The sequence below is a fragment of the Mesoplodon bidens genome (genome assembly GCF_964165515.1).
Source record: "Mesoplodon bidens genome assembly, chromosome: 3".
NCBI lineage: Eukaryota > Metazoa > Chordata > Mammalia > Artiodactyla > Ziphiidae > Mesoplodon > Mesoplodon bidens.
In genome coordinates this window covers 116,322,807-116,394,398 of record NC_138178.1, presented here as the reverse complement: position 1 = coordinate 116,394,398, position 71,592 = coordinate 116,322,807, and the positions used below count along the sequence as shown (strand labels likewise).

The window sequence follows — 71,592 nt, the reverse complement described above, 5'->3', positions numbered from 1 at the left end:
TGTTGGCCATTTAGCCTCTGTTGTAACTATTCAATTCTGTCGTTGTAGTGTGAAAGTAGCCATAGATAACATGTATACGATGAGTGTGGCTGTGTTCCAATAAGTGTGGTATTTACAAAAACAGGCTATGGAATGGCTTTAGCCCATGGGTCACAGTTTGCCCACCCCTGAATTAGAGGATGAGAGGCCCCACAGAGGAAAACTGAGGTACCCCAGCCAACAATCTAAACCAACTGTCTGACATAAGAGTGAGATGATTTGTGCCCTTTCAGTCCAGCCAGCCCTCTTACTGACTTAGCCCACGTGAAACCAACAAGGAACTTCCCAGCTAACCCACAAAATCATGATAAATAATTAATTGCTGTTTTTTTAATCCACTAAGTTTTGGACATTTCATTACACAGTAATATATTTTTTTTACATTCCAATAAAGCTGGAAAATATATATATATATATATATATATATATACTTTTTCAGATTCTTTTCCATTATAGGTTATTATAAGGTATTAAATATTGTTCCCTGTGATCTACAGTAGGTCCTTGTTGTTTATCTATTTTATATATAATAGTGTGTATCTGTTAATTCCAAATCCCTAATTTATCCCTCCCCCTCCTTTACCCTTTGGTAACTATAAGTTTGTTTTCTACCTCTGTGACTCTATTTCTGTCTTGTAAATAAGTTCCTTTGTATCATTTTTTTAGATTCCACATATAAATGATATCATATGATATTTTTCTTTTTCTGTCTGACTTACTTCACGTAGTGTGATAATCTCTAGGTCCATTCATGTTGCTGCAAATGGCATTATTTCGTTCTCTTTTATGGCTGAGTAATATTCATATATATATATATATATATCACATCTTCTTTATTTATTCATATGTTGATGGGCATTTGGGTTGCTTCCATATCTTGGCTATTGTAAACAGTGCTGCTATGAATATTGGGGTGCATGTATCCTTTTGAATTATAGTTTTTGTCTCTTCTAGATATATGCCCAGGAGTGGGATTGCTGGGTCATATGATAGTTCTATTTTTAGTTTTGTAAGTAACCTCCATACTGTCTCCATAGTGGCTGCACCAGTTTACATTCCCACCAACAGGGTAAGAGGGTTCCTTTGTCTCCACCTTCTCTCCAGCATTTGTTATTTGTAGACTAAACTTTTTGATGATGGCCATTCTCGTTGGTATGAAGTGATACCTCCTTGTAGTTTTGGTTTGCATTTCTCTAAAAATTCACGATGTTGAGCATCTTTTCATGTGCCTGTTGGCCATCTGGATGTCTTCCTTGGAAAAATGTCTATTTAGGTCTTCTGCCCATTTTTTGATTGTGTTGTTTGGTTTTTTGATATTGAGCTGTATAAGCTGTTGGTATATTTTGGGAAATTAATCCCTGGTAGGTCACATCGTTTGCAAATATTTTCTCCCATTCTGTAGGTTGTCTTTTTGGTTTGTTTATGGTTTCCTTTGCTGTGCAAAAGCTTTTAAGTTTAATTAGGTCCCATTTGTTTATTTTTGCTTTTGTTTGCATTGCTTTAGGAGTCGGATCCAAGAAAATATTGCTGTGATTTATGTCAAAGAGTGTTTTGCCTAAGTTTTCCTCTAGGAGGTTTATAGTATCCAGTCTTACTATTTAGGTCTAATCCATTTTGAATTTATTTTTGTATATGGTGTTAGAGAATGTTCTAATTTCATTCGTTTACATGTAGCTGTCCAGTTTTCCCAGTACTACTTATTGAAGAGACTGTCTTTTCTCCATTGTATACTCTTGCCTCCTTTGTTGTAGTTTAATTGACCATAAGTTCATGGGTTTATTTCTGGACTTTCTATCCTGTTCCATTGATCTATGTGTCTGTTTTTGTGCCAGTACCATTCTGTTTTAATTACTGTAGCTTTGTAGTATAGTCTGAGATCAGGGAGCATGATTCCTCCAGCTCCATTCTTCTTTCTCAAGATTGTTTTGGCTATTCAGGGTCTTCTGTGTTTCCATATAAATCTTAAAAAATTTTGTTCAGTTCTTATACAGTGATATTTAACTAAAAGAAAAATTGATACCTGGAAGTGGGGTGCTGTTGTAACAAAATCATATGGCATTTGGTAAATAGTAAATATATGTACAGTTTCCTGGGGAGAGAATGAATAATTTTACTTAAATCCTTATAAGGATATAAGGCCTACAAAAAAGATTAAGAACCCCTGATCTTAATATATCCCAATAAAATTTTTAGTGTCAAGATGTGGTAGATTAAATATGATCACACATTTTTTTGCTCTGATTTAAAAATTTCATTAACAACCAGAAACTCATCCGTGGAGAACATCAAGTTAAGAATCCCTGGCTTAAGTATTGGTATATTTTCATTAACTTTCAGTTTACCCTCTCCATCTGCAGATACAGTTCTTTATTTAGCTTATTAAAATTATGTTTTCATTGTTATAGCTTTATTGCCTCCATTCCAAGTGCACCATCCATATGTAGGCTCTCTCTGCTCTGTCTTCCACTATTACTAGCTTCTTGCTTGTCATTTTCATCTCTAAATCCTTTTCTTTGTAATTTTAGCAAGCTTCTCAAATATTTTCTCCATATTACTAATTTGGTTTCCTTTGGGGTTGGTTCAGTTCATTATGGACATATTACTTAAAGGCAATGTGTGGATCTGGTTTGGTTTCTGACTAGATAAGACAAGTACTTGAAGAAATAATTGTTGAGACAATTGAGGAAATTTGAATATGGTCTGGGTATTAGATGTACTAAGGAGGTATTCATCTTATTAAGTGTGATGATGGAATTGTGGTCACCTTTTTTAAACAAAGGAAAAAAAAGACTATGTATCAGATAAACTCACTTAAGTAGGAGACTTCTTATTAAAATTAATGCAAGGCAAAAAACAATGGAATAACATCTTTTAAATGCTGAAAGGAAAGAAATTGTTTCATTAAATGGATACATTAAATATGTACAGTTTTTTTGTAATGACAATTATAACTCAATAAAATGGTTTAAAAAGAGATTATCAACCTATAATTCCTTATCAAAAATTTCTTTAAAAAAGAAAGCAAAATAAAACATTTTCAGACCAATAAAAAAATGACAGACTCATTGCCAGCAGACTTAACACTACAAAAAAATGTTGAAGTTCTTCACGTTGAAGGAAAATAATACTAGATGGAAAATAGGACCTACACAAAAGAATAGAGAGTTCCAGAAATGGTAATCATATGAGTATATATAAAAGATAATTTCCTTGGTTTTAAATTTTATATTTTAAATAATACACTGTTTACAATATATGGAAGTAAAATGTATGACAATCGCAGAAATAACATAAAGAAAAAATTGAATTATGTTGCTGTAAGTTCTTTACACTATGTATGATGTGTTATAATATGTGAAAGTAAACTATGGTAAATTAAATATGCATCATAACTTATTTATAAGTTATGAACTCTAGGGAAACCATTTTTTAAAGAATTAAAATAGATAAAACAATTGTGATTTTAAAATGAAATACTAAAACATACTCAACTACCAAAAGAAGGCTGAAAAAAGAGGGGGGAAAAAGAACAAAGAATAGAGAGAACAAGTATTAGACTAATAGCAGTATGGTAAAATTAAACCAAACATATTAAAAATTACTTCAGCTAGATATGGTCTAAACATCCCAATAAAAAGGCAGAAATCAGGGGTTCCCTGGTGGCGCAGTGGTTGTGAGTCTGCCTGCCGATGCAGGGGACACAGGTTCATGCCCCGGTCCGGGAAGATCCCACATGCCACGGAGCGGCTGGGCCCGTGAGCCATGGCCGCTGAGCCTGCGCGTCCGGAGCCTGTGCTCTGCAATGGGAGAGGTCACAACAGTGAGAGGCGTACTGCAAAAAAAAAAAAAAAAAAAAAAAAAAGGCAGAAATCATCAGTCTGGATAAAAAAGCAAGATCCAACTACATGCTGTCTACAAGAAAAAGAGTTATATAAAGTCACAAATAGATCAAAAGTAAAAAAAAAATGGGGCTCTGCTTCTTGTAATGGCAACATAGCTTCTATTTAACCAAATGTTCAACAGATAACTATAAATTCTAGACAAAATATAAAAACAACTACCTAAAAGTCCCAGAGAGTAACAAAAGCAGGCAGAATCTAGAAGGGAGTTAACATTTGGATGAAGAGGACATCGTTGGAGGAGTTTCAGACTTTTATGGCTTTTTTCTTAGAGAGAGTCCACAGTGGAAAATAAAACTCAGAAGCCTACAGAGCCTCTACAATGAATCATTCACAGTGGACAAAATCCAACATTACTATGAAGAAAACAGGAAATGAGACTCATACACAAAAGATAATCAGTGGATACCAACCCTAGGATGACCCAAATGTTCAAATTAGCAGGCAAGGATTTTAATGCAACTATTATAGCTATGCTCAACGATATATGCTCGTAATAAATTAATATGCTTATAATAAATGAACAAATAGAAACTATAAATAAGAGCCAAATGACAAGGCAGCAGCTTGAGCACATGGTAAGGTTGTGGGCTCATGGACAAAGTGAGCTGGAAAGCGCTGGAGCAGAGAAAGTCCAGGCCAAGTATTAAGTTTGGCTTGTGATGCTTATAATTAGAATCAATAATTTGCAATTGCAAGTTCACCTGATGCAGTCCTGTCCTTTTCATCCAATTTCTTAAGGTTCCTCTCAGTTTATGAACCTCTTAAAAGTATTAATATTCTAAGATCTGATAATTAAGCCCTGTGGGATAAATCAAATCATTATTACAGAATTGTCAAGTTAATGTTGCTGCTGTTTCAAGGTCCAACAATGGGTCTCTTTTTCACTAAAAGGTGTAATGATGACTAGAATACCAAGATCTGGTATAGCCTACACTATGCTTCTGAAGCTTGGGCCTTTAACCCTTACATGTAGTCACACTGATTGTGACAAAAGAAAGATCTATGAGCTTGGCTAAAAAATGTATGAGAGGTATTTTCTACTGCTACATGCACCATGATGTTAAAGTTCAGCAGTTTAAACAAGACTCAACCCATGCCTAGTGAAGTTAAGCAACTTCTGTTGGATGTTTTGCAGCCTCAACAGCATGGAAGACGTTGACTAAGCAGGCATCAGATCAATGAATCTTTGAATAGAACTTCAACTGGATTCTCTGACCAAGCATTGCAGACCCTGCAAAAGACACTAAATGGTATCATTGCACCTAAGAGGCATTTGCCATAGCAACCAATTTGTCAGACATGATCATGTATGAGAGGAATTTCTTTCTCCTTCTTGAAGACATATTGGAAAAGAGCAACTAGCCAAAGAACAGAGAGATCATCGTGGAGTTATTAATGGCTGTACCCATCATACTTGAAAGAAATCTTCAGCCAGACTTTCAAGACAAAAAGTAGATCTAGACAAACTAGTAAAAGAAGCATTTCATTAATTTCAAAAATATGAGATTCAACTAAAGGAAGTTGAAAAAAAAAGACGATATGGTTTTCTTTTACAACACTCTCTCCAATCCCCTGGAAAAAAGAGGAACATACAGCTATTTAACAAAGGCTCTTATAAATATTCTGCTGGAGGGAGAAGTCAAGCCAAGCAATAATGACCTGTGTTTGGTTAGCTGGTGAGACAGGTAGAAGAAACTCTGTTGAGACACTTTGTTCAGAAGTGTGTTGTTTTGTTGAAGCTTAATCAAGGCATCCATAAATTAATGGACTGATTATGCTGGTGAGGTGCTTGCCATACTGTTGGCAGAGTTATTGGACCTCTTGAATGCTATAACCAATCTAATGGTAAGAAATACCTTTATTCAAGAGTAAAAATTTTGATGATTATGCCAATAGCAATAATAATCTTCACTGAATGATAGAATACTTTTAAAATGGAAAATTGACCTCTGCTTGTTTAATGATCTAATAGAGCATGAAAATGAATCTGTGCTTTATGTTTTTTTTTATCACTTGATATTGTCTCACAGGTCACTGAAGCTCTGTGTTTTTAAAAAATCTTTTTTCCTCTGCTTTTCAGATTGGATAATTTCTATCGATCTGTGTTCAGGTTCTTTGTCCCTTTCTTCTTCTGTCTCCAATCTTCTCTTCAGCTCATCCAGTGACTGTTTTTCCCATTTCATATGTTGTAGCTCTTTAGTTTCAGAATTTCCATTTGATTTATAAAATAGCATTTATTTCCCTAAAGTTCCCCATTTTGTTTAGCTATTTTCAATATAATATTTTAATTTGTCTTTGAATATATACATATATATTATTATATATATTTACCTCTTTAAATGTACTTTTCTGGTAATTCCAACATTTTGGTCATGTAGAATTCTGTTTCTATTAACTGCTTTCTCTTTTGACCTTGGGAACTATCTCCTGTGTCTTCACATGCCTAGCAATTTTTTATTATAATCTGGCCATTATGAATAATACATTTTAGGGTCTTTGGATTCTGGATTCCTTTATCTTCTGCTAATCTTCTTTGAAGAGTACTCGTTTTTGTTCTACCACGAAGTTAAGTTACTAGCTGATCCCCCTGGAACTTGCAGAGCATTGGTTTTACACGTTACTAGGCATATTTATTGAAATATTTGCCCCTTACCTTGGAGGCCAATCTTTTAGTCCTGTGACATTGCCTTTTTTTCCAAGGCAAACTTTCTTTTGATGGAAAGCCAGAGGTGTTCACTGAATCCATTTAACTTGGTGAGAATCAAACTCCAAACTCTCCTGCTTTTACATTCTTCCAGGTACAGTTTTCTGCTGAGCTCCTTGGAATCTCTCTTGTGCATAAGCATTTTGAGAGTTGGATTGTGATTTGAATAGCATTTAAATGCAAATTTAGGGTCTTCCCTCTCTCAACCTCAAACCCTCTACAGGGTTCCTCTGTTCTGGGATTTCCCTAACGTAATTTTTCAGATATTTTTGCAGCCTCTAACTTCATGCTATGATACCTCAAGCTGAAAACACTAGTCTTTTCTGTTCATCTTCTATCTGACTTTTGTGTGGTCTGAGTAGTGCCCTCAGTGAAATAGCCTGGTAAACTTAGTTCTCACCCAGTGAATGGTTCCATTAAAAACTAGAACCCCCTTCAGTTTCTGCCTGCTTTTGATCATTTTCCAAAGCCTTCAAATAATTGTGTGTGTGTGTGTCTGTGTGTGTGTGCACTGTCCAGAGTTGACTGTTGTCTGAGAAAGATTTAGTCTGCTATAAGCTACTTTCCATGACAAGAATCAGAGCTCTCATTCAAGAATACACACTTAGGGCTTCTCTGGTGGTGCAGTGGTTGAGAGTCAGCCTGCCAATGCAGGGGACACGGGTTCGTGCCCTGGTCTGGGAAGATCCCACATGCTGTGGAGTGGCTGGGCCCGTGAGCCATGGCCGCTGAGCCTGCGCGTCCGGAGCCTGTGCTCCACAACGGGAGAGGCCACAACAGTGAGGCCCGCATACCGCAAAAAAAAAAAGAAAAAAGAATACACACTTAAACAAGCTTTTAAGATGATTCTTTTATACTCTAAAGTTTTAGAGCTGCTGTCTTAGATAAACTGTTGTTCTTAACTTTATCCTTTAAAAGTCATCTTCACTGCAAAAAAGAATTTAAACTCTTTAGGTACATTAGTCGCACTCCTTTTAACCATGAAAGTAAAGTCCTGCAAAACATGATAACTATACTCTTCCCCACAATGTGTTCCTTGTTACTACAGTTTCCTAAAGGGACTGGAACCTGTCTGTTAAAAATCAGAGAACATTGTAGTAGAGTGGAAAGAATACAGTGTGGTACTCGGTTGTTAGGTTTTAAATGTGATAATACTTAAAGGTCCAATAATATCAAAATTACCCTAGAAAATCCTATAAAATGGTGACAAAATTTGTGTGTATAATTTGATACAGTAATGTTTTTGTGCATTAAAATTTGAGAACTACTGAACTAGACAAAAATGGTAATACAGAGAAACTCTCTAAGCAGTGAGTGGACATTCAAACTATCCTGCTGTCAAAATAACTACAAAATTAGAAGATGTGAATGGGGAGCAGGTAGAGAATTCTTAAAACTCCCTGTTTGTCAACCCAATCCAAAAATGGGCAGAAGACCTAAATAGACCTTTCTCCAAAGAAGATATAGAGATTGCCAACAAACACATGAAAGGATGCTCAACATCACTAACCATTAGAGAAATGCAAATCAAAACTACAATGAGATATCACCTCACACCGGTCAGAATGGCCATCATCAAAAGGTCTACAAGGGCTTCCCTGGTGGCGCAGTGGTTGAGAGTCCGCCTGCCAATGCAGGGGACACGGGTTCGTGCCCCAGTCTGGGAAGATCCCACATGCTGCAGAGCAGCTGGGCCCGTGAGCCATGGCCGCTGAGCCTGCACATCCAGAGCCTGTGCTCCGCAACGGGAGAGGCCACAACAGTGAGAGACCCGCGTACCGCAAAAAAAAAAAGGACAAATGAAAAAAATAAAAGGTCTACAAACAATAAGTGCTGGAGAGGGTGTGGAGAAAAGGGAACCCTCTTACGCTGTTGGTGGGAATGTAAATTGATACAGCCACTATGAAGAACAGTATGGAGGTTCCTTAAAAAACTAAAAGTAGAACTACCATACGACCCAGCAACCCCACTACTGGGTATATACCCTGAGAAAACCATAATTCAAAGAGTCATGTACCACAGTGTTCATTGCAGCTCTATTTACAACAGCCAGGACATGGAAGCAACCTAGTGTCCATCGACAGATGAATGTATAAAGAAGATGTGGCACATATATACAATGGAATATTACTCAGCCATAAAAAGAAATGAAATGGAGTTATTTGTAGTGAGGTGGATGGACCTAGAGTCTGTCATACAGAGTGAAGTAAGTCAGAAAGAGAAAAACAAATACCATATGCTAACACATATATATGGAATCTAAAAATAAAAAATGGTTCTGGTGAATCTAGGGGCAGGACAGGAATAAAGATACAGACGTAGAGAATGTACTTGAGGACACGGGGAGGGGGGAGGGTAAGCTGGGACAAAGTGAGAGAGTGGCATGGACATATATACACTACCAAATGTAAAATAGATAGCTAGTGGGAAGCAGCCACATAGCACAGGGAGATCAGCTCAGTGCTTTGTGACCACCTAGAGGGGTGGGATAGGGAGGGTGGGAGGGAGATGCAAGAGGGAGGAGATATGGGAATATATATATATATATATATATATATATATATATATATGTATAGCTGATTCACTTTGTTATAAAGCAGAAACTAACACACCATTGTAAAGCAATTATACTCCAATAAAGATATTAAAAAAAAACACAAGGGGCTTCCCTGGTGGCGCAGTGGTTGAGAGTCCGCCTGCCGATGCAGGGGACACGGGTTCGTGCCCTGGTCCGGGAAGATCCCACATGCCGCAGAGCGGCTGGGCCCGTGGGCCACGGCCGCTGGGCCTGCGCGTCCGGAGCCTGTGCTCCGCAACGGGAGAGGCCACAACAGTGAGAGGCCTGCGTACCGCAAAAAAAAAAAAAAAAAAAAAAAAACACAAAACCTCCCTGTTTTTCTAGGCTATGACTTCTCTTGTGTTTTGGAATAGGTCATGCTGACAATCAAAACTTAGTTCTACTACTTAGTAGCTATGTAATCTTCAGCAATTTGCTTAACCTTTCTGAGTCTTGGTTTCCTCATCTATAAAAATTAGGAACCCTTCTTTTGTAATATGAATGCGAAAATGCCTGGAACATTTCCTAGGACATGTCAGAAGGGAGGGTCCCAGACTTTCCCTTTATCTAAGAGTATTCCCCAAGCTTTGTTCTCAAAAGACCCAGGCAAATTCATTTCTGATGATTGGTTTGGATTCAATCTATCTTCTCCCAATACCTTGTTTTTAAAGGGGGCAAGGTTTCAATGAACAACTTCAACTTAAACACAAGGGAACCTTTTGAAAACTTATAGTTTCCTGCTCATTTTCCCAAAAGAATGCAACTTGATGGATAATCTATAAGAGGCTTAGTCAAGAGAAGAATAACCATGATAATGACAATTACATCCCGGAAAGGGCTTAAACTAATGATTATAGAATGTCTAACTCTGATATCTCCATTTATAAATATACTGCCTGCTGTTCTGGGAGCAATCAGTGGTAGTTCTATAATTTTCATATAGGATACAGTGAGAGGTGACAATCTTGTGTGCCTTCAGGCAGATGGTAAGCAGGGCCTTGAAACTGTACTTACACAAGGTAATAAAAATAAACTTTCCATATCAGAGGCTGGAGGGAATTTTTAGAGTTTGTTGGGGAAGAGGTGAAGCCGTCTCAATGCTTCTCACTTTGTGCTGTCCCTGGTAACAATGTAAGCCAGAAGACAGTGGAACAACATCTTTAAAATATTGCAAGAAAAAAAAATACTGAACACCTATAATTCTGTACCCAATGAAACTATCTTTGGAAAATGGAGATTAAAATAAAGACTTTCAGATATGCAAAAGCTGAAAGAATTTATCACCATCAGATCTGCACTACAAAAAAATATTTAAAATAAATTCTTTAGGCAGAAGGAAAGTAATACCAGGTGGAAATATGGATCTACTGAAGAGCACTGGAAATAGTAACTATGTGTGAAATAGAAAAGTCTTTTTCCCTTAGTATTTAAATTTCATTAAAAGATAACTGACTGTGTAAAACAAAGGTACTAAACATTTACTGTGGAGGTTATAATATATTTAGAAATAAAATGTATGACAACAATAGTACAAAGGACAGAAGGCAAAGAGTTGGAAGTATGCATTTGTGAGGTTCTTATACTACACATAAAGTGGTACATCATTTGAAGGTAAACTGCAATAAGTTAAATTAAATCTTAAAGCCACTACTGAAATAACACAACAAAAAATATAGCTAATAAGCCAAAAGAAGGAGGTAAAATGGAATCATAGAGAATACTCATTTAATACAAAAGAAGACCAAAAAAGAGGGAAAGGGGAACAAAGGAACAGTCTCAAATAGAATACAAATAGTAAGATGGTCAATTTAGCCCCAACAATAGCAATAATCACATTAAATGCAACTGCTCTAAATATCCCAATTAAAGGCAAAAATTGTAGAGTTGGACTAAAAGCAAGACCCAACTATATGCTGCTTACAAGAAACCACATTAACTATAAAGACACAAATAGGCTAAAAGTAAAAGAAAGAAAATAGATGTATGATGCTAATACTAATCAAAGTAAAGCAATATTAATATCAGAAAAAGAAGAGATCAGAACATGGAATAATACCAGAAATAAAAGGAGTCATTTCATAAGGGTAAAGTGTTGAATTCAAGAGGACATAACAATCCAAAATGTTTATGAACCTAGTAACAGAGCTTCAAAATACATGAAGCAAAAGCTGATATACCTGTAAGAAGAAATAGAGAAACCTACAATTATAGTTGAAGATTTCAATATCTCTCTCTCAACATTTGATAGAACAAGTAGACAGAATAACAATAAGAGCACAGAAGACTTGAATAACACTATGAAGAAAGTTGCCCTAATTGACATTTATAGAACACTCCACTCAGCTTTAGCAGAGTAAAAATTCTTTTCAAATGTACTCATAGATTTACCAAGAGAAACCATATTCTGAGCTATTAAACAAGTCTCAATAAAAATATTTGAGTCGCACAAAGTAAGTACAGTAAGTACTCTGATCACAGTAGAATCAAGAGTACGACAGAATCGCAATACATCCCAAGAGAAATCAATAACGGCAAGATGTCTGGGAAATCCCCAAACTTCTGGAAATTAAAAAACATAAATCTGTGTAACCCAAGAGTCAAAAAGAATTCAAAACAAATTAGAAAATATTTTAACTGATTTGCAAATAAAAGTGAAAACACAACCTATCAAAATGTACAGGATACAGCTAAAGCAGTGCTTATAAGGGAAATTTGTAGCACTAAATGCCTATTTAGAAAAGAAGTTCTCTATAGTGTGCTGAATTGTGACTTCCAAAAAGATATGTCCACATCCTAGCCCCAAGACCGTGTGAATGTTACCTTATTTGGAAAAAGAGTCTTTGCAGTTATCATTAAGGATCTTGAGATGAGGATATCGTCATTATCCAGGTAAGCTGTACATGCCATCACAAGCATCTTTATAAGAGAGTGGCAAAGAGAAACACACACAGAAGGAAAGACCATGTGAAACGGAGACAGAGATTGGAGTAATGTATTGACAAGCCAAGGAATGCCAACGGCCATCAGAAGCTGGAAGAGGCAAGGAACGGAATCTCCCCTAGAGACCTGGAAAGAATGCAAACCTGCTGACACCTTGATTTCCAACTTCGGGCCTCTAGAACTGTGAGAGTATAAGTTTCTGTGTTAAGCCTCCAAGTTTTTAGTGATTTGTTACAGCAACCACAGGAAACTCATATAGTCTCAAATCAGTGACCTCATTTTCCATGTTAAAAAAACTAAAAAAAGAAGTGCAAATTAAGCACACTCTTAGCAGAATAAAAGAAATAATAAAGATGGGAAGACAAATCATTGAAGTGGAAAGCAAAAAATCAATACAAGAAAATCAATGAAACCAAAAGTTGAGTCTTTGAAGAGATCAATAAAATTGATAAATCTCTAGCTAGACTTCTCAAAAAAAGAGAGAAGGGGGAAGATACAAGTTACTGATATCAACAATAGAAGAGTTGATGCCATAACTCTAGACCCTACAGGTATTAAAAGGATAATAAGGATATAGCTTATATGAATACTTTTATTTCAACAACTAAGATGAAATGGACAAATTCATTGAAAGACACAAACTACCAAAGCTCACTCAGGAAAAAATAGATAATCTGAATATCTATATTCATAAATATATAATCTTTCCAGAGAGGAAACTCCAGGCCAGATGGCTTCACTGGCAAAGTCTACCAGACATTCAAGCATTTGCCGAAGACATACAAATTTTTCACAAACTATTCCAGAAAACTGAAGAGGTAGGAATATTTCTCAACTCATTCTGTATAGCCAGCCTCTGATACCAGAAATAGACAAAGCCATTACAAGAAAGAAAATTACAGATTAACGTGCTCATGAACATAGATACAAAAGTTCTTAAGTAACCTTTAACAAATTAAATACAACAATGTATATAAAATGAGTAACAAATGATGACCAAGTAGAGTTTATCTCAGAAAGTCCAGATTGGTTTAACATTCAAAAATCAATTAATGTGGGCTTCCCTGGTGGCTCAGTGGTTGCAAATCCGCCTGCCAATGCAGGGGACATGGGTTTGAGCCCTGGTCCGGGAAATCCTACATGCCGCGGAGCAACTAAGCTCATGTGCCACAACTACTGAGCCTGCACTCTAGATCCCGTGAGCCACAACTACTGAGCCTGTGTGCCACAACTACTGAAGCCCACATGCCTAGAGCCCATGCTCCGCAACAAGAGAAGCCACCGCAATGAGAAGCTGGTGCACCACAATGAAGAGTAGCCCCTGCTCGCCGCAACTAGAGAAAAGCCCGCACGCCGCAGCGAAGACCCAACATAATAATAAATAAAATAAATAAATTTAAAAAAATCAATTAATGTAATGCAACAAATTAACAGACCAAAATTGAAAAATCAAGTGGTCATGTCTCAAGAGATGCAGTAAAAGCACTGGACAAAATCCAACATCTATTCCTGACATAAACTCTCCAGTAAACAGGAATAGAAGGGAACTCCTTCAAACTGTTAAATGGCCATCTACATAAAGCCTATGGCTAACATCATGCTTAAGACAAAAGATTGAATGCTTTGATAGCCATACATGTAACATCTCACCCAGCTATTCTGCTCCTAGGTATTTACCCAAGACAAATGAAAGCATTATGTATAACATAAATGTTTATAGCATCTTTATTTGTAATAGCCCCAAACTGGAAATAACCCAAATGTTCATCCACAGGTGAATGGATAAAGCACATTTGGTATATCCATACGATTGAGTACTATTCAGCAATGATAACAACAACAATAATAATAAACCAACCTATAGATGCATGTGACAACATTGATGAATCTCAAAATAATTATGCTAAGTACAAAAAGCCAGATAAAATAGAGTGCATACTGTTTGATTCCATTTATGTGTAATTCTAGAGAATGATAACTAGTCTATAGGGACTGAAAGCCACTAGTCTGATTGCCTAGTAATCAGGATGAGTACAGAGAGGAATAAGAGAGAGGGCTTACCCTAAGCGTCATGAGAAACTTTTGGGGTGTTATACGTGTTTATTATCTCGATTGTGATTATGGTTTCATGGGTGTATACATGCATCAGAACATTTAATTTAATGCTGAATACATGTGCAGTTTATTGTATGTCAGTTATACTTCAATAAATCTATATAAAATGAATAAAATTGTGAGAAGTTTAGGGGGGCTAGAGTGTAAAGGGGAAGGTAGGAAGGCAGGGAGAAATTAGTTTGAAGAGATAGGTGGGAGTCTGTCCTGTGGACAGGATCACGGACTAGACTAGAGAAAGCCTAATGGTAGAAACAAGAACTAAGTGATTAGGCAATAGGTGATATACCGCATTGACGAAGACAGTGAAAGGAGAGAAGAACTGGTTATGAAGAAGTGGGGCTGGATCTGGGAGACATCTAAGATGTGGAATTGATATGGCTTTATGACCAGCTGGTCTTATCAGATATCTGATACTCAGATATCTGGCTTGGAAGCTGCTTTAGACTGAATTTTGCTCCCCCAAATTCATATGTTGAACCCCTAACCTTCAATGTGACTGTATCTGGAGATAGGGTGTTTAGGAGGTAATTAATGTTAAGTATGTTAATGAGATTGTACAGGTGGGCGCTAACCCAATAGGACTGTAGGCTTATGAGATGAGGAAGAAATAGAAATCTCTCTTTATCATGTGAAGACATGGTGAGGAGGAACTGTGTGCAAGCCAGAAATCATCTTCCCCTGAAACTGAGCCCTGCAGGACCTTGATCTTGGACTTTGCAGCTTCCAGAACTGTAAGAAAATTAATTTCTGTTGTTTAAGCCACTCAGTCTATGGTATTTGTTATGGCAGCCTAAGAAGACTAACACAAGCTTTTGGGGGTAGTTGGGTCGGGGGAGGGGTGTGGATATGTTCATGCCACTCACCTAGATCAAGAACACAGAAGGTGAAGCAAGTCGCAGCAGTGTTATGAGTTCAGACTGGGATATGTTATGTTTGGTGGACATTCACATGAGGATGTAAACAATTGGAAGCATAGGTCTGAAGCTCTGGAGAGAGATTGGCTGGAGGCACATATTTGGGAACCATCAGCAATCAGTGGCAGTTGAAACCATGGAGATGGGTATATAGTTGGGGAGGAAAGTCCAGCAATGGAGAAGAAATGGCCAGAGACAGAGGAGAAGAACCATTACTGAGTGATGATTCTGAAACCAATGAGAGAATTTTGAAAAGAGTTGATTAACAGTATCAAATGCTGCAGCACACGGGGACATGTATCTAGGGACATGTTTCTAGGGACATGTTAAGTGTTTGGCACCAAGGACCCTACAGTCTAGATGAAAAGAGAATACAAATGCATATGAAACAATTAGGAAATCATTCAGCTAGGGTAAATTGTCTTATTAGTGTGACAGAGAAGTGCAATAAGGATTTGTCCATTCATTCTACAAATGTGTTGAGCTCCTACTGTGTATCTGATGTTTAGTTGCTGGATGAGGCACCTGGGCTTTTTATTTATTTTTTTATTATTATTTTTTAACATCTTTATTGGAGTATAACTGCTTTACAATGGTGTGTTAGTTTCTGTATCTGGAGATAGGGAGATATCTGGAGATACTCACTTTATAACAAAGTGAATCAGTTATACATATACATATGTTCCCATATCTCTTCCCTCTTGCATCTCCCTCCCTCCCACCCTCCCTATCCCACCCCTCTAGGTGGTCACAAAGCACCAAGCTGATCTCCCTATGCTATGCGGTTGTTTCCCACTAGCTATCTGTTTTACGTTTGGTAGTGTATATGTGTCCATGCCACTCTCTCACTTTGTCACAGCTTACCCTTCCCCCTCCCCATATCCTCAAATCCGTTCTCTAGTAGGTCTGTGTCTTTATTCCCATCTTGCCGCTAGGTTCTTCATGACCGTTTCTTTTTTTTCTTAGATTCCATATATATGTGTTAGCATACGGTATTTGTCTTTCTCTTTCTGACTTACTTCACTCTGCATGACAGACTCTAGGTCCATCCACCTCACTACAAATAACTCCATTTTGTTTCTTTTTATGGCTGAGTAATATTCCACTTGGGCTTTTTAAAAAGAAGGGTGTGAAAAAAAATTAAAAAATTAAAAATAAAAAAAAATAAAAAGAAGGGTGTGACTGAATTATGGGGATGCAAATAATGATATTCTGGTGAAGTGGAAAAGAACAAAAGCAGAGTAATTTAGGTATATGGGACGAGATGGAGAGGATCCAGTCTTGACAGGAGTCCAATGAGGGGAGAATAATTGGGGAGAAAGCCTGGATGGGTGAGTTGGTGCCAGAGATTAGAAGACTGTGGGGTGCCCACCCTAGTATAGCTAGTCTCAGAAGTATTCTTGCTCCAGCACCTACAGCTGCAACATCGAGTAGAGCCTTCTCATGTCGAGCAAGTAGGGCCACTGCTTTCTGCAGGTTTCGGATATGCAGAAAGTACAAGCTGCTTCACTGGCTACCAAATACGAGTACAATTGCCGTCATGCATGTGGGGAGAACTTTCATAACTAGATTCCAAGGCGAAGCATAATTAGAAGAGGGCTTTAGGTATCACAGCACCTTCCGTGGCCCTTTCAAATAGTGGGTGTGTGAGGCTGGGTGATCCCAAGAGTCCATTATAACGTATATTGCAATGGGTTTGGCAAGTAGATATGTGGCCGGGTGGATAATACGGTGAATAGTTAGATGGACAAATTCGTGGCGGACGAACCACTACGGACAGGACCCGTCGCCCGGGGAACTAATTAAAGCTTCTCCAGGACCGCCCTGAGGGTGCAGTTCTCCAGATGGCCGGAAGAGGGCGCTGCGGATAGTCTCGATCTGCAGCTGTCAGCGACAGAGTCCTGGGCCGCGAAGGGGAAGCTAGCCGTGGTCACGTCCCGGAAACCCCAGAGCTGCAGACATCTCCCAGAGAGCTCCTGGGGTTGGAACTGCGGCTACCTGAAACTGCCCGGGCCAAGTGTTGGGGGCGGGGGAATGGTGGGAGGTTGGAGAGGAGAAAGGAGCAGAGGAAGAAAGCCCAGCGCTGTTGCTGACTCCGCGGGAAACGCGAACGCTGAAAACCCATGGGAGCACACTGCTGGGGCTGTGGTTTGCTGAAAGATAGAAGGTAGAAAGAGCTGCGGGTTTCGGCGGTCTAAAGCTGAATGCGGCCGCATACGGACCCTGGGGCGAAACAGCGGTGCCGCCACAAGGATCCTTCCCGAATCTGTCTTTTAGGCCTCAGGTCTCAGCAGCAGCTACAAAACTTTCCTGCGAGCTGCCCGCGCCCCAGGGCGCCTGCGCGGGTGCCGCTACTCCTTAGCATGGGGGCTTCCCGTATCTGTCCTGAGCATGGTGGAATCGCCACTATGCACTCTCTCGCCTGTTTAGAGGCTCTTAATTTTAACAGTAATGAAGAACTGGGAAGAAACAGAAGCCGATTCGCTGTGAAGCTCAGGCTCGGATCCTGCATCTGTCTCCTGCGTCGCCCCACATCGGCCTTGCTAAGTCTCCGAGCAGCTGCAGGCCCGCGTCCCCCGCTTCCCACCCACCAAATCTCGGTTTTCCCCATTTCAAAGGGTGCTGCTAGCGCCGAGTCCCCCTTCTCTCTGCTTTGTAACCCAGTCCCCAAATTCTCTCCTTACCCTAAGCCCCTTCCTGCCAGGGGGCGCCTCTGGAGTTAGTGGAGAGGGTAAGGGTTCTGACTATAACTTGGGATGAGTTGAATCTAGGCTGTGTGACATGAAAATAGGAGGGTTTCAAGACCACAGGTGTCGACTTCTGGAGGGCTTGACCTGACAGGACACGTTTCTTTGACACCAAAGAGCTGAGGGTGGGAGTCTCCTCTTTTCCTGGAGGATGCTGGCCTTCACATGTGCAATCTCGCCTCTCATTCCAACCCCAGAGTCCCGAGTGGAGTGCAGGGAGAGGGCTGTACAGGAGCTGCGCCGGGACGTCCTAGTGTCATCCCTCTCCTCGATCCTGCTCTCAGGACCTGCCCAGAGGCCACGGTTTGAGGAGAGCATCCCCCAAAGAAAGGCCACCCTCAAAGACCCTAGATGATCAAGGTGAGATGGAGAGCAGTTAGAGGAATCTCCAAATCTCTTCTTTGCCCCGCGTCTGCGAAATCCTCCTCCGGAAAGCTGCCAGACTGTATTCCCTGGGGCTTCGCTTCTCGAGAGGTTCTCAATTTTGGTGCCTGGGAAAAGGGCACAGAGGGGTCCTGTGAGATCCTTCAGGGAGAGGAAGACGCCCTCCAGAGGGGGCTCCGGGTACTCTCTCAGTTCCTTGCATCTCGGGATTGGAGACCAGCGACCCCCAGCGCCCAGCTGCGTTCCTGCTTTCTGCTCCCTGGGCGGGGTTGCCTGGAAGGCACCCGGAAACCCAGCTCAGCCTGGCTCGGGAGTCTGCGCCTGGCTGAGGAAGACTCGCCTGCCTCCGGCCTGGGCGCGGGAGCCTCCGAGGGGGCAAAGAGCTTCATGCAGAGTAAGAGGCCTGGATTCACAGTTTCTATAAACCCAAGATACAGAGCCAGAAGTAATAACCCCTTCCATGTGCTAGCGAATTTTATGATTTACAAACTCATGTACATCCCTAGCACAACCTGGGAGGTACACCGGACAGGTTAGGATCATTTTTGCAGCCCAGGAAACAGGTGCTAAGAGACTTTGTTTCCTTAATTCAACATTTCTTGAGGCAATGGAGGATTCGAGGATAAATAAAGCAAGGACTAGCTCTTGGAGGAGGGGGTAGGGAGGGCTGAAAATAACACCCTAGTTTACTCTGGCCGTAAGGGTAGCGGCTCCAGACTGTGACAGGCGTCCACAAGAGCTATACGACGTGGCTGAAAAGTGGCAAAGCTGGGGCTGGAACCGGGACTTCTGACTTACATTCAAGAGCCTTGCCCACAACCCCTGACCTCTTGAAGATCAGGAAATGGTGCATAAACACACAAACCTTCATTACGACCCTCTCTATCTCGGTTGAAGCCTGAAGTTAACATTTGTCACAAGCTACATATTATCTGAGGGATTTGTTGCTAATTTGTAAGCTTCACGTAGGTAGGAGCCTCATCTAGCTTATTTAAGGCTGAATTTTCAAGCCTAGCTTGGCGCCTGGCACAGATCCCACACTTAATAAATATTTGTTGAATGAATCACAAATTGCAATAACTCAGAGCAAAATAACACCACCAGGAAACAGGTCGCTCCCTTCCCTAGAGAGTGTGAAGGACCATAAAGGGAATTAGAAAAATGGGGGGAGGGGAGAAGATAGGCTTTCCCATTTCATCATCCCCCACCTGGTCCGAGCTATAGCCCCAAATTAGCCTTCCGTATGAGCCTTCTAAGTTCTCAAAGAAGTGGTCCAGAAGGGAAAGAAGGTCATTTCCCTTTGGCCGGGAGGGTGGTGAGCAAAGGCTGATGACAGCTCCGCGTGTCTCGGACCCGGCCTGGGCCTGCACCTCCCGGGCTCCTAGATTCCGTGCCAAGCCACAGCCAGCAAAGCAGAGCGTGGCCGAGATTGAGGCGGGTGTGGGAGACCGTGCCCGGGAAAACTCCTTGAGAGGCCTGAGCTGGACCTCGCTCTGCGGCCGCCCCACCGCGCCACCTCGCCCGGGAGCGAGCTGGCTGACAGCTAAGGGAAGATGCGCGGGCCCCATAGGGTGGACTTGGGCTTCCCAAGAATCCCCTGCAATCATGGAGAAACTACTGGTTTAACTGGGGTCTGCCCCATTTAAGATGAGTCGGCGGTGGGTGGGTGGGGAGGGGGTGGCTAGAAGAAAGGACACTTTGGTCCGGAAGAGGTGTTGGACCCAGGAGAGGGACTCTCAAGGCCTTTGCTTGGACCAGCCCGGAGATACGAGTAGCCACCTTTTCCCCAAAAGGTGCTTTGGTCTTCGGGCTTATTCTTGGCAGTGCAGCGCATCTGGGAAAAGGTGCGGAGCGGTGCGTGTGTGAAGGGGCAGAAGCGGAAGAGGCGCAGGGGCAGGGGCCTCAAGGTGCAACAGTGGCCCAGACGAGGTCCAGAGGAGAGCAGGTGCTGGCGCGTGCCGTGCTGGGGGAGCATGGAGCACAATCTTGGTTGCGGAGGGGAGGGGGCGTGCAGCAGGAGCCCTTGCCCTCCACCCCCCCTACTTCGAGCTCCCGCTGCTGCTCAGGGCCCCAACCCAACGCCTGCCAGCTGCCTGCGTGGCTCCGGGTCCTCGTCCCGTCCGCAAGCCTGGGCTGGGGGCGGGGAGCTGCCAGCCACGTGCCTGCTTCGGAGCTGAAAGCTTCCGAGGGACCAAGGCCGAGGAGGCATGGCTCAAGGACTGCGGAAGATTCACCCAACTCTTCCCTTCACTCAGATTCAGGGCTTTAACGCGAGGAAGAGGGATTTGCTAATAATAACAATACAGAAATCTCGAGCGCTGGCACCGAACTTTAAGTATTTCCAAAGCTTTCAAAGCACTTTCATGTGCCCGATTTTATTTGAATCTTGCAAAAACTGTGTGAAGAATTACCTCTATTTCTAAATGGCACTGAGACTGGGAGAGACGTACAGCGTTCTACACTGAGTGTTTCTTACATTTACTAATAATATAAAATAATGGAGAGGGAGAGAGAGAAAGAAGATGGGAGATTGGGAGACCCATCCCGCCTTGGCATTAAGACCCCAGATGAGACGCAGGCCCCGGGCTGGGGGCCCAACTGCAAACAAGATCTGTATTCAGTTTTGTCCGCTCTCCTCAGTTTTGTCCTTTGTCCGTTCACTTGAGCCCTGCGTTGTCCTCTTCCCTCCTCGCTCCCAGGACTTAGGCATCGCATTGACCAAGGCGCAGTTGATGGGGGTCTGAGTCCTTCCTGAGAGCGCCCCCCAGAGAAGTCCCTTGGAAGGAAGGCAATGAGCGACCTGGCGCCCATCTTCCGAAGCACGACCGATGAGTGCATCTCGGCGCTCATACACAGGTTTGCCTGCCCGAAAGCCAACAAGCGGGCCCAGAAACATGGGCCCGTGCGGTAGGCAGGAGATGGGCGTGCCCTGAGCTTTCTCTCCCCTCTTAAGGGGCATAGGTGGTGAGGAAACTGAATGTAGTATGTAAGTTGGCTTTGTATTGAGGGAGTGCCGAGCACTTCTCAAGGGGAGGATTGAAATCTTGAAATAAAAAGCCAATGAACAAAACAACTTTCCCTTCAACGATTGCTATTAATGGAAAAGGCGCCTAACCTGCTGAATTAAATCGTTCGAAAGAGCTCGTTCATCATCGGGAGCTCCTCTACAAGGAGGGGAAAGAAAATGTGAAAACAAAACCAAAATCGAGAAGCCTCCTTAACCGGCCCCCGCAGTGTCTTGGAGGCCCCTGCCCGACCTAAGAGCACTCCTCCCTCCCAGCCCCCGGCGCGGAGAGGAGGCTAAAACAGCTAAAGAGAAAACAAAACAACAACAAAACGTTTAATATCCAAGGGGAAAAGTCGGAGTGGGTCTCCGGATCTGCACCAAACAGGGCTCGGCTCCGTAGTCCACTCTGCTGGAGGCCCGGGCCTGGCCGGAGCAGCGCAGCGGATGCCTCCGGCCGGGCTGGGGAGCACAGCCCACAGTTTCTCCTCTCCAGGCGCCCAAGGACCCTCAAGACGCGGGGCTCACACTTGAAGCCTGAGAACGCGCAGACAGGAAACCCACTTCCTCCTAAGCAGTTTCTTGCCACCCGGATGAGAGGCGCCCAACTGAAGCAGAATGATCCTCACCTACTAGTATCCAGAGTGGCCACAAAGCGACTGGCCATTTATGCCGGCGCTTTAAACAAAGATATTTGGTTACTGCCGGGGGAGCAAGTGCACTTTTGCATGGCTGAGCTCCGGGTGGAGGCAAGCCTCAACCCAGCCTCCCGCCCGCTCGGCTGCTCACGCCCGGGGACTCGCCCCCTCCCGGCCAGCTCGTCCCGCCGGGGTTCAGGCTCAGTTCCACCCGGCAACAGGCGGGCGGGCACTCACGACGCTCCCTGCCCGAGCCTTCCCTGAAGCATCAGGGGGGAAAACAGCGTGACCCTGGGCTCGGGTGCTGGGGCTGTGATGTCCTCGGAAAGTCAGCTCCAGTCCCAGAACCCCGCGTGTCCGGGCGATGGGCGAGGGTCGGGGACACCAGGTTTGTTCGAGGTGGAGCAACTTCAGCGATGGCCCTTCGCGTTAATCCCCCCAGCTTCTCAGCTCGGGCGGCCAGCGGTGTCCTTGCCTTAGCAGGGGATGGGGGTGGGGAAGGGTAGCCGAGTGTGGGTTGGGGGGGGCGTGAAGCAGGGGGCCCTAGCCCTCTGGGAAGACCCTGAGCTGGGGGGAGGGCGGCGCGGGGATCTGGGACAGCCTCTCGGCGGCAGCCGATCCCCTGCTCAGCGCCTCCTCCGCCCGCTGGGATTCTCTCTCGGGAAGGGGGAAAGGGGGCGGGGAGCAGAGGTGTCCTTCTGACGGCGGCAGAAGAGGCAGACAGACTGACAGACACGCAGACCAACAGTGGAGCCCCAGGGTTCGTCCCCTGACTCCCGAGCTCCTTTGGTGGCGACTGGGGCTCGGCGCTGCGAAGCCAGATGTGGTCCGGAGGCGGTGGGAAGGCGCGGGGCTGGGAGGCCGCGGCGGGAGGGAGGACCAGCCCCGGCAGGCTCAGGTGAAAACCCACCCGCCCCTCGGCCCACTCCCCGTCCCTGCCCGGGGAACCCCGACCGAACTGGAAAGTGGTTCACTTTGTAACTCCGCAAGTTGGTTGCAAAGCGGCGTTCACCTTCCTTCCTCCCCAACATCCCTCCTCCTCGGCTACTCCCCATCCCACCTCTTGCCCTCCCCTCTCTCGGTTCCCTCCTCCTTTCCCTCCCCCCCGCCTCCCCCCCCTCCGCGCGCCACCGCACCCCACAAAAATGGGGGTAGGGGTTCCGGGGGAGGGGGAAAGAAATGCTTTGGGTCGCGTCTCTGCCTCTCTCTCTCTGTCTCTCTCTCTGTCTCTCTGTCTCTCTCTCCCTCTTTGAGACCTAAAAATCCTGACAAGTGAAACTTAAAGGTGTTTACCTTGTCATCAGCATGTAAGCTAATTATCTCGGGCAAGATGTAGGCTTCTATTGTCTTGTTGCTTTAGCGCTTACGCCCCGCCTCTGGTGGCTGCCTAAAACCTGGCGCCGGGCTAAAACAAACGCGAGGCAGCCCCCGAGCCTCCACTCAAGCCAATTAAGGCGGACTCGGTCCACTCGGTTACGTGTACATCCAACAAGATCGGCGTTAAGGTAACACCAGAATATTTGGCAAAGGGAGAAAAAAAAAAGCAGCGAGGCTTCGCCTTCCCCCTCTCCCTTTTTTTTCCTCCTCTTCCTTCCTCCTCCAGCCGCCGCCGAATCATGTCGATGAGTCCAAAGCACACGACTCCGTTCTCAGTGTCTGACATCTTGAGTCCCCTGGAGGAAAGCTACAAGAAAGTGGGCATGGAGGGCGGCGGCCTCGGGGCTCCGCTGGCGGCTTACAGGCAGGGCCAGGCGGCACCGCCGGCCGCCGCCATGCAGCAGCACGCCGTGGGGCACCACGGCGCCGTCACTGCCGCCTACCACATGACGGCTGCGGGGGTGCCCCAGCTCTCGCACTCCGCCGTGGGGGGCTACTGCAACGGCAACCTGGGCAACATGAGCGAGCTGCCGCCGTACCAGGACACCATGCGGAACAGCACTTCGGGCCCCGGATGGTACGGCGCCAACCCGGACCCGCGCTTCCCGGCCAGTAAGTGAGGCCGCCCCACTGCAGGGCCGCGGGTTGAGCGCCGGAGGCGCGGGGAGAGCCGCCGGGAAGGCGCGGCGCCTGCCGGCTGCGCGCTGGGCATCATCAGGGTGGGCGGCCGGGCAGTGGCGCCAACGAGTCGGGCGCAGGAGCTGGGGAGTCTTCCCTTGTTGAGCTGAGGGGTCCAAGAAGAGGCACTTGGGAGCTCTGGGGTCCTGAGGGCAGGAGCTGGTATTTGGCGTCTGCCAGATGCGGCCAAGTGGCCGCTCTGCTCCGCGCGGGAGACCTCGGAATGCGGAGGGAGGTGGCCCCCTAACTAAGAGAGCCGGGATGAGCAGAGCGCGGAGAGGCGCGGCCTGGCCGGGAGGGAGGTTGCCCTGCTGGGATGATGCGCTCAGGCCCCTGGCCTGGCCCACTCTCCAGTCTAGGCTGGAGGGAGGGCTTGTGGCTCCAGAGGGGGTTCTAAATGGGCCGAACAAGTGCCCTCATTGGGGCTGACCGGAGAGAGCGGCCGAGAGAGCGGCCAAGAGGCAAAGAGTCTGGGGTCTCGGGGTCTCTAGCTTTTCGAAAGCGAACACCTCCCTCTCCTAAGCTCCCAAAGCTGGAGCCTACAGCTAGACCCCAGTTCCTGGCCTGGGCCCAGTTTGCTGCCCGTGGCCCACTAACCGAACGAATCTGGTGGGCTGGGCACGAAAGGAACAGGAGGAACAGTCTTTCTCCGCTCTGCTTTTTGGGTGAAGCACTGAGACTGAGGGAGGTAGCCGGGGTTGAGGCGGGGAGCTCTGCAGTAAACCCCTCGACGGCACGGCCTGGGGCAGGCGCTGGCGATCCCGCGGCTGGGCCTCTCAGGGTGGAGACGGCCTAGGTGAGGAGTGCGCCGTCGGGGCAGGGGCCGGGCCGGCCAAGCGCGCAGAACGCAGAGGCGGTCTGGCCCGGCCCCTGCCGACGCTGTGCGTTTGTCGCTTACAGTCTCCCGCTTCATGGGCCCGGCGAGCGGCATGAACATGAGCGGCATGGGCGGCCTGGGCTCTCTGGGGGACGTGAGCAAGAACATGGCCCCACTACCAAGCGCACCGCGCCGGAAGCGCCGGGTGCTCTTCTCCCAGGCGCAGGTGTACGAGCTGGAGCGACGCTTCAAACAACAGAAGTACCTGTCCGCGCCCGAGCGCGAGCACCTGGCCAGCATGATCCACCTGACGCCCACGCAGGTCAAGATCTGGTTCCAGAACCACCGCTACAAGATGAAGCGCCAAGCCAAGGACAAGGCGGCACAGCAGCAACTGCAGCAGGATAGCGGCGGCGGGGGCGCCGGGTGCCAGCAGCAGCAAGCGCAGCAGCAGTCACCGCGCCGCGTGGCTGTGCCGGTCCTCGTGAAAGACGGCAAACCCTGCCAGGCGGGCGCCCCTGCGCCGGGCACCGCCAGCCTGCAAGGCCACGCGCAGCAGCAGGCGCAGCAGCAAGCGCAGGCCGCTCAGGCGGCGGCAGCAGCTATCTCAGTGGGCAGCGGCGGCCCCGGCCTCGGCGCGCACCCGGGCCACCAGCCGGGCAGCGCGGGCCAGTCTCCGGACCTGGCGCACCACGCCACCAGTCCCGCGGCGCTGCAGGGCCAGGTCTCCAGCCTGTCCCACCTGAACTCCTCGGGCTCGGACTACGGCACCATGTCCTGCTCCACCTTGCTATATGGTCGGACCTGGTGAGAGGACGCCGGGCCGGGCCTAGCCCAGCGCTCTGCCTCATCGCTTCCCCTACTGCCCGCTACACACCACCAACCACCCACTACACCGTGCGCTTCGACTTTTCTAAAGAACCTGTCCCGATAAGACCAAGGGAAAAAACACAACGACCAAACTGCTGGACGTATTTCTTTTCTTTTCTTTTCTTTTTCTAAAATTTGCAGGATTTTTTTTTTTAAAAAAGAAAATAAAACAACCAAGCGATCCAATTCTTTAAGGAGTCTTAAACCGAGAAGGACATAACAAGAACCGCTCTGGGGATGTCTTTTGGGTGATTCCGATGGGTTTCCCACGCTCGGGTGGGGCGCAGTTTGGAGACGGCTCTACGCTGACATGCCTCTGGACTCTAAAGATCGAAAACTTCACTCTGGGTACACTGTGCCAGCAAAGTGGACTTGCCTGTAAATACCAGGATTTCTTTGAAGGGGCGACGGGGGCTGGGGAGAGGAAAAGACTCCTCGACAGATTCCGCTTGCCACTGACACAAAGGAAATGCCCCCTCCTGGCCCCCTCTGGCCACCCAGGCTCAGCTGAGACAGGCCCTGGTTAAAATTGTTTTATGTTTGATGTGAACTTGTAGCTGTAAAACGCTGTCAAAAGTTGGACTAAATGCTTAGTTTTAGTAATCTGTACATTTTGTTGTAAAAAACAAAAACAAAAAACCAGTCCCCGTCCCCAGCCCATCATATTTTTTATGGGCCTTGACAAATCTGTGTATATTATTTGGCAGTTTGGTATTTGCAGCGTCAGTCTTTTTCTGTTGTAACTTATGTAGATATCTGGCTTAAGTATAGTTCCTAAGAAGCTTCTAATAAATTATACAAATTAAAAAGATTCTTTTTCTGATTAAAAAACCCATCTTTTGTTTGGTTTTGATTTGGCTTTTTTGGTGGTAGGGGGTGTGGCTCAACATTGGCCTGATGAGATTCGAATTGTTTGGGGGCTCAAAGGATCCTGAACCAGTTAAGGAGGCCGGGTGCAGAGTCTTTGCCCCACGGGAAGAGGGAGTTTTGTTCTGCCTCTGAATTAAGCAGAACCAAACCTTGAGCAGTCCTGGGACTTGGCAATAGAGAGTAGAAAAGCTAAACTCCTTCCACCAGGAGGAAAGGGAGAAAAGAAGAGAAAGAGACCAAAGGACTAGTTTTCAAAGCCAGGCTTCTGTTTCTTAAAACCTCAGAAGTATCTACCGTGATCTTATACAGCTGAGCCAGTGTTTTAAAGCAGCCGGCCTCGGACATTCATTTTAAATAACCCTGAATGAACGATTATTTTTACTAGATGGATCATGCCTGTAGATTTCAACGTTAATTCTTTATTTCTAATCCTCGGCGGAGCCTCCTTGGGACTAGAATTCAGTGGGAGGCTGTTTTCAAAAGCGAGGAAGTTGTTAGGGGTTTCGTTTCTGCTCTAAAACAGTTATCCCCGCACAGGCTGGCCGACGGCTTCTCATGGCTCCTCCGGCCTTGGGAGGTGTCCGACTGAGCTGCTGGCCTTGGGGACACCCCTGGCAGGACTTTTGGAAGCTGGCCTTTCTGTTCTTTGGTCCAAGGTTTCCGTCTCTGGGCTCCTGGTCTCCTAAATCTTTGTAGTAAGGAATCTTTCTCCCGTCTCCAACTCCCCACCTCTCCCCGTGCTCCCCCGCCCCCATCCCAGCAAAAACAGAAAACAAAACAAACAAACAAACAAAAAACTTTGACCTCTCTCGCTACCTTGAATTTCTTGGTCTCTTTGGTACCCAGATATAGCTGTTGGGGAAGTCTTAATTGCCCCGGGGAGGCGAGGAAGAAGGAGTGGTTGTGGACAGAGAGAAATTGTCGTCCCTTGATGGGCTGTTGCCCCTTCCGTGTCACCTCTGACAAACCTACAGGAAAAGTGGCCGGGTGGGTTGTGGACAGATGCCCCTCCCAGGACTTTTCTCTAGGCCTGAAAGTGTTTGATTGTGGAGGATTGATTCGTATTTGGCATGTACTCATTTATCGCCTGGAATTTCAACTTTCTTTTTTCCCTTCTTGCCTGTCACCACCTTTTCTTCCTCTTCTTTGCAGCTCATTCTGACTCCATCTCTCTCTTCCCAGACCTCCACCCTCACCCCCCAGAAATGTGTAAGGAAAATGAGGGGGGGCGCGGAGTGGGTGTGTGCTGGCACCAGCAGTCCTCTCTGTTGACTTCCTGGGGGCTCTTCTCCGTGGCGCCCTGACTGGGGACTAGGACGGACTTCCTCCCTCGGGTCTGGCTGCTGAGATACTGTTTTCAGTATCTAAAAGAGACTCGGAGATTTCGAGAGGGCAGTTGGTTAGATCTAGAGAGTGTGCTAGCTGGGGGAAGTCTCAGCAGGCCTCACGTTTTGGAAAACAAGAAAAAACCCGGGAAGTCTGAACACTTGTATTGGAATGGGCAGCAGTGGTCCTGGGACAGTGTGTGTAGGTAGTTAAGTCACCCAGCTCAGGCCCGGCTTGGCAGGGGAGATGTTAATGCTAAGGTCTGAATTCTGTGGGGTGGGAGCTTCCGCTCCATCTGCCCCCATGCCCGACACAAGGGAGGGGCTGGGCGGGAGGTGCCTGACAATGGCCAGGGGGGCTGTCCCCCCAACCCATCTCGCCCGGATCGGCCCCGGCCCCGGAGAGTAGCAATTTTAGTGAGCTGTGGTACCCTCAGTCTTATCACCCTTGCACTGGTTGGAGTTTCTACCAAATACATTCTTCACCCTGCCGTCTAGAGTCGGCTTAATTTTGAAGTCTGTTTACTGGTCCCGAGAAAAGGTGAATTCAGCCGGGTCTGCAGATGGGACCGAGACAAACAGGGCCTTGGGCCCTTCTCTCCATCCATCACAGGGGGTCCACCAGCTCCGGTCCCTGGCCGCACATCGCTGTAGCTGCAGGAAGCGGCCCTGGAAGGCAATCTGAAGCGTCCTGGTAGGGAAAAGGGTACGCGCTGGGTGCAGCGAAAGACCAAAGACGGAGACACACTTCATCCCCACGTCCCGGTCAGCCTCTGCGATCTTTGTCTTCTCCAGCAGTGGACCTCCCTTAAGTCTTCAGCATCTCTGGCCCAGGGAGGTTCTGGTCTCCTCTGATGGAGAAAGACTTCTGGTGATGTCCCTGACGCTGAAGTGCCTGGAAGAGCCAGAAGCTTCTCCACGCGCGGGGGCAGTGCAGTTCGCCCCGAGGTCCAGGAGCAGCTGAACGCCGCCACCTAAGCACCCCATCCATCCCTAGGCCCCGATGGCTTCGGGAAGTGGGGGAGATTTTGCAGACAGCATCCCCCCCCCCTTCCTCCTCTTCCCCACCTCCAACCCCGCCATGTAAACACGAGGACTTTCTCGAGAGCCTTGGAGAGCGGCTCTAGTGGCTTCAGGGCCTGAAACCCCAGGCTTGGCTTGTTTGATGTTTAGCATCCCAAAGCGGCTCCCCAACCCCGCCCCAGCCTGGGAACCCGGAGCTGTGGGTCGGAGAGGCAGGAAAGCTGCCCTCTCAGCTGGCCGGGCCAGGGACTGGGCCGGGCTTATGGGAGGCGACAAGATGGGGAAAGAGATGCTCCGAGCCGGAAAGAAGGGAGCCCGGGCTGCCGCCGCCCCCAACAGAAACAGAAGCGGGTACAGCTGCAGTCCTCAAGCCCAGGAGGTGGGTGGGGGCAGGGGATGCGTCACCAGCCAGGGCACCGGCTCTGGGACCGGGCCGGCACGGTAGGAAGTAGCTGGGGGCCCACGAGCGAAATCAGAGGCAGGCCGGAGCCGGCTCGGCGAGAAGCGCTCAGGGCACTTACTCCTGGAGGCGGGGGCGGCCCCGCGCGCTCCAGTCCAAGGGCCTCGCAGGAGGCAGCTCTTCTTCCCACTGCTTAGGGCTTGGCCTTTCTAAGGGCAAGACTGTCTCGGGAGCCTTCCAGGGGATTTTAATCGTCCTGGGGCAGGGGTAGGCCTAGGTCTGGCCTTGAGGTCCCCGATTTTGAGACCTCAGGGAAGAATTCTCATACTTTAGAGGCCGCACACTCTCCGAGCGCGCTCGCGGGCGTTTGGGCGCCGGTGAGGGGCTTTCTCCGGGCGCGAGTGCACAAAAGGTAGCGCGAGTCTCTTCTCAGGCGACCCGGGATAAGAGGAAAGGAGAGCGAGGTTTTCTGACTTCCAACTCATTAGGGACCAGGTAAGGTCAATGCTTTCTCTATTATGGCTTTATCTTAAAAGCGGGTCAATTTAAGATAAGGGTGGGGGGTGGAAATCCAGGATCTGTGTGAACCATGCTGATAAAGACTGACCCCTTTCCTGAACTAAAAGCAAGCCAGGCAGACATTCATTTTCTTTAAACAAGAGAGCTGTGAGGCTGCCTTGACTTCTGATCTAACGTCCCCAATCTCTCTAGACATCGCTCTCCCTCCCCCCCCCAATTATTGGTGTGTGTGTGGAGTGGGGAGCCAGGTGATGGAGGATATTGTTTGCGGAGAACTAGAAAGCCGGTTGGGAAATGTGAATCTAAGATGATATGGCTCTTAGGCATGGTTTGCTGGCTTGTTTGTTTCAAATGCTGCTGTCTTTTATAATGGATGGAAAGCAACAGACTTGAGTATTGGGAGCGATGAGCCTGAATGTGTTCCTTGATCGGTTCCTATTAGGAGATGCTGGGTACCACCTTCCTCTGGCCCTCCCTGCCTTCCTGACTGGTGTGCTTGTGGTTGTACAATTGTGTTCTGTGACTTCGGGCCACCCTCTGTGGGGCCCAATTTGGTCTTATGCCTCAACTTGGAGCACAGAAAGTTTCCTGGTGCCTCTTTGGCCAGTAGCTTCAGGAAAAAGCATCCTATCCCCCAATCACCTTCTGTGGCAAGCTTCTCCATCCAAGTGGCTGAAGGAATTGGGTGTTGATGGGAGTAGAGGAAAGAATTTTTTATTGAAGGGGAGAGCCAAGGTCTGAATGTCACCTCCCCTCCATGTAGTTGTATTTCTAAACTTTCCTTGATGGTTCTCAAAGAAACGGAGGAGGGACAGGCTCAGCATCTCGAGAGCACAGCTTCTGCCTCATCTGAAGCCACAGCTGAAGTGGCTGGCTGTACTTCTGTCTGATAGTGACCTAATGCCCTACTTGGAGGGCATCTAGGCACAGCCCCAGGATCCTCATTTGATAATGTTTCCCATTTTGTCTCTGCTTCCTAAACATGTAAGATGTTTGTTATTAGTTGAGTTGTAACAAAGTTTTGGAAAGGGTGAGATTTAAATTGACTTTCCTGTTTTATTTCTTTTTTAGTTATTTGCAGGACACTGCAATGTAAATTGGTCACCATTAATGTTCTGCTTGAAATGAGAACCAACATAAAAAAAATCACAAGCAATAAAAGGCTTTGTTAAAGAGGGCTCTTTTTTCCAATACAATATTCACATCTGATTCTGCCCACTCTGTATGTAGGTGTAAGTGGTTGCATACAGACACCTGTCTGTGTGTGTATTATAGAAATATATACACATATGTATCTAATATATCTATTTTATTAAGATAGTCAAAAAGAAAAAAAATTAATATGGGATTCTCTTAGTAGGGGATCTTACAGAACCTGTTAGATGCAAGAAAGTTGAATGCATTTACTGCCTCAAGTAAGATGTCACATGAAACCGAGTTTTCCTTAAGAAAATCAAGTAAACGAAAACCTTCTTTAGTTTTTCCCACTTTAAATTGGAATATTAATTTATTTTCATATGAAACTCTAGAGAACTAATTATGTTTGGGGAAAATATTAAAATTTGTCCTTAAAGAAAATGAACTTGTTGCCTGAGACACACAGCTGTAGATGAGACTTCTTGAAGCAATCTACAACAAAAATTGTCATGTGCTGCACCTACATTACCCACTAGTAGAACTCGTTAGTATGAACACCGTTTCCAGCTAACAAAAACAAATGGAAGTGTTGCCGCCCCTTGTTTGTAGCAAGTTTCCCCCCTATTCTGGCCTTCACAGAGTAGTGGAAATAAAAGGGCAGGTCTCAGTGTAGTCTGACAACAAGAAAAAGACAAACTTTCTCTCTTCCTTCCCCGCATTTTGTACATTTTCCGGAATCCTGTCTTTGATTGCTACATGAAATTGTCAGTAACGCCAGGCTGTTGGTGGAGTGTTAAACATTGCATTTCTAGGGTTTCTGGTGATTGTTGACAATGTCATTTCTACAAAAGATGTCGGGGCCTGAAAAGTGTACTTGGATACCCTTTTCCAGTTGCTATGTCCTGGAGCAGTTCTGTGGAAAATCACCCAGAACGGCCTGGCCTCCACCTTACCTAGAATTCTCCCTCCCAATGTTGCTGTGTGAAGGTGTCCAAAGCTCTAGGAAAACAAGGGTTTATTTGGTCTGAGTGTGACTGATTTACCTGATCTCACAGGCACACACAAGGCTGAGTGCGGGCCTCGCAGATGTAAACCTGGGAATTACCTTAATGATGCAAAGACGACTAAGAGCTGGCTCCTCTAACCTAGGAGACCAGGTCAACGGTTTAACAAATCTGGCTATGTGTATAGAGGGAACACCGCAATTTAGGGTCCCTTCAGGTGCCCGCAGAGCACCAGGTTTCTAAACAGACTTTTTCAGACAGGCTTTTTCAGAGGAGACTCTGAAGCCTAGAGGATTAAACCTCTCTCTCCCCTTCTGGCCACTCAATGGTGCCTTGAGGTCTGCAAGGCACTGTTTTCTGGGTGGAGTCTAAGGGGGTCGGTGGTTCTGGCCAGTAATGGTGTCTTCCTTCCCTTGTGAGTGTGCTTCAGATAGAATTGCAACTCTTGCACCACGGGTGTGCACAGAGCATACATCCCTGCCTCTGGCCAGGGCAAACAGAAGTTGTAGCCAGTTCATTACTACTCACCAACCTGCAATAGTCACCGAAATGTTGGTTACTGCTCCCTGGCAGGATTGCTGAGGCTGGCGCCAGAGTGTAGTAAATTTTGGAAGTGCTGCAGTGTATCATACCTACAACTCACGCAGCTGGTAAAACTCAGATAGCTGTCTGCATGTCACTTTGGCTTCATGTTGAAATCAAATGGGAGAGCCGTTGGAAATATTTAACAAAAGCCAACTTACCCACAGCCATAATCTAGCACAGGATGGGGGGTAAAGAGAAAATCTTTGACAAGGATGGTGCCATACAAGGACCATCATGCATCTGTAACAGTTGACATTAACCTTCCAGTGTGAACTGTTTTCTAACAACTACAATGCCACGCCAACCCCAAATTAGTTGTTGAAAATTCTCGACATGGCTGAATACTTAGAGTCTGTTGGTTGGGTGTCTGTGGAAGCTGGGGGTTTGTGTGTTTGTGGTTCTGTTCACTGGTAAGACAAGAGAGGAAAAGAGAGGAGAGTGGAAAAGAGGAGAGGGGAGAGGAGAGGAACAACTGTGCCCAGTGGAAGTGTGTGAGGTTCTGTTGTTGTTTGTGACAGCTGAGTCTCCCCGGTTAGAGCTGGTCTTTGGGTCGAAGCGTTGGGGCCGGGTGGATGAGTGAGTGTATGGTGTCTGGTGTTTAGGGGTGATGCTAGTAAGGAGGGCTGGGGGGCAGCATGGGAGGAAGCGTGTGTACCATGTCTTTGCGCTGGGCCAGTAACACAGTGGCAATGTAATTATCCAGCTTAAACATGCTCAAATGGCAAAAAGTTGCAAAATAGATGACCTCCCTGAGAAGAGAGGGAGCTGGTTACAGAGGTCTGCAGCCACCATCCTTTTTTCAATACATTTTAAACAAGAGGATCTAGCAAATGATTCCGATTCAATACACATAATCAGTTTGCAAGTCTTATTTCCATTTGAAAACAGGGCCATTTGCAATCATAAGAGCTGGACACGCTGAAAGATTCAGAGCGTTTTCCGAGCAGATGATGGGTGACAGAATCTGCAGGCAAGCACTAAATATTTTCTTCTAGCCTCAGACCTTATGCATCAACCTTCAGTTCTGATGTATTTTCAATCGAATATTCCTGTTGAATATATAACTTAATTGCTTAGAAAATCGAGACTCAATGATTGGAGGGGGAAAAAGCCGGCAAGAAAGGTGAGAGAAACCGTGTTAGTTCTTTTCCCAGGTGCTGGTTAACAGTTATTTAGTGAAGAGTACACGGATAAAAGATTTGATGAAAAATTCAAGCTTGTTTTTAAAGTTAGGGCCGCCAGAAGAGGTTGTCTGGGGCTAAAATTCGAGGGTTAGAGCCGCGAAGCCCTGCGCGGGTGGGGCGGGGGCCAGCGGGGCGTCTGCGGGGCGGGGGCGGTGAGCTGCCACCGAAGCCCAGGGGGCTGCTCCGCGGCCTCCAGCCTCACCGCCAGAGGCCTGAGACCCCCTCCCGGCCTCGCGGTTTCATATTGGCTGTCAGGGGTCTCAGCTAAAGTGTGGGCACTTAAAATCTCGAACTATTTTAAGGTCTCTCGTAGAAAGTTTTGGTTTCCAGGATCAAGAGAAGCAACTGTCCGCGACCTCCCCATTCCCGCCGGCGGCCTCAGCTCTCCCCACCCCCTCGGCCTCCCCTCCAACCCGGGTCCGGGGCCTCCCCCCGCCCACCTGCGGCCTCCCCACCCCCCAGCGCCCAGCCCGAGGCCTCAGTTTCTCCTTCCACCCAGCCTCATCCCCCACCACCGCCAAACCAGCGGTGACTCTCCACCCGGTTCCTAGCTGGGGAAAGGAGCAACCTCCGCTCCGCGCTGCCTGCCCACCCGGCCCCCAGCCCCTTCTGGAAACCTCCCCAAGAAGTCTGGTGTGTGGCTGAGAAGAAATTTCCCGTGAATTTTGACCCCAGATTATATAGTGAATATATTAGTTCACTGGGTCACGACGATGATCCAAACCCTAACCTGAAGGGATTTTTTAAACGACCTTAAAACACAACCTTTCTTTGAACAAATAAAATCAAACAAAGCCAGCGAACTGCTGCTGTTTTCCCTGATGAGTGTTCCTAAGGAAAAGAGATTCCGTCTCTGCCCAGATACCAACATCAAACGAACTTTCTAGTAGGCTGAAACTCAATCTAATAATAGCATGTGCTTAATGTCGATTCCGTTTTTATTTCGAAAGGAGATACTTTATTAACCTCCTCAAGTTAGTGCCTCTTAGGCAGGTGTTGTGGTTTTGGACGTCCTTGCAAAGCATTTTCGCCTCTGGGAAGATCTCAGGAGAACCAATAGATGGAGCGGGGGCAAGTGGGGGAGATGCTGCACAGCTCCTGCTGGCTTACTCAGTTTTCTGCAAAACTCGTCCTAAAAGCCCTGGTGTTCTTTTTAACAGATGTCAAATTACAGGGACCACAAAGATCTAAAGTCATCCTTCACGCATACACACACCAGCTGTAAACTCTCTAGTTTGTTTGTTTTCCTCTCTAGGACACGTTTTGTGGATAAGCAAGAGTGGTCCTGAGGCACAGGTCCACCCTGAGCCAAGGGGTGGGAGCAGGTCAGGCCTCCTACAACGGGGAGCCTCCACACTCCCTATTTCTGCAAAGCTGGAGGACAGAACTCCAACAACTGACAGGAGGTGAGGGTGAGGCTGGACCAGTAGAACCCAATCTGCTAGGGTGTAGGGGAGCTAGCTCGTCCACCTGAGGGCAGGGCCCCAGCCTAGGCTCGTCTGGGTAGTCAGAGGGGGTGCACAGGAATGTGTCCCGCAAAGAATCAGAGAGCCAGAGCAGGCTCCCAGGCAGGAAGTTTCAGCCACCTGACAGCCCCATAGAGATATGGTGACTACATAACCATTTCTAGGAGTGCCGGTTGAATTGTGCTGATTCCTTCCCACCCTCGTGGACCTCTCTGGGGACCAAGCATTCACAGGTTTAGGATTGCTGGCCCGCCTTCAGCAGCAATCCTAGTCTGGGGGAAGAAACTTCAACCTGCCTTACTCAGGAAGTTCTGTCCCTGACTCCCAAGGCTGATGGGGGAGACCCTGATTAGGACCCAAAGATCACCTGCGGAAGCATCATATTCTTGTATTTATAGCCCGAAGTGACTTCATTATCTACTTTTCATTTGTTTCCTCATCCTCCTCATTTTCTATTTTTTCATTTCAATGCCTACATTTTACTTGCTTACTTGTCCAATTCCAGCCTCATAGCTGCAGTATTACTTTGTAGGCAATTCGGTATCATTTTCCTAATGTCAGAACTAAAAGGAAAAGCAGATAAAGTGGATACGCTAAGCCATAGAGAATGAAAGCCAGCAAGGCCCATGTGGGAGGCCAGTTGGGGGGTAAGAAGACCAGAGAACCGCCAAGGTCAGCCTATCAGAGGACTAGCGAGAAAAATGAGGAAAGCAGAGAGAGGCAGCAGCGCAGGGAAATTCAATTAATGTCAGTAGATGGGAAGGAAGGAGTACAGCCCCGACCTAAGGCGTACGCCTGGCCTGGGCAGGCAGAGAACGGGCTGAAGAGGAAACATGTCTGTGTATGGTGGTCCGTCTTTGAGCTGAGGGGCGAATCTAGCCACCCCTTCCTTCCCTCCTGCCAGACCTTAAGAAAAGGGACTTTATGCCAGAGCCAATTAAAGGGTTATGGAGCTGAGGGACCAGGGACTGGAGTTCGCCTCCCAAATTCCAGCCTGGCCAGCTCCGGGCTTTTTACCCCGGGGAGGAGCGAATTCCTGGGAACCTGATGGCGGCGGGGGGAGGATGGTGGTAGAGGGCGGAACCACCCGGTGAGGAAATAGTGGCTTCTGGAAACTTCCGTGGAAACATACAAAAACCCGTTCCTTCACACAAGTGCCCCAACCCTCCTCTCTGCAGTTGGAGAAGGGACTTTAGAAAGATTGGTCTTTGCCGACCCTGACTGTTGGACAGCGCCCCCTTTCGTCCCTGTCGGCGCGGCCTCGAAGGAGGCGCCACGTGGAGGGAGTCCCAGCCGCCTGGGAAAAAGGCAGGGCGATTCCGCTGGGACTCGGAGCCGAGCCCGCCCCGCAGCCCTCACCTTCGGGTCCTGAGCCGCTTCCTCTGGTGGAAGGCGGGTCCCCAGGGGGCGGCCGGTTCCCCGCGACCCTGGAGGACGCGCTGCGGGCAGAACCGCGTCGGTGCTGGAGATCCCTTCGCAGAGCCGGGCGCGCTCCTCACGCCCTCCCCGGGCCCGCCCGGCTCTGTGGGGCGCTCGCAGCCTCTGAGCCGCGGCCCGGGAGGAGGCCAGGGCTTGCCCCGCCGCCGGGGTCTCTGCCCCTGGGAAGAGGGGGAGGAAATCCCCACCCCCCAACTTTCAACGACCGACCAGTCATCCCCTCCTACCCTCGCCCAGCCTGCTTGCAGCCTTCTCCCAGGGGTCTGAATCCCCGGGGCCCTTCCTTTTTGAAGGGTCTCGTGCACACTGTGATATATTTTAGCTGCAACATATTAACCCTTTTAATACCCTAGCATGACAGTGAGGACCTCATGTGGTTGGTGACCGCGGAAGGGCACATTTGAGACTCTTCCCCGCCATTGAGGCATAGGCTCCCCTCCCCACCCGTGAGGCCGAGGAGAGGGACCCAGGCCGAGCAGCGGCCCGTCGGGGCGGAGGGCGGCCGCCTAGCCTTCCCGCCGTTGGCGCCCACCGCTCGGCCCCAGCGGCCAGAGGCGTCCCGCATCTCGGTCCCCGGCCCCTCGGCGACTCCGCCGTCGGGGCTTTTTCCGGGAAGGATGAGGAACCGCAGAGCAAAGGCAGGCAAGCCGGCTCCAGACTCCCAGGTCCTCCCTCCTGGACCCGCGCGCTCGGCCTCCCTCCCCCGTTAATGTTCTTCATTAATTTCGGAGGCAAAGATGTCCAAGTTTGGGGGGAATTCGTTTCATCTTTCCTAAATTCAGAAACGGAGTCTTCAAAAGTCTTAATGTACGTGTTTAGTTTTTTTTCTAGCATTCAAATGAATGCGAAGCCACGGATCGAATCCCGTCACTCATTTGGGGTTAGCTTCTCCCGATATTTCACACGGAAAACAAAACTGGGTCCCTCTTATTTGTACTTGTCCTTAACCTTTGCAGCAACTGCTGTAGATGCGGCTCTATCCATTCTCTAATAGATTTTTACCAGGGGCTGGTGACAGAGAACTGATTTCTTTTCTATTAGGGTTTAGCACATCTTTGTTGAAGGCCTGTAGAATGACCAGGGATTAGATTTGCATCTCTTAGACGCCCTGTGTGGTCTTTGTGCGAAGCTTGTAACTGTTAAAAATGACTTGTTAGGAAGCGTGTGGGCTCTCATCGCTCTCCTTTTGACAGAATGATTGTGAAATTCAGATTGGCCCTGTAGGATTTAGCCCGCAGATTCCACCTGAACTCTAAGCAATTAGACCCTAATCTCACTGCAATCATATTTGAGTTAGGATTTGTTGCACATTGTTTTCTTCAGTTAAAAGTAGTGGAATATATATATACATTTTTTCCTCCAGCTTTTAAAGTGAAATTTCCAGGCGTAAAACCTCAGGACTTCTTAGAAACGGTTTTGGTGGCGATGGGGATTTCTTTTCGGTACGGTTTCCTCCCAGTCCTCCCGCCCGCCCCTCCCCCATTTAAATAACTCTTCTTTCTTCCCCTGTGGCCACGCTAATGCCCCGAGCATCTTCTCGGGGACTGAATTCAGGTCGCCTGGGAAGAACCGCTTGGAGATGACTCCCTGCTTCCAGGGGCGCCCAAACTCCGGCGTCCCCAAGTCCCCGACTGGGCTCCTCCGTCCCGCTGGAGCGCGGAGCTTGCCCACCCTCTCTGGCTGGCGGGCTGGTCCCCGCGTGAGCTCCGTGCAGCCGGCGCTGGTCGGGTCGGGGGTCCGGCTTCCCGCGGCGGAGCAGACGCTTCTAAGGCGCCCGGCGCCCGCTCGGCCGCACGGCGACTGCGAGGCGGCGCGCTTACTGCGACCGCCGCGTGGGTCCGGAGCTGCCCCCGGGACCCACTGCGGTCCCTCGGCGCCAGGACGTGGGGGGGAGGGAGGGTGGTCTCCTCCGCGCCTCTACCGGCCCGGCGGGCGTGGGGCCTCGCGGCCTGGCTGAGGCCAATGTCTAGGCCCGAAGCGCCCGGGGCGGCCTCCAGCCTCTCCTCGCCGGGCCCCGGCCCAGAGCGCGGGGCTCCGGGCGTCCCCCTGCCGGGCCGTCAGGCTCTCAGCGATTCGCAGGGCATTTCACCCCGCCGCGGTTCCCAAAGGGTCACCTGCAGTTACTAACTGTCAAATCAGGTCACCTTCGTAGCATTTCTTGATCTGTGGTGACTTTATCGCCTTCGTTTATTTATCCAATGCGACTCTGTCACTTTATTTCCTCAGAACATCTCATTTGGGAGACACATGACAATGACTCCGGGTTATCGGGATTTTTCTACTTTGATTCACAACCACTTATTTGCTCCCAGTGAGTCTGATTCGGTTCCCTGACTGCTTCACCTTTCTTAGCACTATCGAGCGAGCCAACGATGTAAACAAAAAATTTCTAGCATGGAGGACCTCAATGCCATATATTCGCGGGGGGAAGAGGGAGATACCACTTTTGAAACTTCCCAATAAACTTTTTAATAGCAAGTGCTCTCATTGTCACTTGTCTCAGGCAGAAAAAAAAAATTAAGATGTTCTTTGTACTTGATTCCACAGGAAGGAAGCCAGCCTACAACCTAATTCTGCCTTTGTCACTAAAACATTTTAAATGAGGAGAAAGTACTTTGCTGACACTACTTATATAAATGTGAGCAGTGCTAGCTGCTTTAAGCAAGTGGTGTTCTCTTCCAGTATTTTCTGCGGTGGAGTCTATTTTAAAGAGGATCATCTCTTTGGATAATTCTTATAGCTAATTATTCTTAACTTTATTAAGAATTCTTAAGGGTTCAAAGGAATAAAGGAGATTCTGTCTTGCCGTTGGATGGGGGGAGGTGGGAATGTGGTCTTGGGGGTGGGGAGGAAGGGGGAGCAAGACTGTGGTAATCTCTTTGAGATCTACCAGAAGTCTTGATCTATTGATTGAGGATCGCTGCTCTAAATGACTCCTGTGTGCAGTTTAGTGCAGTTTTTCATTTGTGAATAGGGACTGTATCAAAATCCTAGTGCAACCATGACAATTGGGTAATCACACACAAGGCATCTTTGCTAATGGAGAGATTCTGTAAATATGTTTCTAGTGAATACACAGATAACAGTCGCAGTGGAAGGGTCAGGTGCCACAAATCATAGATTACTCTGCCAAGGGTTGCCTGCCATCTGAGGCTTAGGAAGGACATTAACTGCCTTTGCACTCAGAATACTCTCCTCAGTTTGTGATTTCACTTACTTGACCCTACTTCTGTTATTAAAAAGCTGGCAGGCGCAATCAAGGGCAAGCAGGTTGGCTACCTACCCTTCTGGCAGCTCTCCAATATTCCCATTTAGCTGCCAGGAGACAAGGAGAGGGGTGAATCAGTCCTGTAAGCCTGCAGTAGCTAGAAGGTACCAGGAAAACTTTAGTGGCAGCAGGCGGATCCACCTATCAGCCCTGTTTCTAAATTCTTCACTTCATATATGTAATAAATTACTCGGGGGAATTCACTCATAGGAAGGTCAGGCAGGGGAATGATAAGAAGTGACTTAGGTACGGGAACTCTCAAGCAGTTTCTTTGGATAGTAAGTTGTAAGTGCATTACTTGATAGCTCCAGTTTTGAAAACAGAATAAACAGAAATACGATTTTCATTGCTAACAGGGAGCAACAATCAGGAAAAGTGTCCCTTATCAGATAGGAGTAGGGAAAAATTAAGAGCCTTTAATGAAATCTGGAGGATTATCACTTCCTGTCCATAGAACAAACCTCTGGCTGTTCACATTTGCTTTAATAGAGAAATTGGTGCTAATTTGATAAGATTTAGGTACTCAACTTTCAGGGAAATGTGGAATTGAAATATATAAAAATAATTTTTTCCTATCTTAAACTGAAACAAGCAGGTATTTGGCATACAAGAACATTGCAAAAGCAAAATACATCTCTCACTAGTATTAGCATTCTTTCCTTGAAGATGTAAAATCTAGGAGTATATAACATGAAAGAATCATAAGCGTGAAACAGGACTTTCTAAGTTCCCTTTGTAGGCAGGATAGGCCATTTTCTCATACTCTTACATTGGAAGTGGCTCTGGGATCTAGAATGAACTATCATGACTGACGATAAAGCCATCACTTTTGCCAGCGGGTACCATGAGAAGTAAACTGACTTCATAATGAAGTCTTCTCCAGGGGATTTGTTTGTGTGAGAGGACTTATAGCACTTTTTGAACAGGAAAGAAAAGTACAATTCATTGAAGTATGAGTGTTCAGGATGGCTAGAAAAATGTATTTTTGGAAGAATATTATATTTCTAATATGTCAGGTGGTCTCTAGATGTAAAATATTTAAAAAACTAATTTTTTTCCAAATTAGACTATCATTACATTAGCGTATTCTTAAAGAATGGAGATAGACATTACTCATCTACATTACCAAAGGGGAAAAATATTTAAAAACCAGATGACAGACCAGCCTTATAATTTAAACAATACTGAATGGTGAACAATCTTCCAAGTTCATTTAAGCAGGAATAGGGAGAGAATCTCTATAAAAGTGAATAAAAAAGATCTTATTGTACCGATATGCCTAATCCCCCATTTTATTAGCTTATAATGCAAATCATTACTTGCTCTTGCTACTAAGAGCCATTTTAATGTAATGGATTCATTTCAGACCCTCAAGAAAACCAAAGACTATGTCTTTTTATAAGTTTATGAGGAACTTTCAACTGGTCCCACCCAAGTTGAAGACGTAGATATATTTTTTCTTGCTTTTTAAGTTAAAAGTTGGAATTTCTGCTGATGAACATTTTCCATCTTGACTAACACTTCCTGCCAGAGAAGTTTTTCTCTCAAGAAAACAGATGTCAAGTGGACAAAAGGAGATTCCAAGCCTCTGTGATTTGATAGTAGTCACATTTTACATGCTTAACTTTAGAGCTGTAAACAACCATATTGTTTTATTTTCCTTTTGTATATCTGCTGTTAGTCAATACCTGTGTAGTGACTGGCGCATAATAGTTGTTCATTAAGTTTGCTGAATGAATAAATGTATGAAACTCACTATTTCCCTGACTGTAATTTTTTCTGATATATGAAAATGTAAAGATAAAGGAGTATTATTAACATTTTTCTTTTCAAAAATGTGAACAAAAAATTGTTAAAGTTCTATGTGGGTTTGACTCAGAATGACAGACAAGTGTCCCCATTCTATGTCAGTTAACAAGAGAGGAATCTCTGACTCACATTTCTCTGCCTATTCAAATGAAAACTGTTTTAGGTAATGCTGTAATGTTTAAAACAAACAAACCCCCCCAAAGCTTAGATGTAGCACAAAATGAACCCTAAAAATTAATGACTTGGAAAATCCACAGAGTTAATCTCTTTTTTACATTCCAGATTTAAACTTTCTATGGCACACCCACCATTCAAGACCTTTAAAATTCTAAAGGGTAGCCATCTTCTGAAGTGGTGAGGGGACCAGGAGGTCACAAATCCTATCATTCGTTAAAGGGTGGGAATAGGAAAGTGCCAGTGTGGTCTCACCTACTAGAAATCGTGTTGATTTTTAATAATAATGCTGCGGAGGGCTGCTCTATGGAAGGTCGTTGATGGCCAAGAGGAATCCATGATGCAGGTGCAATGGCTACTATTGCTGTATTCCCCACTTCTTTCTTTAGTGAGCACCCCTCACATTTGTGTAGGGACTGTAGCTTTGGGGCAAAGTGGAACCTTGGAGTGATGTCATTCGGGGAGGGATAATCAAAAGATTGGAAGTAGCTTCAGAGTTGGGAGGCCCTGTGACTTTTATTGGCCCGAGCAGCTACTAGAGCTTCTCTTCATTGATTTGGGGCCTGCTCAAGATGATATACATGTTAAGGGAAGACTGTACTGGCAAATTCTTCTCTATTTTGAATATGGAGCCTTTCATCAATGACTGTGAGGGTATTATTTCAAGAGGAAAATGTGTGTTTATGTACCAAGGACATCCCCCGCTTCAGCTGAGCTGTCCTAGAAGACATTTGCATGTCGGCAGCATTTTCTCAGCAAGATGAGGAAAACTGGAAGGAGTTAAACCATAATAGAACCCCAAATAAGCTGACCCTTAAATCTAAATTCCATTTGTTTCAGACTAAAAATCCTCTTTTAAAGCACTCACTTGGCATGAAGATACTGATATTACTTCCAGTTTATATCCAGACAAGCATTTACATTTTTAGTGGGTTACAGGTTATCCTTCAACTTGTGTTTCTAATGAGAAACAGAGTCACAAAAGGAACCGTTCTTTACCAACTGTTCTATACCATGTCTGGAATAATGGTGACCCACTCTTTACCCAAGCATTCTCCTCTTGATTCCCAGTTAGATAGGAGTTGGAATTTCATCACCACCTTCATGCCAAAGTCAACTTTCTACGGTGAGAGGGTGATTATAAAATTGTGCTTAGAGCAAACAGTTGATAGAAACCAAAAACAGAGGTTGACACAAATATCCTGTTGTCAGTGTACATCCAGTTTAGACATTAGATAGAAGAACTAGGGGATATCACCCTAAGACTTAAAGATTTTGTGATAAGGAAAAAAATATGGTGGTCTATTTATTGATTTTTTTCATTCAGTCAGTAAACATTCACTGAGTGCTTACACCAGGCAAAGTACTAGGCATGGAGAAAAAGCAGTGCCTCTGACCTCAGAAACAATGTGTTTGGGGAAACAGTCATGTATATAGGCAGAGTTCAATGCAATGAGTGGAGTAATGTGAGCTCTGTGCAAAATGCAGCAGTATCCCACGGGAAGAAACGTGTATATTTGGCAGGAGGAGAAAAAGTAATGCCCTGACTTTTGAAGGAAGAGCAGAGTTTGTCAGGCATTCCAGGTGGAGGAAGCAGCATGTGTAAAGGTCTGGAGGCAATGAGGAGCATACTGTGTTTAGGGAGTCATACTCAGTTTGTAGTCTCGAAGCAGAAAGTGTAAAGAGAGGGTTAGGAGTGAAACTGAAGGGGTGGTACTGGCTAAATGTTTTGAAGACCCTTGAAGGCCAGACTAAGAACTGTAGATTTATCTTGTAGCACATGGAAAGCCATAGAAAAAATTCAAACATAATCAGATGTGCATTTTAGAAAGACCATGTTGTCAGCAGACTGGACAATGGATTGGAAGTGGGGACAAATTGGCGACAGTGAGAATATACGGTGGTTGTTTTTACCTGCCTGCTTGGTATGAGTGCTAAAGAGAACTACCTTTCACTAAATAGATACAAATCCTCAAACCCTGGCAAGAATAAAGGCATAAAGATAGCTTCCAAAGAGGCATCTTTTAAAGAAAAATGACTATTGACACTGGGTAAAGGTCTTTGGTTAATTTTGTATGCCCTGTGTATACCTTTTAGGGTCAAGGATATGTTGCTCATTGTTTTACTTAGTTGTGTGATTGGCATCCATCTGAGCTGCCATTTCTGTTACTGTGTTGGAAGACTGGGTGGGGTTGTAGAAATTGTGCTACCAATTGTGTCTCTAGTTTAGCTTTACCTCCTAGTCTTTGTAAGACGTTGGGGGTGTCACTTTACCTCTTTGGGTCTCAGTTTTCTTAGTCATAAAGTGAGGGGCACAGCATAAGTTGTTTGTAATGCCACTTTATTTATATTGTTCTATGACTTGTGACTCTGTTTGCGCTTACTAACCTCTCCTAATGTTTATTTCTTACTTCATCTGAATGTTTTTTCACAATTTTAAGAGAGACAGAAATATTTGGAAGATAATTCCAGATGTGTTATTTAGGGCAAAATTCTGTTTTGTTTGATTGTTTGTTTTTTGTTTTTTTTGCGGTATGCGTGCCTCTCACTGTTGTGGCCTCTCCCGTTGCGGAGCACAGGTTCCGGACACGCAGGCTCAGCGGCCATGGCTCACGGGCCCAGCCGCTCCGTGGCATGTGGGATCCTCCCAGACTGGGGCAAGAACCCGTGTCTCCTGCATCGGCAGGCGGACTCTCAACCACTGCGCCACCAGGGAACCCCCAAAATTCTGTTTTTATTGCACTACTTTTAACACAATTAGCCTTCCTCCTGGAAGTAGCGGGATATTGGTAGCCGTTTTGAAACTGTGGCCTTTCTGCTCAAATGAGTCACTTTTTATCCTCATATGAACAAAAAGATGACTATTTAATCACTTTCAACGTCTACTAGGTTAAATTGATAATTTAGCTCTAATTTTTAGGTTGTGGACTTTCCTTTCCAAAATGATTTGTTTCTCGGGTCAGATAATTGTATATTCTCAGAAAACTAATGTATGGATAAAATCGTGGCCCTTAAAATTATAGAAAATGTACTGCTTCTAATAATACTTTCCTTATTTTAAATTCCTCATTTCCTTGGAAACTTTCTGTTATTGCTCTTTTTTTTCACTTAAGGGCCTGTTTACATTAGTAATATATCTTCCAGAGCTCTGGGAGTTCATAGGGTTTGTACCTACAAAACAGCACAGCACTGTTTCTGTGCTTCAGAGACGTGCAGGGGTCCCAGGGCAAATCAAAATGTTTTCAAATGTATGACATGTGTGAAGTTGATGAAAATTCATGACTTCTCTCTGGCAGGGCTGCTTGAGTTTAAGTCATCAGAGAAAGGTGAGTGTAAAGAATTTTATTTAATACTTTAAATTCTGGAATCCTTCCCATTCCTTGTGATCCCACGTTTTAGTTCTGTTCTATTTAGTAGACTGATTACGAAAAAAAAAATTAGCAGCATGCTCTAAATTGCTTTTCAGAATTTCCTGCTTAAACCATCACTCAGATGTATAACTTTTAAAGAGGAATTGAAATGTGGTTTGAGAATGTAATCACGTACTATAGAACATGCAAAATACATGTGAAAGACCACACGAGTGCTGTTAATTTAACTGATTATACTTTATGCTTTAGAAATATTTTCAAATTTATCTTTTAAAATTGAAAAGAAAATATTGCAAGAAAATTTTAAGAGATAAAAAAAGCCAAAATGCTTTTGATATTGAGATCAGCTGTTTTTAAGTAAAAATCCATTCAAAGCAAAATAAAAGGCATTGTGTAGTGTGTGCTGGCTAAAACTGAGAACACAAGAGCATTGCAGTTAATTAGAACCAATCAACAGGATGCTTTGCAACATTTCTCACATCCGTGCACCATCTGATCTTCATAATACGAATTTCCCACAGCCTTGATGCAAAAAGGACTAGAAATAAATATTTGAGTCATTAAAATATATGATGTATTTCAATTGCTTTTTTCAATAATTATTTTTAGGTCATTGTTATGAAAGTAAGATTTTGAAAATCCCCACATGTTTTTCTATATGTTTTAGGGGGATAATCTTAGTTACATTTTTTTGGTTTTAATTTTATATGTGTTTGAACATGAGAAAAAAAATATCAAATTTTGAAAATAAAACTTAAAGCATGAATTTGAGTTTTTATATGATTTATGTATGATTACTGTACTTTTGAAAGATAACCGGGCTTTTCCTGGACTGTTGAGCCATTATATTTTAAGTGATTAATTACAAATAATGAAGTACTACATCATTAACAGGATACTGAACTAAGTTAATTGCATTAACATTTATATCATATATGTCTTAAAAGAATACACAATACTTAACACTATTATATTTCTACAGTTTATTCAATGCTTGGTTCTACTCAGAAGTTTTACTTTAGTTTCATTTATTATACATCAGGAATTGTTCTACGAGGGCAAAAATAGGGCTTTTGCCATATTTTCATGAAGTTCATAGTTTGTTCATTATAAACAACATTTGTTTTCCTTTTCTTTGCCCCCTGCATCCTATATTTGATTTTATTTTATAATGTTATTGTGTGTGTGTGTGTGTGTGTGTGTGTGTGTGTGTGTGTGTGTGTGAGTGAGACAGATGCTTTGTTGTCTTCTCACATTAAAGGTAGAGCTCCCTCTGGGCCACTGAGGTGCTTCAAAACAGATTCATAAGATGGCTTGTTAAAAATGTTTAACTTGAATCAGAAATATGTACATCTTGACAATAGCTTATGAGTTTTTCTCCCTTATAAAAGTTAATTTGTGAATGTCTAGCAGGTGCCTTTTTTAGAGGCAAAAATAGCTCTGAAACTGGTGCTATTAATAAGAGAATTGTCTTCCAAACGAGTAGATGATCCGGTCTCCTATATTTATAAAGTACAACTCGCTGACGGCAGTAATTTACTCTTCAGACTGCAGTCATCTCTTGCGGAAAAGAGACGTGCTTTAGAAGAAAACAAATACAGCCTGCTTTTGACCATTTTTGGGTTTTGTTTGTTTGTTTTGTTTTAATCTCTATGTTTTCTCCTATCATATCACACAAGATGTTTTTTTCTCTCTCTGCTCCCCCAAAAAGCTTTCTGCTGAATATTTTCTTTGTTGAGCACTCATTGTATATTTCTGTAGAAAGAAAAAAATAGTAGTTTCAAAGAACTATCTTCTCTTCAGAACCAAACTTTTTTCTTTGAACTCTTCTTGTCACAGATTTGATCTACTTCATTGCAGGAGGGTGTCTCTTAGCTGGGTTCTCTCTAGGAAATTTACTCTTTCTATTGCTTTACGGAGACAAATAGCTTTAATGGCAAATACTTTAGAATGCTCATCTTACAAGTACAGAAAAGACTGTTAGGATGTAAATTTTTTTTCTGACTATAGAGCCTATTAAATGCATAGTAATATTTGTAACATTTAAAAAATCTGATCCATTTACCAGCAGGATTGGAGCAGTTGCTACAAATGTTCACTGCTCCATGAAAAGCAGTTTCAATAAATAACAGCCTGAAATGGGCTGTGTTGCAGTTAGTTTGGTTTATAGGAATTAGAGTAATAATGCTCTAAGATTCATATTAAAATAACTCTGCGTATCTCTAACATCACTATTTTTTAAAGAAAACAATTTAAATAGAAAAGTCATTTGATAAAAATAATTGGTTCGCGTAAAATGGGACTCACATTCTTCTGCCAGATAATGATTCAGCAGCTACTCTAACTTCAGTGGTACTTCATTAGATGCAATTCTCATTCATCTTGAAGTCTTAAGAAAAAAGCCACGTTCTTTATTTTTAAAAATTATTTTTAAAGAAGTAAACAAATGCAGGAGAATGGAATAAAATCTCTTTACTTGCTGTTATTCAATTCTTTAAACATTTTCCTAGGGGACAAGAATGTCATATGTTTAGTTTCAGGACAAAGACACCTTTTTAAATGAAGAGCTTAAAGAAAATCTATAAAGAAGTTCGTTTAATAGAAAGTAGGCTAACTAAGCTTTTGGTTATAAAAATTATCTACATTACAGATTAGAAAATAACTAATATCTAATGAACTTTAGAGCTAATATAAAGTTAATCTTTAATAAAGAACATTCTTAAAAAAAATAAAAGCAATTGCAAGCAACTTCTGGAGTTCATTTTGGGTAACATGTCCAGGGGGCACATTTACTGTTTTTCTATGGTTTTCTATGGTAGAGCTGATTTAATTTGGGAGTTAAGAAAACCTATGTAACTTCAGAATGTTTTCAGGTAGTTGTTTTATGCTGGACTGGTTTTATGAAGGACTAGTTTTATGCAATTAAAAACAAAAACAAAAACCTTAGAGTCATATAACATTAATTAACTCATTTATCAGTTATGGATTATTATTACTGCTATTATTATTTTGCTTGAAAAATGACCAAGCCAGGAATTTCACGTTCCTAGCAATGGTTTAAAGTTCTTTTGATAGGTTAGCAGTTAATTAAAAGCCCCTTACATATGCTTCATTAATATTCATATTTATATTTTGAGACTCAAATGAATTTAAAAATTTAAGATCATTAAATGATTTTAGCTGCATGTTGTGTTAAGGCAAAAAAAATCTATTGTAAACTGATTGAGTTCATTTAAGAGAGTGTTTACTCTTATGTTGCTTTTTAATGGAAAGTTGCTAAATGTAAAAACATTTGTTAAAATGTTTTATTTTTTAATGAAAACAATTCCATAGATATTAATAAATCTTCCCTTTCTTGACTTTCTATCAATTTTAATTTATTTTAAAATAAAAATATTTATCTTCAAAGGAATGAGTAAATATATTTAGAATTCAAATTCACTTTAATGAAAGAGAGTTTAAAATCTCCAACAGGATAGTGAACTATTTACTTGGCTTCAGTTTGTCTGTCATGTACATGATTTGACAGAACTAACTAGTGAAAACTAACTAACCAAAACCAGAAATCAACTGAGAGGATAGTCAAGAAGGAAAAATGAAGACTTGCAGGAAATGATATTTTCCCATCAGTGGATAGGCATGCATACATTAAAGGCATAAAAGGCAGCATGGGGAGAAACAAAAGCTGTATACCGAGGATTCTGCAAGTCTGAATTAACCAAATGGAAAAAAAAAATGAAATCATTCTGCTTAAACTTGTTCACTAATAAAAGGAGAATCGCTTTTGTTAAATATGCTTGGTGTGATTATCAAGCAAAATTTTTTTCTCCCAGACATCTATGAATAAAACATGTGTTTGAGCATTAGGTAAACAAACAATAAATGGATGAGTTCAGTTGCAACATAATAACATTTTATTTAGAAAACATATATAATCATATTTGTATTGGCAATCCAAATTTAATGACTTCTTTCAGTAAAATTAAAGTGCCTCACAAATAGCATCTTATGCATAAGGATTGCTTATTCTTTGCCCATTTTCTCTATTTTTCCAAAGAAACAGATTTTTAAGGTCTCTGCTGAACCATACATAAACTAGATGAAGCACGATTTCTCAGAAAAAAAATTTCCTTTGGATCATCTTAATTTTAGGTTACAGATGTTGTAAAAATAAATTTTAAAAGACATTTCTAGGGCTGAGAGAGAAAATGTTCTCAAGTCTAGTGTGGTTTGGGCTGATTTGAAAAAGGCTGTGTGTATAGCTGAACCACAGTCTTTGGCTTATTAGCCATTTCATTAACACAACATCTTCTGTAAACTATGAGTGAGAAGAAACCATTTACAATAAGGAAAGCAAACAACAGAATGAATTTCCTGTGTTGGTGTTTTATAAGACTGTTAAACAGAAAATGGAGGGAAGAACTCTCTTTAGACGATATCACTTAATTAAGTAAAGCATCCTAATCAGAGTCCCCTCCAATTGTAATGACTGTAGGGTGTCAAGTACATTTCTCTCTATATTAGAGTATCTAACTGCAATGATTTATTGATATTTATTTTAGAAGTACAACACAAAAGCAATAAAACAGGAAAAGCAGGGAGAAGGGAACATGCTATTGCTTACTGCAGGTACAATCAAAGCACTTCAACAAAATTCCTGATTTTCTTGTGGAAGGTTTTCTTTTCGAAAATAAGAGCACATTTTTAGATGAGAATATTCCTTTCCCGCGTTTGACTTTTTCAAATATTCACTGTGACGTTTCTTTGTCCATTGGGTGAATCATTGATTAACTTTCTTCACTGCAAGAATCACCACAAATGAGTGGATGAGCACCTGCTGTTTTCTGCAGTGACATTACTGGATTGCATTTTACACTGATTTTAGTCTTAAAATACAGCTTCTCTGTATGGGAGAGAGATTTGAGGCAGGAGAGTCAATACACTGTATAGTCAGACAGACATTGGCTGCCCTCCAAGCTGCACACAGCATAAACCTGTTTATCTGCCACATTTCACAAATCTCAAAAACATATGAATAATCAGGCAAGCAACTGGATAAGTGATTCACACTAGGGAATCCAACCAATATTCTGATGAGAGGGTTCTATGATGCTAAGACTTTGGGGCAAATAGACTTGTATTATAGAAACTGCACATAATAAACGTGATTAGTGGTTCAAAGGAGAAAACACTGTATACCAAAACGAATTTGGAGAGTCATTCCCAACTCTGTGGACTTTGGTTGGATATTTATGTGCAAGTTATCTGGCTAATTGAGTTCAAAAATATACTTTCACCCATATCATTTCAAAAATTGGGGCAATGTGCATTTGGACTTAATATTAGTTGACAAGATAATTCAGTTCTAGATTCCTGGATCTAAATATTGGAGGCCAGTGCCTTAAAACACAAAATACAACAACATATATTTAAAATTACCAAACATGCTTAGAACCTATTTACTTTGTGGAAGCAAACATTTCTTAAACAGTTACACTCATTTTTGCAATTGAGGATTAATTGCTTGGTAATAAGTGAATTAGGCAAATAAAGGTACAATTATTCATACATTTACTGCTTTCTTTATTTTTCTCTTAATTTCTGTTATTTCTTCCTCAATTGCTGGTCTTTTAACCTCTCTTTTCCTTATCTCAAGCGTTGTTGTGCTTTAGCATTCAGTCGTAAAATGGAAGTTCTCAAAAGTTTTGGGGCTAACCTCAAAAGTATGCTTTGGTTCTGAAGATCTCTTAAGATTGTTTATGAATTTCAGGCTTGGATTACTTCCATAAACAAGACCCGGTTATAATTACAGCAAGATAAATTGTCTATTTGCTTGGTATGTTTGTCTATTAGCTTCTAGTCTAGACCTACCATCTTAGTACCAAGAGAATGTAGGTTTCTCTACATTTGCAAACACAGAATACTATTCCAGAGAGAAAAGGAATCATGTAGGGCATTAAAATTAATGTTGTATACCCCACAACTTTTTTTTTCTGTGTTGCAGAGAGAAAGGCATTGCTAAAACTTTTGACACTGGAAAACTTGGTTAGATTAGTAACCAAAGATATCATCATTTTAGCAACAGGAAATCTTGGAAAAGGTAGGTGACTCTGAAATTGATGTTCCAAATGAAATTTTGCTACTTTCAAACTTCTTGATTAAAGCCTTGCCTCAAGGGAACCTATACTTCGGTCTACTGCCAATTGTATTGCCAATTTTTTTTTTCTTGCTTTGACATTTTCTCTTTTCCTTGCTTCTTGTCTCAGGTTTTCTTTCTTCAGAATCAGACACATTAACCGACTGAGCGGCTCAGCTGATCAGGATTCGAAAACCTAAAATCAGAATCTACCACTTGGTTTAAGTCTGCCCTGAGCAATCTATTCTTTAGCAACAGGACACTTGCATAATATGGGAGCATCTTTTCTTCTTCACTTCTCCCTGATCTTGTAAAATGTGATACAATTTTTTTCATAATTTTTAAAGTCTACTTCATGGGAAATCTTGCTGCAAATACAATATAAATACTAAAATGCATTCCTTGAAAGATGTGTGCAGGTAAGTGTCAAGTGTAAGTTTGGGGGTGGTCAAGAGTGATATTAAAATTATCGATAACCTCATCAATAGTCTGAAGGTTCAACACACTGATTTTTATAATCACAGGAAATTTTATTAACCTCTCTGCATGAGTTGGGTTTTGAGTGTATGTCCATAAAGTTGCAGTAGCGTTTGTGATCCACAAGATCAACCATAGCTCTTCCCTCAGCCATAAGGAACTCTTTTGGAGGATCTTTAAAGTGGTGGTTATTCACTATAACCAAAATGTCAAAAATAATCACTAAACACCATATAATCTATACACCATAGAAACCTAAGAAATAATAGATTGGCTGTGAGTGAACTTTTTAATTATAAAAGCAATACAAACAGGATATAAAGTTAAAAAACCTTCCTTTCTTTCCCCCTAGCCCCTCAATCCCATATATATATATAAATTTTTTTTGGCCACGCTGGCGTCTTGTGGGATCTTAGTTCCGCGACCAGGGATTGAACCCGGCCCCAGGAGTGAAAGCGCTGATTCCTAACCACTGGACCACTAGGGAACTCCCTCTCATATATTTTAACAGACATTTTTATTCATAAGCAAGTGCATCCTCTTTTAAATCTCAAATAACATCACACATATACTTACTATTTGAAACTTATTTTTATTCACTTAGCAATATATTTTGGCTACCTATTGCCTTATACATGGGTCTATTTCATTCTTCTAGCAGCTGCACAGGGTATCAGATAATAAGATAGTATGGATATAATGATCCCCATATTGATTAATATTTAGAGTTTTTAAGACTTTTTGCTTTTTCAAATCATACTGCAACAAACATGTATTTTGTGTACTTTTATAAATGTATTTGTAGAATTAATTGCTTGAAGCGAAATTGCCAGGTAAAAACACATTTACAGTTTTTGAATGATACTGTCATATTATTGATACAACAAAAGAGGTTGTATCAATTTACTTTACGATTGAGAGGCAGGTATTTCAACAGGCGCTGAGGTGAGTTCTGTGTGTGACACATCCGCCTGCTATTCTATCTCTTCAGGCTTGGCTTAACATAGTTCAGTGGCATCTGGGGTGATTTCTGATGGCCTAGTGGAGAAAGAGAACCCTTCTGTGGCCTATGTGCTAGGGTAGCAGCGATGGCTGGATGGGGGCAGCCCTGGGACGGTGAGGGAACCAGCTGGGAAGTACAGCTGCCTCAGTTTAGGACCGGGTCTGAGTTTTCACCGTGACTTGCTAGCAGTCTTCCTGGCAAATGTGAGGGCTGCAGAGCAGATCAGGAGGCATTCCCACAGGCTATTATGAGAATGGAGATGGAGGAGAATTAGGACCATGTGAGAGACACACACACACACACACACACACACACACATTCTCGCACAACCTCTCTTTCTGCTCAGATTCTTTTTTTTTTTTTAATTATTTTTTATTGGAGTATAGTTTCTTTATCTGCTCAGATTCTTATCCAGGTGTGTGGTTAACCTTTTTTTCCCAACTTGGGCCAGGCTTCTAAGGAAGTGCTGTTCTCAGTCACTCATGGCTGATCTTCATCAGGTAGGAGTCCTCCAGGCTTCCTCTCCATTTTACTATTCAGCTTCTCTGTGTTCAAAAAACCCGGAACATTTACATGACATGTCCCAATCACTGGATTTGAAGAGACATCCTCATCCTTGAAACTTCTACTCCTTATTCAATATTTTCATTTGGCCTGGTTATCTCATGAGTCCCATTTTTATCCTTAAATAGAAACTTGGAAGTGCCTCTTAATTTACACCCTAGATTTCAGCCTTTTAAGTTGAGGGTTACTTTAAATCTTCTCAAGGTTATAGTCACACAAGGAAGTTTAGTTTGAATTCAGCATTAACATGCTAGGTGCTATGTAGGCGCTGTGGATGCAAAGATGAATGAAACAGAGTTCATGCCTTCCAGAACCTCATAAAATAGTGACGAGACAGCACAAACTAAAGTACAGGCTACTCTTTGATAAGTGTTAAGACTGAGGTATTTAATAAAAGTTCTATGAAGTCCCACTTCTGGAAATGTATCCTACAGATATATCTGTATATGTACAAAAGGACACGTAGACCAATTGTTCACTGCAGTGTTGTTTGTGATGTTAAGGAACATTTTGAGTGTCTGTCGACAAGGACACTTTACGTGGTTTTAATAAACGCTCTCTATGTATTGATAGGAAGTGATCTCTAGGATATATTTCTCTATGAAAGAAGCAAGCTGCAGAACATGTATAGTATATGTTGCCTTTTGTATATGGAATATAGGAAAATGAGATAGGAAATATAGGAAAATTAATGTTTGCTTGTATATGCATAAAAACATTGTAAGACCCCAAAAGAAACGAATGCAAGTGCTCACCTCTAGGGGGCATCAGGGATTGGTGGGGTGGATGGGAAAAGGGGGTGAAGCACAGCTTCTCAATGCATGCCTTTTTATGTCATTTTAGTTTTTGAACAATGTGAATGTATTGTCTATTCAAAAATTATATTAAGTAAATTTACGCTGTAAGATAAAACTCCCCCCTCTCAAAGCTCTGTATTCTCTGAGGTATTTGGGAGTGCTTAGCTGCATTGATTTGGGATGAAGATCATTACATGGGACTGGACAAGGAGACTGAACAAGAGAAAGAAGCCTTTTTAGAGACCACTGAGTTTTTCATACTATATTCTTAGACCCACTATCTCACTGAAATTATTTTCAGCAGAGCTAGGAGGAAGGTTCTCTGCAAAGTTCTCAGAGATAAGATTTCTTATAAACAGGACATATGTAAGACATGGAGTAGATTTCATTCTTTAAACGTCCTATAGGCCAGGCAGTTCAGAGTGGCCACCTCAGGTTTCCGGTGATGGCTTTGTAGGAAAGGCATGATTTGCCCATATCTTCAGTTGACCTGCTTAAGTCATGAAATTGAGCAATGTGGAAATTTTCTTCTTTAACTTTTAAATAAAGGTCTTATGCAGAAATGCTACTTTTCTTTGACAAGGATGTGTTCCCTAAATTTCTCAGAACACCACATTAAGGTGATTTGGGGAAAAATAATAGGATAGAATTAGGTCTTGAGAATTCTTTGGTCACTTCCATGAACTGAGATTATGAGGTTATGAAAAAAGGAGGTAGAGAATAAATAGCTTGTGAGAAAAAAATGTTGATAATAATTTCATAATAATAAAAGACAGTGTTAGGAGATTGTTGAAGAGTGATATAAGCATCACACAAACCACACAGGGACAGAAAAGACTGCTGGTGGATGAGGGGGATTTTACTTCCTTGTACGTTTCTGCACTGAATCTCCTCACTACTACTTCGACTACTACTACTACTACTACTACTACTACTACTACAGCTGCTACTGCTGCTGCTGCTCCTACCTCTTTGGCTCATTTTAGCCATTTTTATCCATAGGACTACACCCAAGTGATAAGCCCTGGTTACCCAGGGAGCTAGTGGCAAGGCTGGAAACATGGAGGAGGGTGAGCATGAAGGTAGGTGACTCAGCACTTTCCATCCACCAGTTTATTTAATCGCTCCCCCGACCCATATCATTTAGTCTCTCAGTTGGTCTCAAATCAGTCCTGTGGTAAAGGATCTGAATAATCCTGGTGACCTGGGAACAAGGCTTCCAGATATGATAAAGTGACCATATGATGTATTCAGCCTAAACCTAGTATCAGGTTCTTTTTCAAAGTACTAGTGACTCACCATTTTTATGCGATTCCCACACAAATGTGAACACGTTAAGCAGCTATTGCCAGCAATCAGGGCTACTTGTTACATAGCATCAGTAAGAGGGACTCAGGTGAGAAACAACTTTGATTATAGGTATTTAGCCCAAATGTACATCAGTTGTAACTCCGTAAATGTGTTTCTTTTAGCAGCTAATTGAAATACTTTATCAGTGAAAGTCTTGACACGACAGTTATACAAACACACATGTAAGAACATGGGGAAATTAAATAAGACTTACAATATACACTTTAACAAAACGATGCTTAATTTGTACTCCCTTTGTAATTTTCACTAAATATTGTGGTGAGTATTTCTTACTTGAAATCCTAAGTATATGGGCATTTATTACACACAATATGAAAATACTTCAGGAGGTTTGTGATTAACGCCATGGTATTCAGGCACAGTTTACAGAGACTTTCAATCAAAGACAAAAGGCCCAAGAGGATGAGGAAACACACAAAATAGATGTATATATACAACCAAGGACTTAATTCAGATGTCTCATATCAGCTCAGCTCTAGCTCTTGGCTTATCAGGAATGTCTCCAAACAAGCATTCTCTGCACCTGGCCCAAGGCTGCCCTAGGGATCAGTGCCTGGGTAGGGTGCCTAGATAAATACAAGATGCCCAGTTACATTTAATTTCAGGTAAACAATGAATAATTTTTAGTATAAATATGTCCCAAACATTGCATGCGACATACTTAGGCAGACATATGCTGTAGCTCTGATGTGCTTACTCTCTGAGGCAAGATGCCTCACAGGTTTGAAACCCCCAAATCCAGAACTTCAATCTAGCACCATAGTCTTGGTTCTCTTATTGTGTACTTCCCTCACCCTCTATTACCTAACCTTGCATCTTCCTAGTAGAACATTTCGTTCATACTGCATATTTTCAAAGAATTTTTTAAACATCAGTGATTGGAGAGAGACATCGTTGCCTTCCCACCAGTTGTAATACAGAGAAAACACTAAAACCTACTTTCTTTTCTCTCTCTGTCTGCCAATTTTGATTTTTCAAAGGCAAGTCCTTAAGGTTTAGTGCTAGATTTAAAAGGGTGGGCAGATATGGAATAAGATAGGAGGGTTCCTTTCAGACTAAGTTTGTACACCTGGGTTGGTTTCTAGGGGTTGTGGTAAAGGTAGCTACTCAAAGGTTTAATTTTAAAATTTCTAGGTCAAGCCAAATGCCACCACTATTAAAATCCAGCAGCTAAGGAAATGAACAGCAGTGTGGTAGAATAAAGAACAACAGATGGAGGGCTGTCAGATTTGAGATTGAGACCTGGCTCTGTACCTGAACCAGCTGTGAGATCGTAAGCAAGTCCTTCAGCCTCCATGAACCTGAGTTTCCTTCTCAATAAAAATGGGGATAGTGGAGAAATGAAGTGACCATAATCATTGTTCCCAAGTCACCAGGATTTTTCAGATCCTTTACCACAGGACTGATTTGAGACCAACTGAGAGACTAAATGATATGGGTCGGGGCAGGGGGCGGGGAAGCAATTAAATAAACCGATGAATGGAGGGAGAGATGGTGAACTATGGAGAGAGATACTGTGTATAAAAATGATTTGTAAACTTCAAGTCCAATCTAGATGTTTGTAGTGATGATGATGATGAAGATGACGGCCAAGACATAAAGAGACATTACAGGAAGTCATTTATTAAAGAGAGATTTTAATTCAGACCCTAAAAATGTTAATACCTACTCGGATCACAGGATTTATATGCACAAGAGTATAGTTCTTATATGGTTTGGGAAAGAAAAAAAAAAACAAACCCAATTCCATATGCTTTTAGAAGAAAGCTTACTAAAATCTTTTGTGTCTAAAAATGGGATTTAAAAAAATTGAAGTATAGGGCTTCCCTGGTGGCGCAGTGGTTGAGAGTCCGCCTGCCAATGCAGGGGACACGGGTTCGTGCCCTGGTCCTGGAAGATCCCACGTGCCGTGGAGCGGCTGGGCCTGTGAGCCATGGCCGCTGAGCCTGCACGTCCGGAGCCTGTGCTCCGCGACAGGAGAGGTCACAGCAGTGAGAGGCCAGCGTACCACAAAAAAAAAAAATTGAAGTATAGTTGATTTAAAATATATGTTAGTTTCAGGTGTATAGCATAGTGATTCAGTATTTTAAAATTATACTCCATTAAAAGTTATTACAAGATAATAGGTATAATCTCCTGTGCTATACAATATATCCTTGTTGCTTATCTATTTTATACATACTAGTTTGTACATCTTAATCCCATACCTCTAATTTGTCCCTCCCCCTTCCCTCTCCTCTTTGGTAAACATTAGCTTGTTTTCTATATCTGTATGTCTGTTTCTGTTTTGCATATACATTCATTTGTATTATTTTTTAGATTCCACATATATGTGATATCAAACAGTATTTGTTTTTCTCTATCTAACTTATTTCACTAAGCAATATTCTCTAGGTCCATCCATGTTGTTGCAAATGGCAGAATTTCATTTTTTTTATGGCAGAGTAATAGTCTATTGCAAGTACATATACCACATCTTCTTTATCCATTCATCTGTTGATGGGAATTTGGGTTGCTTCTATATCTTGGCTATTGTAAGTAGTGCTGCTATGAATATTGGGGTACATGTATCTTTTCAAATTAGAGTTTTCATTTTTTCCAGATATATACCCAGGAGTAGAATTGCTGGATCATATGGTAGCTCTTATTTTATTTTTTGAGGAGCCTCCGTACTGTTTTCCATAGTAGCTGCACCAATTTATATCCCCAACAACAGTGTAGGAGGGTTCCCTTTTCTTCACATCCTCTCTAACATTTGTTATCTGTAGATGTTTTGATGATAGCCATTCTTACAGGTGTTAGGTGATATTTTTGTTCTGATTTGCATTTCTCTAATAATTAGCAATGTTGAGCATCTTTTCATGTGCCTATTGGCCATTTGTACGTCTTCTTTGGAAAAATGTTTATTCAGGTCTTCTGCACATTTTTTAATTGAGATTTTTTTAATACTGAGTTCTATGAGCTGTTTATGTATTTTGGATATTAACCCCTTGTTAGTCATATCATTTGCAAATGTTTTCTCCCATTCTGTAGGCTGTCTTTTTGTTCTGTCAATGGTTCCCTTTGCTGTGCAAAAGCTTTTAGGTTTAATTAGGTCCCATTTGTTTATTTTTGCTTTTCTGTCCCTTGACTGAGGAGACACAGCCAAAAAAATATTGCTACGATTTATGTCAAAGACTGTTCCACTTATGTTCTCTTCTAGGAGTTTTATGGTTTCAGGTCTTACATTTAGGTATTTAATCCATTTTTAGTTTATTTTTGTAGATGGTGACAAGTGGGATTTTTAGAGTATAATTTATGTATGTGGCATCACATTGAAAAATGGATAATGGAGCGACAGTCTAAGAAACATTTTGTTTAAAGCCTTCTATTTTGTGTCAATACTCATTCAACAACCAACCTATTTATTTTGTACAAGCCTCAGTCACATTATTATTGTTTCTGTTGCTGTTGTTATTGTTATTACTATTTAACATTACAGGTTGGAGTCTTTGATGCACAGAGGAATCTTTCATGAGGTGTTGAGTGTATCCATCTGCTGAGAGATAAAGCAGAGAGAGCAAAAGAACAGATGGGACCAGAGGTCCCCTGATTCCCTTTTAGCACTTCCATCCTATGCTCAAGAAGGGTGAACATTTCAGGAGGACTGAGCCATCAGGGCACTGGGTACCAACTCTGATTGAAGAATATTTATCCTTGCTTAATTTTACTTCATTTTTAACTTCATGATCAGTATATATGTGTTACAGAAAACTAGAGAATATGGATAAGCAAAAAGGAGACAATCATCCCTAATTCTATCCTCCAGTGTACAGTAGATGTGACTGTACCTGCAAGATGCAGTGGTACTCAACAGAGCAAAAAGCATAAAAGTGGCATCTTCCACAAGAATTATTTAACCAAGCACATGTGAGACACAACCCAAGACCTGTGCATGTATGTGTGTGTGTGTGAGTGTATATATGTGTATGAGGGCAAACTCTAGAGAAGGCTCCATCTCAGCCATCTTACCTAACTTCTTCTTCCCTAAAACCAGTCCTAAAACTTGTTACTAAAGTGATAAAATGATGGTCCTTTCCTGGTATTTGACTAAACTACTCCTGTACTCACAACCTTCCTCTAGTTTTCTGTGATTCTTGGATTGGGCTTAGGCCTCTCTGTCTCCCACTCCAGAATTTCTGGGCTAATGGTACTATTTATCTTGTAGGGTTGTTGGAGGATTAGACAACGTAGTACTTGGAAAGGGCTTAGAACAACACTGGGCAAAGGTAAGCCCTCCTCAGTATCAGCTCTAGCATGATTGCTGTCTAAATTCACCTCCCAAACAGGCCCCATTTTCTGCTTGGTGCTCTGTGAGAGACTTAGGTTTAAATTGTGACTCACCATGTACTAGCTATATGTTCTTGAACAAATTAATTAACTTCTTGGTAATGTGAATTAACCCCACAAATCTGGAGTACGTTTTGTGCCAGACATTGTGCCAGGTGCTGCAGACCCATGGAGAACAGCTCACACATGGATACTGCCTGCCAAGCACTCAGTGCCTGGGGACTGGGGAGAGGCAGCTAAATAAATAATAATACAGAACTGTAAGGAAAGCACATTTTTCCACCTTGAGTTGGATCAATAGTTAACAGATTAATCCAACAAGTCAGTAAAGTAGAGAATTATAAAAAATATGATCTATGTGCATTAAATGTTCTATTTCAACTTAAGCAGATTAGAGGTTTCCAGGGGACAGGAGAAGGGGATCGGGGAGTGATTGCTGAAGGGGTACAGGGTTTTTCTGGGGTGATGAGAAAGTTTTGAAACGAGAGAGAGGTGGTGGTTGTGCAACATTGTGAATGCACTAAGTGCCACTGAATTGTATACTTTAAAATGGTTAATTGTATGTTATGTGAATTTCACCTCAATTTAAAAAAAGCATATAAATGTACCTTATTATTTTATTTATTTATTTATTTATTTTTGCTATACGCGGGCCTCTCACTGCTGTGGCCTCTCCCGTTGTGGAGCCCAGGCTCCGGACGCGCAGGCTCAGCGGCCATGGCTCACGGGCCCAGCCGCTCCGCGGCATGTGGGATCTTCCCGGACCGGGGCACGAACCCGTGTCCCCTGCATCGGCAGGCGGACTCTCAACCACTGCACCACCAGGGAAGCCCTAAATGTACCTTATTTTTGCCAACCTTTTGAAATAGGGCTAAGGACTTTTCTTTAGGTATATGTCCAATAACTGAAGTCCCAGGTCATCTTCCTGGCATAAACTACTCCCATAACATATATATTTTGATTTCCAGTTTTAGTTTCTTTAAATTGGGACAAGAACTTAAATACCTGACAACGTTGTTAATCAACTATAGTCCAATATAAAATAAAAATAAAAGTAAAAAAAATAACTTAAATACCTGAAAATCTATCTGAGAGTCTGTTTAGATTTATGATTTTTCTCATTTACAGGTTTTACATACACATATAAAGTGACAGCATTTTTTTAGCATCTCACATTTGTGTCTTTCTACATTATTTTTCATAGAAAAACAACTTTCCTTCTGTACTCATATTTTATGAATTTACATAATATTTCATTGAATAATATAACAACAAATAAAACAGGTACAAGTTTGGAACAAACACATCTGGCTCTTGTTAGGCATACAATTCAATTCAACTAGTGGCAGCAGAGTTAGATGGGTGTACTAGAGAGTAGTTTACCATGTTTGATCAGTGGTGAGGCCAGGGCTATAGTCACTATGTTTTACGGGGGAAATGATGTGTATCAAGTGAGTTGGTTATGTGGAGGTCAGTTCTGAGAGCATTTACAGTACATGGATGCCCGTAAGAAGGATGTTAACCTGAACTTGGGGAAGTAATTATAAGCTGAGATCTAAAGGTTTGGAATGATCTAACCGGAAAGCTAGGAGATGGTGTTTCAAGCACTACAAACACCCAGAGAGCAAAGAGAGCACCTACAGTAGAGGAAGAGCAGGAAGTATGGCTGGGCTGTGGTGTGCAGAAGGGCATGTGTTGAAAACGAAGCTTGAAGAGGATCTTGCAAGCCACATTAAGAAGTTTAGACTTTATTTTAGGGACAGTAGAAATCCATGGAAAAGTCTTAAGGAGGACTGACATAACTAGACTTGCATATTAGAAAGATTCCTTGGACTGCATTCCAAAGGATAGATTAGAGATGGTGGTGGGGCAGCAGAGGGATGGTGATACAGGTGAGCCATGGCAGCATCTCAACTGAATGTAGTGCTATAGGGGGCAGGGGAGAGTGCTTTGGGGGTGAGGGAGAGAGGAAAGACCTGGTTAAAGTTCAAATGTTTCTGGCTTTGGTGGTGGTGCCGTTTACCAACATAGAGCACATGAAACTAGAGTAGTTTGGGGGGAAGATGAGTACATCTTTGAACATATTGAATTTGAGGTTCAAAGAAGCCGTGGGATGTCCATTGAGTGGCTAGACATGTGACTCTAAAGCTGGATCAGCACAGAGTAGGTGTTAAAAAGTTTAGTTTCCCTTTACCTAGTATCTGTTTCCTCACTGCTTGCCTTCAAGCCATTCCTCTGCTGTCACCTCCTCTCCTCTCAGTCTCTTGCTTTTTTTTGTTTTTTTTTTGGCTGCGCCAGGTGGCTTGTGGGATCTTAGTTCCCCAACCAGAGATTGAAGCCAGGTCCCGGCAGTGAAAGTACCATGTCCTAACTACTGGACTGCCAGGGAATTCTCTACATTTTCTTTCTTTTCTTTTCTTTTTTTTTTGGTAGCATTTTGGTGTATTTCTCTCCAATATTTCTATGCTTTAGAAAAACACAGTTGAAAACCTACTGTATGTGCTCTTTTCACTTGCTATTTTAATGTGAGCATTTTTCTGTTATTATTATTAACTATGATTTTTGATGACTGCTAGATATTCCCATCTTACAGATGTACCAAGCTTCACTTGGCCATTTTTCTGTAGTTAGCATCTAGGTGCTCACGTGTTTACAAACAAATCTTTGTTCATATTGCTGACTATTTCTCTACACTAGGCTTCTAGAAGTGAGATTACAACAGTAAACATTTTAAGGGGAATAGAAAGCTAGTTTCATATTAAGGATTGGAAGTGATACTGCTGTTTTCTCACAGGACTCTCTTTTTAGTACTTGAAAAGTACTATCTTTTCAAGTCCTGTTGATATTATCACCAGAAAAAGGGGGCTTTATGAATCTCATTCATCTTTTATATTTTGTTAGTAGCATCATCTTCTTTCATCTTAAAAATATGAATCATCTATTTGTCTATAGTGTTACACACTGTTCAGAGGGAATTGTATAGATTTGATCCTTACATTCTAAAACTTTACAGTCTAAGCGAGACATACCCATGCAGGCAGGCATCCTTAAGATTCACCAGAATCAGACAGAAACTGTTAAAACTACATCATGGATGGACCTCCAAGTGTGTCTAGGGCAATCACATTTAAAGGATCAAGACCAAAGGACATTTATTACATAGACTTAGGGGGAAGAGATCAGTGGGGACTGGCTGGGACACCCAGCGCTCACTTGGACCACATGTGTATCCTGCTCGTTCCCCCTAAAAGTCTCTGTTGTAACCTACTTCTCTCTTCCGGTGCATAATACCAAGTGGCTGCTCTCAGAAATGTACTGTAACCATCACCTGCTTGGCCTTTAACTTCCTCTCCCCTTTCCCTCTTGACCTACCTTTCCCATGTCACCTTTCTGTCTCCCAGCCTCAGGTCCCAGACTACTCCTGCCCTTTATCAGCAGGGGTGACGGGTGGCACTGGTTTGAAGAGCTTACCGGTTCTCCTGTCAGCCTGGAGTTGTGTTTGGAAAGCACAGGCCCTGACCGTGGCTGTCAGCCCTCCCAGACACCATCTGCTGCCTGTCTGTCATCATCAGCTTCAGGTACTGTGCTCATGGGTCTGGGCCTCCTCTTACCACCCTCTGCTGCAGGTGTCCTATGAGTGCCGCCCTCCCTGACACGAGAGAGCCCAGTCTAGATTCTAGGAACAAATCCTCCCTTGTCTGCCTCATTCCCACCGAAGATAAAAATGACACTAATAGCAACAAAAAACATTTAGTGAGTGCTTATTATTATTCCTTTAATTGTTTTGGTCCTTCCATTCCTGGCCATGACAAGAGACATGCTATAAGTTACTCCTGAAGAGATCTGGTGACACATGTGGACAAATATATTAGCACAGTATCACTGGCATTAAAGCTAATACGCCTGTCTACCCAGGACAGGCCCAAGGGAGAGGGAAAAGCAAAACCCCTACCTGTCTTGCTGCTTCTGTGCCAAGTCCAGGAATGGTGCTTTCCTGCTGCTTCCAGTGACTAGTCACAACGAAAGGGGTCATCAGAAGCCAAGGTGTTGTTAAGAAGAATATTCACTAAAAGAAAGGCACTGACTTCATTCTTGGGCAGATGCTTTTCCTGTGAAGCAACTGATCCCTTTACCTAGTTTTCTTGTTCTTCCTGAGTCTAATCTGTATCTGTTTTTACTGTGTTTCAGCTATGAGTATAGTAGAAGTAAATTAGAAAGAACTTTAAAAAGCTTCCCCCGCCCCCGTTGGCTTCATGCTAATACGAACTTATGGTCTGAAAATAAGTTTTTTGATTATCTGGGTATGCAGTCATCCTTACCACTGACTAACTAAGAGGTAATTATCACCAAATATTCATCCGCTGACGGGGAGTTACAAGTTATGGCAGGTGTTTGGTGAATAATAGTAATGCAATTTATTTTACTGTTTACTCTCAGAATGATCAGCTAGTAAAACACAAATTATAGCAACAAGGATATATTGTACAGCACAGGGAATTATAGCCATTATCTTGTAATAACTTTTAATAGAGTATAATCTATAAAAATACTGAATCACTATGCAGTACATCTGAAACTAATATTGTAAATGAAGTATATTTCAGTAAAAAGAAAAAAGAAATTAGACATCAAAAAACCCCACAAATTATGGATTGATACTTTAAATTATTTTGTTTGTAAGTCCTCTCTCCATCCATATTAGATCTAAACTTTTTTCAACTTTATTTTACTAATTATGTTTCCTGTGCATGAATCACATAATCATGAATATACTGTGCTATGCTAGCTACCATGCATGTACTCTCTCAGTGCTTGAAGTAACCCCATGAGCCTGATATTAATATTATTCCCATTTTATTGATGAGGAAACTGAGGCTCAGAAATTGAACTCCAGAACATTCTGCTCTCGACCACTGTACTGTGATGGCATGTTTCATTTTAATATATTTTATTATTTCATGGATTCAAGTTTATCATGATTTAAAACTTATCTCCTGAACATACCAACTATTTTTAGGAAAAGTCTTACTAGGTACCCCTGGTATATAAAGTAGATATTTTTAAAAATTCAACATTACAAGGAACTTTCCTAAAACTCTTTTGTGCTGCATTATTACCATATATCTCATAGATATAATATTAGATTCATGAATACAAAAGTTTCTCTTTTGTGTTAAAGTAATGATGAACTGTAAACTATTTAGAAGGGTGAACAATTATGGCTGTTATGAGCCCAAAATCCTTGGGAATTTGTCTGCAATTAGAATGCTCAAGTAAACATTAGTTGGACCGTTCTAAATCTTGGATTCTGTCTTTAACTTTGCTGCAAAATTAAGACATATCATCTTGTGTCCTAATTTCTGATCAGGCATAGGGAAATATTAGGAAGTGGAGAGATGTTGAAATGCCACACCTAAAGTCCTGTTTGGTTCAGTGTTCTGAGGAGCTGAGATGGGATTATGAACCTACTACTGTGTCTTCTAATGAGAGCTCTTTCTATTCCGCATTTATCAGATGTTAATTATTCATACTGCATGACTGAGGATTTTGGAGTCAGAGATTCACCTGCAATATTTAGAATACCAGTGGAGGTCTACATCAATACAGAATTTATACAGCAGCTGGTGCTAGTCGAAGGTAATGATGGAATTTCAGTTTAATAAAAAGACCCCCAACTGAGCACACCATCTTGAAAAAAGTATACTTATCAAACAGCTTTCAATCAGTTCAAGAGAGACACCTTAATTGGGAAGGGGAATATTTGAGAGTAGTTTGTCATTGTGCCAAATCCAGATCAATAACTTCACGTCTGTGCTTTGGTAGACATTGCTTTTGCTTTATGTTAAGTAACCATATCTACATCCTCTCCATTTGGATAAGGAGATCTTTGTTTCATTTGACAATGTTAATTATTTTAATTCTCCTCTGTATCCTCATCATAAACATGAGACAAATTTAGATTTGTGATTATAATGGTCAATATTATTTTTTATTTTAAAACAAATTTTATATTTTTGTAACAGGAAAGCAGTGCGTATGAGGTTTTTATATTTTCAAAAATTGTTTCATTGAAATAAAAATTATATGAGTAAAATTAAATTATGGGGGTTTAAGTAAAGGAAGAATATGCTGAGCAATGATGATCTGGAGTCATATAAAATTATCTTGGAGAAAACTATACAGAGTAATCTACTAACAAGAAACAAAAAAATGGGTTTACTTTTAGAAAGAAGGATTTGGAACACTAAAGAAGAATGTGACTTGGTCATCAAGTCTTAGTTTCCTTGTTTGTTAAAAGGAGATGTTCGTTCAAACTGGTGACTTTCAAACTATTTGTAATGTCTGGTCTTAATGGTACCTAAGGGTCATTATGGACCAGCAGGGCAGGTGGAGAGGGCAGAGAGGGTCGTGGAGCAGCAGCCCAAACGTGAAGGTGGAGGCAAAGCTGCAGGGGAGGGCTCTGCAGTTCCCTTTCTCACTTCAACCTGGACAGAGCATTTTTTCCCCTCCTTCCTCTTTTCCTTCCTTCCTTTCTCTCTCTCTCTTTCTTTTCTCTCTCTCTCTTCCTTCATTCCAAAATTTATATCTATTTACATAGATATAAATTAACACATAGAAATACTGAGTTTCTGTAGACAATTTCTTTTTGAAAAATAGGGTCTCACTGCTAAAGTATAGTTTGAAAATCACCAAACTAGACAATTCTAAGTCCTCTTCCTTCTATGAATTCCTTCCTTCTAGTAATTCTTTGATTATTGTTAGAATTTTAAGATCCAGAAACAAAATAGCAAGGGAGGTTGAAGATTTTTTAAGACACACAACAAATATCTATCTTGTATGAATTGTAGTTCTGCTAAGATGCAAAGCTGTGGATAAAGTGGCATCTTGAAGACCCCGACAGAGATTGGGGCTATGGTGAATAGGTCTAATTTTTTCTTTTTTTTCAGAGCAACTATGCAGGGCAGAGCCAAGCTCACTTAGGCACTTAATCTACTAGGTGATGTTTGGACAGAATGACAGAGTTATGGCCTAATTTTAAAAATCAAAGTCTCTTGCATTTAGAGGATCATACACTATAAAAGTTGGGAGGATACCTTGAGATCACTTTCCTCATTTTATGTGTTCACTCATCAATTAAATCAGTAAATTTTTATGAAATGTGTTAGCTACTCTGCTGGGTGTTGGGGTAATGTATACTGTCCTATCTGTATAGAGATTATGTTTTAGTGGAGGACACGGTCAGTTAAACAAATAATCAAACACGTAAGAATATAACTACACATTTTTAGGAGTGCTCTTAAGTATAAGAATATGCTTCTCTGAGGTCATATATTAGAGAATACATGAGAACACCAGGCTGTAGGGAGAGAAAGTAGCCTCAGGTCACTAAGCTGTGCTTTGAAGAGCTGACACTAGTCTCAGTCATGTGTTCCCTCCATCTCACCACTTTGGCGGTGGAAGTTTAGGCCAATAGTAAGGGCTAAGTGATGGAAATCAGAAATCTATGAGTTCCTTTTCTGGCATCTCCACTACTTTGAAATGTTGGGCAACCTTGAGAGACACCTAAATATCTGCACTTAAGAATGGAAGCTTCAAATTTTTGAAAATAGTTTTTTAACAATTTTAAAAAATAATTGTTTTAAGGTATCTCTTTCCAATATGGTTGACAAGAGGCTGAAAATGGTTTGCAGAGGTAACAAAGTCTGCAATTAAAGAAAAACAGTCACTTAGTAGCTACAGCAAGACTCCTGTATTATTATTAAAATTTCTAGGCTGCAACCAGGTTCAGCAGCTTCCTTGAGTCTCCTTTTGTAAACTTCTTCCCTCCTCATCTCTCTTCCTTCTACCCCCACCTGTACCACAATCCTTGTTTTCAAACTAGCTTCTATCTTTGCATATTTTTAATCTATGTTCATATAATCCTGTGTAAGCATATATATGTACACAATAATATATATAAATTCCCATGAATGGGTTTTGGGGGCCATGTTTTTTGAAAAATAGATCATATTATATACCCCTTTCACTGGGAAATACCTCAGGAAGATGTCTCCAAGTTAACTGGTATAGTTCTACTTCTACTACTTCTATGGTGTCGATGGGTATTTATAGTGAATGAAAATTTGATTATTTCTTGAGCAGTAGGGCGGAGTGAACTCTGGGTACAAAGAAGATAAAACACTACAATGAAAGGAAACGTGAGGTACAGATGCCTAAACCATTTGGTATCTTTTTGATAGAACTGATTAGTGGAGGAAGAGACATTTCTCTTCCTGAAGAAAAAAATAAAAATAGATCTTCAATACCTCAGCAGCAATTTTCATCATCAAATCAGTTCCAGACCACATGGGATGATTAATTCTTTCAGCCCCCTCAGAGGGTGAGAATTTCAGAAATACCATTAGTCAGAAATGAACTTAGGAAAACATTTGTAAAATCTCTTGTCATCTCAGAAGGATCTTAATACAACAAACTACTGAATTGTCAGTAAAACATACAAACTGAACCTCCCCATCTTGTTCACTTAGGAAGGGGGATCTAACACAGAAGATGGGTTGGATAAAAAGGTCTAGAATCTAGATTGTTCAGTGTAAAATTGCTATGCAATTGCTTGAGCATTATCATATCCCTTAAAATTCCTCTTATGTTAATCACATTCATCATTTTGGTTCCATTTTCATTAAAAGAGAAAATATCTTCATACTAGTACTATCTTAGAATCTGCTGACTGACCCAGCTTTCAGAGGCAGTATCTTCTAGTAAAAATATGTCTCTTGTTACATGTACAACCAATAAAACGAAACTAGCCTGTACAATTTAATGTCACCTTACTGCAGACTTCCACAATACCTATCAATATTTTATTAATGTCTTAATTTAATTCAAAGCATTAGAAACCAAGGTGAGTATCAGATTTTGCTCCAATATCCAATACTGTGTCTTCTGAATTATCTGGGGCTGACTGTGGGTTTGGCAGGGGGAGGTAACCTTGGATTTCTAATGAGACACCTCTTTTCTGTTTGCTGATTTTTTAAAGGTCACGAAGAGTTGGTTGAGAAAGAAGGGAGCATGGAATATCTAGTTTTAGATCATCCCAAACTTATCTCATCAATAAAATGTCGCTTCAGTTCTGCTTATTTGTTGGATGGGAAAGAGGTGGAACTTTAAAAAGGCCTGGAGTAACTTCGTGGATTGAAGAGAGACCTTCTCAAATCAGAGATGAGGACTTTTTCACTTGCATTTTTCAAACACAAACTTAAAAAAATAATAAATTAACTTTTCATTTCAACACCTTGAAACCTTAGAAAATTACATTATCACTGATAAATTATTAAAATAACTTTTTTTCTTTTTCAGACATAATAAAGACCATTTTCATAGACCTGTTGTATAGCTTCAAATGGAATAAATAGGTAAATGAGCTGCTTTCTATTTTCCTTCTAGTTACAGGGGAGGAATTTTTTTGGATTCTGGATGTTAGCAGTTTCCTTTAAAAATTACTCTGGAAACCCTCTATAAATGAAAGAAATATGTATAGGATGCAAATTCAGTGTGCTGTCCTCATTTACCCAGTGGAATTCAGAATAAGCCCCAGCTTGTGAACATATTAAAGCAGATTGAAATGGATATTAGTGGGATTTGTAAGGAGAAGCACTCCAGTCAGTCAAACATGCTATGCACGAGAACTTTGATAATGTTGTTTTACTGATAATTACCTGCCGGCTGTCACCTCAAAGTGGGATTTCATGCAGGTTCCTGTATTTAAACATTACATTTGGAGCCAAGCCTGCCAAGACACTTATACCAATCTGGCCATGTCCGTTTTATTTCACAATTATCTGTGACTTTCTTCGTGGAAAGCAATGCAGTTAACTCCCTTTTAATTGTGTTTGATCTGTGCGAGCAAGAGACCATCAATACCGTGTTTCCACTTCCCTGGCCCAGAGCAGGTTTTGCCTCTCTCCCTCGCAGGCATCGGCAGACGCCAGAATTACTGGAAAGCAGCACTTCCTGGTGACCAGCATGAATATTCATCGGACCTCAGAAACTGGTCGCTGGGGCAGGGCAAAGACCTTCTACTTACAAACGAAAGGTGTTTTAAATAGAAAAGACCATCTTCTGTGGTCCTCCTGTGTGTCTAGCATGTTCGGGTCCTCCAGCTCTGCATCAAACTTCCTTTTCTCTGTACCATGCCCCCACTTTTTTCCCCCCATACTGAACTCCTAATTAAATTTAACAGTTTCAAGAGTTTAAACTGTATACCTTTTTAATTGTGTCCTACTTTGTATTGGCTGATGCACAAGTCTGAAAATGGATATTACAGCTTTTTATGATATAATATCACCCTAATTGGTGCTTCATAGGCCGTGGCTGAATTCTTTTCAATTAAGCGTTAACATACAGTAACTGTTTCTCTCTGCAAATGTGCTGGAAAGCCATTCACAAGAGAGGACTGGTACTGCACAATTCCAAAGTACCTTAATGTGTCAAAAATGTTTTGTGAAGAAAGCTACACTGTAAATGCAATCACCTACATTGGTGTTCCCATTGTTAACCGGGAGTGAAAGTATTGCTAATTGTCCTGCGTTTTAGCTGGGTTTTTAAAGCATTATGTAGTAAGTACACCGGAGGGTCAATTTGTGAAGTGAAATACTTAGCATGCAAAGCGTAATACAAGATGCTGTGTAATACTTGACCTCTCAGCATAATAAATGTAGCAGTGAAACGCTGTGCATTCAGTATTCACTGAATAGAGCCTTCGCAGTGGAACAAAACCAGAAAATGTTCTCTTCATTCCTTTTTTTTTTTCACTAAGCGAAAATTATTCTTTATAATGGCCATTGCAGCAATTAGCTGGCATTTGGTAGAATAAATGTGCAGAAATAGCAATTTCTTATTTTAAATGAGATTTTGTATGGAGCCTGCAAATTACTTGAGGTATATGAATAATTGTGCCTTAGCTTTATGCTACAGAATAGGGTGTGGGTGGGTATAAAGATTTCCTATTTGCAGTTAAATGTTTAGACATTTTATTATTTTAATTTCACTCACAGTCTGCCTGGACTGACCCTGCTTTCCCATTGATCATTTCATGTGCGCCTGGAAGCAGTGTGCAGATGGCGGGAGACTCCCAATTAGTGCATCATGTTTTTTATGAATGTGACATATAAGTGCAATCAGGTCTCCTCTGGAGGCAATGGCGGTGTTGCGACTTTGAGTTTCTAAATCAATACAATTTAATAATCTGCATGGAATGAATGTTTATCAATGTTCTCTGTGGTCAAATGCAATTGGAAACTTCATTAAATTTTTATCCAAAGTTTTTCACCTTATTGAAATGCATTCTTCCAGGCGTTCATGATTCATCCAATTAGCCTTAACTAGGGTATTTTTTTCCTTCTCTCAAAGTGATTCAGTTAATTATGTCCATATATTCATAATTGTAAGGTGGATGAGTTGGGTAAAACTGAAATTATGAAGTCTGCAGAGAGATTCTATGAGGTTTAGAATGTAGAATATAAGAAAGGAATGAGTAAAAGTCAGAGCAATGAAGTGCTTTGTTTTAATCTCCCTCAGCCCTCCCCACCCCAACTGCTTTCTCATGGGGTTTTATGTATTTATTTTTTCACTTATTTGTAATGCAACAACGTGAAAAA

General features: G+C 42.7%; 2 protein-coding genes across 10 annotated transcripts; both read left to right on the top strand.

The window, feature by feature from the left end:
- The first annotated feature begins 22,222 nt into the window (after positions 1-22,222).
- On the top strand, positions 22,223-26,532 carry NKX2-1 (NK2 homeobox 1). The gene is made up of 3 exons (XM_081228965.1): positions 22,223-22,332; positions 23,548-23,933; positions 24,900-26,532. The coding sequence occupies exons 2-3, from the start codon at positions 23,561-23,563 to the stop codon at positions 25,625-25,627; spliced, it is 1,101 nt and encodes a 366-aa protein (XP_081085091.1). The 5' UTR covers positions 22,223-22,332; positions 23,548-23,560; the 3' UTR covers positions 25,628-26,532.
- A 2,591-nt stretch (positions 26,533-29,123) lies between these two features.
- Positions 29,124-70,183, top strand: LOC308613554 (uncharacterized protein). Of its 9 annotated transcripts, XR_014015267.1 has the most exons (10): positions 29,124-29,283; positions 45,184-45,213; positions 51,263-51,358; positions 51,525-51,813; positions 59,356-59,542; positions 59,814-59,874; positions 63,337-63,513; positions 64,124-64,271; positions 65,450-65,572; positions 68,973-70,183. XR_014015267.1 is itself a non-coding variant. In XM_081227236.1 (7 exons), exons 5-7 carry the CDS (start codon positions 55,296-55,298, stop codon positions 69,101-69,103), a joined length of 276 nt encoding a protein of 91 aa, XP_081083362.1. In that variant the 5' UTR covers positions 29,124-29,283; positions 45,184-45,213; positions 51,263-51,358; positions 51,525-51,813; positions 55,238-55,295; the 3' UTR covers positions 69,104-70,183. The 9 variants fall into 9 exon arrangements, 4 of the variants coding, with proteins under 4 accessions (XP_081083362.1, XP_081083364.1, XP_081083363.1 ...); XR_014015266.1 differs by lacking the exon at positions 64,124-64,271; XR_014015264.1 differs by lacking the exons at positions 51,525-51,813; positions 64,124-64,271.
- Positions 70,184-71,592: the final 1,409 nt, after the last annotated feature.

What these genes read in the sequence shown, in the direction of transcription:
- NKX2-1 (XM_081228965.1), top strand. Translation starts at nt 23,561, where the DNA reads ATGTCGATGAGTCCAAAGCACACGACTCCGTTCTCAGTGTCTGACATC. An exon ending in GGACCCGCGCTTCCCGGCCA is followed by an intron (nt 23,934 to 24,899) that starts GTAAGTGAGGCC and finishes TGTCGCTTACAG; the next exon opens with TCTCCCGCTTCATGGGCCCG.
- LOC308613554 (XM_081227235.1), top strand. Translation starts at nt 63,315, where the DNA reads ATGTCACCTTTCTGTCTCCCAGCCTCAGGTCCCAGACTACTCCTGCCC. An exon ending in TCTGTCATCATCAGCTTCAG is followed by an intron (nt 63,514 to 65,449) that starts GTACTGTGCTCA and finishes CGCATTTATCAG; the next exon opens with ATGTTAATTATTCATACTGC. An exon ending in GCAGCTGGTGCTAGTCGAAG is followed by an intron (nt 65,573 to 68,972) that starts GTAATGATGGAA and finishes GATTTTTTAAAG; the next exon opens with GTCACGAAGAGTTGGTTGAG.